The sequence below is a fragment of the Bufo gargarizans genome, chromosome 2 (genome assembly GCF_014858855.1).
Source record: "Bufo gargarizans isolate SCDJY-AF-19 chromosome 2, ASM1485885v1, whole genome shotgun sequence".
Classification (NCBI taxonomy): domain Eukaryota; kingdom Metazoa; phylum Chordata; class Amphibia; order Anura; family Bufonidae; genus Bufo; species Bufo gargarizans.
The window spans coordinates 189,360,715-189,432,803 of NC_058081.1; the positions used below are offsets into that span (position 1 = coordinate 189,360,715).

General features: G+C 42.9%; 1 protein-coding gene across 2 annotated transcripts; it reads left to right on the forward strand.

The window, feature by feature from the left end:
- The first annotated feature begins 17,339 nt into the window (after positions 1–17,339).
- On the forward strand, positions 17,340–53,466 carry RBPMS2 (RNA binding protein, mRNA processing factor 2). 2 transcript variants are annotated; one of them, XM_044279785.1, is made up of 8 exons: positions 17,343–17,687; positions 37,129–37,206; positions 38,177–38,215; positions 38,292–38,354; positions 42,702–42,852; positions 44,369–44,517; positions 50,261–50,333; positions 52,534–53,466. In XM_044279785.1, exons 1-7 carry the CDS (start codon positions 17,637–17,639, stop codon positions 50,321–50,323), a joined length of 594 nt encoding a protein of 197 aa, XP_044135720.1. In that variant the 5' UTR covers positions 17,343–17,636; the 3' UTR covers positions 50,324–50,333; positions 52,534–53,466. The 2 variants fall into 2 exon arrangements, with proteins under 2 accessions (XP_044135721.1, XP_044135720.1); XM_044279786.1 differs by lacking the exon at positions 38,177–38,215 and having other exon boundaries at positions 17,340–17,687.
- The last annotated feature ends 18,623 nt before the right edge of the window (positions 53,467–72,089 follow it).

Here is a 72,089-nt window from a genome sequence, read left to right on the forward strand (position 1 = left end):
ACACCGCCTACGGAAAAAGTGCACTGGATGTCACAGATATTTTTTGGATGCGCACACTTTACACTGCAGATGTGGCGCAGCTAATGTCACTGTCTGCAGTGGACACTGTCTTTTGAAAAAGTACACTGGATGTCACAGATTTTTTTGGGATGCGCACACTTTACACTAGAGATGTGGCGCAGCTAACACTGTCTGCAGCAGCCTAACTATTGTACCCTATAGAAATAGCTGCCACACACAATAGTCCTTAAAAGGACTTTTGGGTCTCTGAAAAGTTTTGGTGGTAAACATATTCTTAAATCACTCCCTACACTGTCTGTCCCTTCCCCAGCACAGCTCTCCCTGACTAAGATAACATAGTGTGTACCTTTGCTTTCAGTATCTGGTGTGACCCCCTTGTGCAGCAATAACTGCAACTAAATATTTCTGGTTGATCAGTCCTGCACTTGGAGGAATTTTAGTTCATTCGTCCATACAAAACAGCTTCAACTCTGTTATGTTGGTGGGTTTCCTTACATGAACTGCTAGATTCTATTATTTCTAAAAAAAATATTCTATTGAATTAAGGTCAGGACTTTTACTTGGCCATTTTAAAACAGTAACTTTATTCTTCTTTAGCCATTGCTGGGTAGAAGGACGTGTGTTGTCCTTCTGTATGACCCATGTTCTCTTGAGATTCAGCTCAAGGGTATTCTGAAATTTTCTTTTAGAATTTGCTGGTATAATTCATAATTCATTGTTCCATCAATGATAGCAAGCTGTCCTGGCCCAGATGCAGCAAAACAGGCCCAAACCATGATACTACCACTGTGCTTCACAGATGGGATGAGGTTTCTATGCTGGAATGCATTATTTTACTTTCTCTAAACATAAGGCTTCTTATTTAAACTAAAAAGTTATCTTTTGGTCTCATCAATCCAGTAGACTTCTGGCTCATCCAGGTGATCTTTAGCTAACTGCAGATGGTTAGCAATGTTCTTTTTGAAGAGCAGTGACTTTCCCCTTGCAATCCTGTCATGCACACCATTGTTGTTTACTGTCGTCCTGATGATGGACTTGAATTTTCTCCATTTGTACGCAATCTGTCTGACTGTGGATTAGTGGAGTCTAAACTCTTTAGATATGGTTTTGTATCCTTTTCCAGTCTGATGAGCATCAACAACTCTTCTTCTGATGTCCTCAGAAATCTCATTTGTTCATTAATTTCCATTTGTTGATATTTTTTCACTAGGGATACGTTGTTGGCAAAGAAAGGTCCATTCAGTACTAAAACATACAATTGTTCTATATGGTATCTGGTTTGTACATTACCTAAGCCTCATTATCTGGATCATGCTTGAAAATGTACTACTTATCAAATAAAGGATTTACAATTGTGTGATAAGTTTTTTCTCCTATAATACTCCAATACTGACAAAACATTTAAAAACGGTGTGCAGACCACATCTTTTCCTATTATCCCATTGATTGAAAACATCTGACTCTAATTTCAATTTCAAATTATCTGCTAATCTTAAAGGTTCACATAATTGTGCCACTCACAGACATATCAAATTGGATAATTTTTCTCAACAAATAAATGGCTAATATTTTATTATAATTTTTTTTTAACATATATTACATTTGTTTCAGTTGGTTATCTTTATCTACCTTTAGGACTTACATAAAAATCTGATGTAGTTTTAGGTCAAATTTATGGAGAAATCTAGAAAATTCTGAAGGGTTCACAAACTTTCAAGCACCACTGTAACAAACACACAAAAGCATAGGATCTGTTACTAACTGTACATAAACACCTGAAAGAAGGAAGAATACAATGGATGCATACCAAGAAGATGAGGAGAGCAGAGTAGGAGGGCACTAGCAAAGGACTCCAGAAGGCACACCAGGTACTTGTCTTTCCTGGCACATATAGCACAGAGGAGCTGAATATTTATGTCTGTATTTCCGTTCAAAGATAGAACATGTTCTATTATTGTTCGCATAACGGACAAGGATAGTATTGTTCTATCAGGGGCCAGCTGTTCCTACGTCATCCGTATTTTTTGGAATCCATTTTTTGAGTACAGCTAAATACTGAAAAAGCCATACGGTCGTGTCCAAGAGGCCTAATTAAGATTGTTTTCTCGTGACACATTGTACTTATTTATTTTACTCACAGCATCAAGCTACGTTCCTTATCAGTATGTCTTTGAAGTGGGAGGAAACCGGAATGCCTGGAGGAAAGCCACGCAAACACGGGGAGAACATACAAACTCCATGCAGATGTTGTCCTGGATCTGATTCGAATCTAGGACCCCAGCTCTGCAAGGCACCAATGCTAACCACTGAGCCACCGTGCTGCCCATACTTCATGTTAGTGGTGAATTTGGGTTGATATATTTTACCTTTATTTATATTTTTTTATATTATCTAAATATTGGTAATTTTCAAATTTTGGATTTCTCTGCTTTTGTGGGCTCATGCACAAAACCGTAGTTGTTTTTGCTGTCCTCAAACCACGGATCCATGGATACTGGCTGAGAGCCTGCAGCCTTTTTTTTTTCACTGCTTCAGAAATGTCCTAACCTTGTCCTCAAAATGAATAAGAATAGGACATGTTCACATTTTTTTGTGGGGTCATGGAATGGACTTTTATTTAAAGGGGTTCTGCGTTTTTTTAAAACTGATCTATCCTCTGGATAGATCATCAGCATCTGATTGGCAGTCCGACACCCGGGACCCCTGCCGATCAGCTGTTTGATAAGGCAGCAGCACTGGTAGTAGTGCCGCTGCCTTCTCGCTGTTTACCGCAGGCCCAGTGACGTCAGGACTAGTATCACTGGCCTGGGTGCGGCTAAGCTCCATTCAAGTGAACAGAGCTTAGCCCCGCCCAGGCCCTTGATTCTAGTCGTGACATCACTGGGCCTGCGGTAAACAGCGAGAAGGCCGCGGCGCTACTGCCAGTGCCGCTGCCTTCTCAAACAGCTGATCGGCAGATGATAGCTAATCAGTTTTAAAAACTGCAGAACCCCTTTAAGGCCTCTTTCACACGAGCGTGTCCGGATAAGGTCTGGGTGCGTTGTGGCAAACCCACACGAGTAGGTACCCAATTGCAGTCAGTTTTGACTGCGATTGCGTTCCGTTGTTCAGTTTTTGTCGCCCGGGTGCAATGTGTTTTGCACGCGCGTGATAAAAAACTGAATGTGGTACCCAGACCCGAACTTCTTCACAGAAGTTCAGGTTTGGGTTCAAGGTTGTGTAGATTGTATTATTTCCCCTTATAACATGGTTATAAGGGAAAATAATAGCATTCTGAATACAGAATGCATAGTACAATAGGGCTGGAGGGGTTAAAAAAAAGTTTAAAAAAATTTAACTCACCTAAATCCACTCATTCGCACAGCCGGCATCTCTTCTGTCTTCTTATTTGAGGAATAGGACCTTTGATGACGTCACTGTGCTCATCACATGGTCCATCACATGATCTTTTTTTACCATGGTGATGGATCATGTGACGGACCATGTGATGAGCATAGTGACGTCATCAAAGGTCCTATTCCTCAAAGAAGAAGAGAGAAAAGATTCCGGCTGCGCGAACGAGTGGATTAAGGTAAATTACTTTTTTTTTTTTTTTTTTTTTTTTAACCCCTCCAGCCCTATTGTACTATGCATTCTGTATTTAGAATGCTATTATTTTCCCTTATAACCATGTTATAAGGGAAAACAATAAAGATCGGGTCCCCATCGTGATCGGATCCTAGCAACCGTGCGTGAAAATCGCACCGCATCCGCACTTGCTTGTGGATGCTTGCGATTTTCACGCAGCCCCATTCTCTTCTAAGGGGCCTGCGCTCGGTGAAAAAAAACACACAATATAGAACATGCTGCGATTTTCACGTAACGCAAAAGTGATGGATGAAAATCACAGCTCATGTGCACAGCCCCATAGAAATGAATGGGTCCGGATTCAGTGCGGGTGCAATGCGTTCACCTCCTGCATTGCACCCGTGCAGAAATCTCACCCATGTAAAAGAGGCCTTAGGAAAACACTATAATCTGACCTTTCAATAAAGATAGTGGGTTCCATATAGGTATGCTGAGAGACCACTTGAATAGCACAGACTAAACATTATATCTTATCCAACAAAGCGTGTCCAGTCTTCATATCCCAGTATAGATACCAGAAAGGCAAATGAAAACAAAATGGTATATCGTATCCAACACAGCATGACCGATCTTCATATAACTATGGAGGAGAATAGACTATGGAGAAATATTGGCAACAGAAAGCCATCAGAGGGAAGAGGGGAGACAGACAACACCTGGACAAGGGAGGGGGGACAAACCCGGAACAGGGGGAAAGGAGGGGAAGACAGATGGCGAAAATAATAATAATAAATAGGAAAAAAAAGAGCCCCCCTCTTTTTTTCTTTTTATTATTATTACACCCACAATCTCTAAGTCTCCATTAGTCCAATAAAGCCTGATATTCTGGTGAGCTCTGGAACACGAACCACGGGGTCCAAGAGGTAATGAAAACCTTGTGGATGTTTCTCAAAAGAGCTGTCAAGCTCCTCCATTCTCCGGAGGTCTTCCACCTTGTGAACCCAAAGATCTACAGAAGGTGGGGAGGGGGACTTCCACCTGTCTGGAATGCAGGCCCGAGCAGCACTTACCAAGTGTCGTAAGATTGACTTACTGAGAAGACGAGAGGAATAGCAAAAAGAAACCAAGGGTATTTGCATTTGGTATGGAAAACTGAAAAAATTAAAGCAAGGGTCCTGTGGACCGTCTCCCTGAACTGTCGGAGCTTGCTACAATGCCAGAAGATATGAATCTGAGAGCTTTGTGCAGTCTCACATGGCCAACACAACGGGGAGGCTGAAGGAAACATTTTATGTAGACGAGTCGGTACATAATACCATCTAGACATTACTTTGTAACCTGCTTCCTGAAATTTGCTAGCTATAGAGGATTTGTGCGTGAAACGGTATAGTCTTGGCCACTGGTCGGAGGGGATGTCTATTTCCATATCAGAGGCCCATTGGTCAGGGAGGGCGGAAATCCAACGGGGGCAACGCCAAAGCCTTATAGAATTCAGACAGAGAATGCCGGTATACACAAGAGCCAATACACACTTTTTTGAAAGGAGTGAGAGGTCTGTCAAATCCTGTGGCTGTGGGGATAGTGGATAGGAAATGGGACAACTGTCTAACTCTCCAAGGCCCCAATGCACATGGGTCAGAGAGATTCATTAGTCCAGGATATGTAAACCATCGTCCTGATGTTCTAAAGTAAGGGGCTCGAAACTTACACCCGAGGCGCCAATGTCATAAATGGGACAGGAGAACAGCTGACTGGGAAATCTGTGTGTCCTAGGACTGGGAACAGTGGGGATAATTGCACACATCTTTTGCAGCCCCACTGAAGTGAATGGGTCCATGGGTGCATTTTTGGAGGATCGGATGCGGAAAAAAAACATGGTCTTGTGCATGAGCCCTAAGACAGATAGTGACACCTCATTAAATAGTTATTACTTAACATTCAACATATGTCTACTTTATGTTGACATTTTGCAAATGTAATTTACATTTTTTAAATAAAAATACATTTCTTAACCACTTCAGCCCTGCTAGGTGAAACCCCCTTCATGACCAGAGCACTTTTTACACTTCGGCACTACACTACTTTCACCGTTTATCGCTCGGTCATGCAACTTACCATGCAAATGAATTTTACCTCCTTTTCTTCTCACTAATAGAGCTTTCATTTGGTGGTATTTCATTGCTGCTGGCATTTTTACTTTTTTTGTTATTAATCAAAATGTAACGATTTTTTTGCAAAAAAATGACATTTTTCACTTTCAGCTGTAAAATTTTGCAAAAAAAACGACATCCATATATAAATTTTTCACCAAATTTATTGTTCTACATGTCTTTGATAAAAAAAAAATGTTTGGGCAAAAAAAAAATTGTTTGGGTAAAAGTTATAGCATTTACAAACTTTGGTACAAAAATGTGAATTTCCGCTTTTTGAAACAGCTCTGACTTTCTGAGCACCTGTCATGATTCCTGAGGTTCTACAATGCCCAAACAGTAGAAAACCCCCACAAATGACCCCATTTCGGAAAGTAGACACCCTAAGGTATTCGCTGATGGGCATAGTGAGTTCATAGAACTTTTTATTTTTTGTCACAAGTTAGCGGAAAATGATGATGATTTTTTATTTTTATTTTTTTCTTACAAAGTCTCATATTCCACTAACTTGCGACAAAAAATAAAAAATTCTAGGAACTCACCATGCCCCTCACAGAATACCTTGGGGTGTCTTCTTTCCAAAATGGGGTCACTTGTGGGGTAGTTATACTGCCCTGGCAATTTAGGGGCCCAAATGTGTGAGAAGAACTTTGCAATCAAAATGTGTAAAAAATGACCGGTGAAATCCAAAAGGTGCACTTTGGAATATGTGCCCCTTTGCCCACCTTGGCAGCAAAAAAGTGTCACACATGTGGTATCGCCGTACTCAGGAGAAGTTGGGGAATGTGTTTTGGGGTGTCATTTTACATATACCCATGCTGGGTGAGAAAAATATCTTGGTCAAATGCCAACTTTGTATAAAAAAATGGGAAAAGTTGTCTTTTGCCAAGATATTTCTCTCACCCAGCATGGGTATATGTAAAATGACACCCCAAAACACATTCCCCAACTTCTCCTGAGTACGGCGATACCAGATGTGTCACACTTGTTTGCTGACAAGGTGGGCAAAGGGGCACATATTCCAAAGTGCACCTTTCAGATTTTGCAGGCCATTTTTTACACATTTTGATTGCAAGGTACTTCTCACACATTTGGGCCCCTAAATTGCCAGGGCAGTATAACTATGCCACAAGTGACCCCATTTTGGAAAGAAGACACCCCAAGGTATTCCGTGAGGGGCATGGCGAGTTCCTAGAATTTTTTATTTTTTGTCACAAGTTAGCGGAAAATGATGATTTTTTTTTTCTCTTTTTTCCTTACAAAGTCTCATATTCCACTAACTTACGACAAAAAATAAAAAATTCTAGGAACTCGCCATGCCCCTCACGGAATACCTTGGGGTGTCTTCTTTCCAAAATGGGGTCACTTGTGGCGTAGTTATACTGCCCTGGCAATTTAGGGGCCCATATGTGTGAGAAGTACTTTGCAATCAAAATCTGTAAAAAATGACCGGTGAAATCCGAAAGGTGCACTTTGGAATATGTGCCCCTTTGCCCACCTTGGCATCAAAAAAGTGTCACACATCTGGTATCGCCGTACTCAGGAGAAGTTGGGGAATGTGTTTTGGGGTGTCATTTTACATATACCCATGCTGGGTGAGAGAAATATCTTGGCAAAAGACAACTTTTCCCATTTTTTTATACAAAGTTGGCATTTGACCAAGATATTTTTCTCACCCAGCATGGGTATATGTAAAATGACACCCCGAAACACATTCCCCAACTTCTCCTGAGTACGGCGATACCAGATGTGTCGCACTTTTTTGCTGCCAAGGTGGGCAAAGGGGCACATATTCCAAAGTGCACCTTTCGGATTTTGCAGGCCATTTTTTACACATTTTGATTGCAAGGTACTTCTCACACATATGGGCCCCTAAATTGCCAGGGCAGTATAACTACGCCACAAGTGACCCCATTTTGGAAAGAAGACACCCCAAGGTATTCCGTGAGGGGCACTGCGAGTTCCTCGAATTTTTTTTTTTTGTCACAAGTTAGCGGAAAATGATGATTTTAATTTTTTTCTCTTTTTTCCTTACAAAGTCTCATATTCCACTAACTTGCGACAAAAAATATAAAAAATTCTAGGAACTCGCCATGCCCCTCACGGAATACCTTGGGGTGTCTTCTTTCCAAAATGGGGTCACTTGTGGGGTAGTTATACTGCCCTGGCAATTTAGGGGCCCAAATGTGTGAGAAGTACTTTGCAATCAAAATGTGTAAAAAATGGCCTGCGAAATCCGAAAGGTGCACTTTGGAATATGTGCCCCTTTGCCCACCTTGTCTGCAAAAAAGTGTCACACATCTGGTATCGCCGTACTCAGGAGAAGTTGGGGAATGTGTTTTGGGGTGTCATTTTACATATACCCATGCTGGGTGAGAGAAATATCCTGGCAAAAGACAACTTTTCCAAATTTTTTATACAAAGTTGGCATTTGATCAAGATGTTTATCTCACCCAGCATGGGTATATGTAAAATGACACCCCAAAACACATTGCCCAACTTCTCCTGAGTACGGCGATACCAGATGTGTGACATTTTTTTGCAGCCTAGATGCGCAAAGGGGCCCAAATTCCTTTTAGGAGGGCATTTTTAGACATTTGGATCCCAGACTTCTTCTCATGCTTTAGGGCCCCTAAAAAGCCAGGGCAGTATAAATACCCCACATGTGACCCCACTTTGGAAAGAAGACACCCCAAGGTATCCAATGAGGGGCCTGGCAAGTTCATAGAATTTTTTTTTTTTTTGCATAAGTTAGCGGAAATTGATTTTATTTTTATTTTTTCTCACAAAGTCTCACTTTCCGCTAACTTAGGACAAAAATTTAAATCTTTCATGGACTCAATATGCCCCTCAGCAAATACCTTGGGGTGTCTTCTTTCCAAAATGGGGTCAGTTGTGGGGTGTTTGTACTGCCCTGGCATTTGAGGGTCTCCGCAATCATTACATGTATGGCCAGCATTAGGAGTTTCTGCTATTCTCCTTATATTGAGCATACAGGTAATGAGATTTTTTTTTCCGTTCAGCCTCTGGGCTGAAAGAAAAAAATGAACGGCACAGATTTCTTCATTCGCATCGATCAATGTGGATGAAAAAATCTCTGCCAAAAAAAAAAAATGGAGGGGAAAGGCGTCTGCCAGGACATAGGAGCTCTGTCCTACATCCATACCCACTTAGCTCGTATGCCCTGGCAAACCAGATTTCTCCATTCACATCAATCGATGTGGATGAATAAATCATTGGCATAGGAACGCCGCCTCCTCCTCAGCTCGTATGCCTTGGCAAACGTATCTGTCACTGCAGAGGAGAAAATCCCGTCTTGCAGCGCCGCATACACCGACTTGCGTGTAATCTGACAGCAGCGCAATGCTTCTGTCAGAATGCACATCGGTGCTGCAGCTGGTCGATCGGTTGGTCCACCTGGAAGGTAAAAAAAGAAAAAACCAGGCCGCAACGCAATAATTTTATTAACTTTGCAACAGAACATATAAACGTTAACTTTTTTAACTGAACATTAACGTGTTTGCTTACTGGTGTGGTTTTTTTTTTGTTTTTTTTTTACCTTTATAGAACAAACCTCTCCTTCCCCATGGGTCAATGTGCAAAGCGCAAATCGCCCAAAGATGTGGCGAAGTGCGTTATGCACTTTGTCCCATGTGAAAGGAGACGTTTGCAGCAGCAGTGAGTGAATGGGCCCTAATAGCCCTGTGTGCCTGTCCTGGTGAGATGATCCCTATGCTAATAGTGTACCTGTGAGTGGTACTTCCGGAAACACTCTCCAAAGCATAGGGCAGGGTGGTCCGGACAGTCAGGACAGAAATAGCGGGTGTCACGCCTTATTCCACTCCTGCTACAGACACGACATCTTTTTCGGGGTGACTGTTGGGTTGAGGTACCAGGAACGACATTGGGGAAATGTCGCTCATGTAGACGGCTAACTACACTGGTGGTTGGGGCCACGGAACCTCCTGGATACAGGAGGTTCTCGATGATCTCTTCCTGAAATTTGAGGAAGGATCCAGTTCTCCCAGCCTTACTGTAGAGAACAAAACTATTGTACAGAGCCAATTGAATTAAATATACAGACACCTTCTTATACCAGCGTCTGGTGCGTCGGGAAACTAAATACGGAGACAACATCTGGTCATTGAAGTCCACCCCTCCCATGTGGAGGTTATAGTCGTGGACTGAGAGGGGCTTTTCAATGACACGGGTTGCTCGCTCAATTTGTATTGTCGTGTCTGCGTGAATGGAGGAGAGCATGTAAACGTCACGCTTGTCTCTCCATTTTACCGCGAGCAGTTCTTCGTTACACAGTGCGGCCCTCTGCCCCCTTGCAAGACGGGTGGTAACGAGCCGTTGGGGGAAGCCCGCGCGACTAGTTCGCGCGGTACCACAGGCGCCAATCCGTTCTAGAAACAAATGCCTAAAGAGGGCCACACTTGTGTAAAAATTGTCCACGTAAAGATGGTACCCCTTGCCGAATAAGGGTGACACCAAGTTCCAAACTGTCTTCCCACTGCTCCCCAGGTAGTCAGGGCAACCGACCGGCTCCAGGGTCTGATCTTTTCCCTCATAGACACGAAATTTGTGGGTATAGCCTGTGGCCCTTTCACAGAGCTTATACAATTTGACCCCATACCGGGCGCGCTTGCTTGGGATGTATTGTTTGAAGCCAAGGCGCCCGGTAAAATGTATCAGGGACTCGTCTATGCAGATGTTTTGCTCTGGGGTATAAATATCTGCAAATTTCTGGTTGAAATGGTCTATGAGGGGCCGAATTTTGTGGAGCCGGTCAAAAGCAGGGTGGCCCCTGGGACGGGAGGCGGTGTTGTCACTAAAGTGCAGGAACCGCAGGATGGCCTTAAAACGTGCCCTGGACATGGCAGCAGAGAACATGGGCATGTGATGAATCGGGTTCGTGGACCAATATGACCGCAATTCATGCTTTTTTGTCAGGCCCATGTTGAGGAGGAGGCCCAGAAAAGTTTTAAGTTCGGAAACTTGGACTGGTTTCCACCGGAAAGGCTGGGCATAAAAGCTTCCCGGGTTAGCGGTGATAAATTGTGTGGCATACCTGTTTGTTTCGGCCACAACTATGTCTAAAAGCTCCGCAGTCAAGAACAGCTCAAAAAATCCCAGGGCCGAACCGATCTGAGCTGTCTCAACCCGAACTCCAGACTGGGCAGTGAAAGGGAAAACTACAGGTGCGGCTGAAGTTGGGGACTGCCAATCAGGGTTTGCCAGCACCTCTGGGATTCTAGGGGCTCTACGGGCACGTCTTTGCGGTGGCTGCGACGGGGTCACTACTGCACGTGCCACCGTACCAGCTTCAACTGCCCTTCTGGTGCTCGCTACTTCACCAGGTTGTACGGCAGTGCTGGTACTAGGTCCAGGGAGGGCTGGGCTGCTGGTGTATGCCTCACCACGTAATCCGACAGCACCAGCCCCACTCTGCTGCTCTTGAAGCGGATCCTGCGCAACCTGCGGTCTAGCGACACGGGGCCGGGTACGCCTGGTGGTATCAGGGACCTCAGCCTCCTCGTCCGAACTTTGGGTCAGAGAGCCACTGCTTTCTACAGGTTCGTATTCTGACCCGCTGGATTCATCAGATGAGGGTTCCCACTCCTCATCCGACTGGGTCAGAAGCCTGTAGGCCTCTTCAGAAGAATACCCCCTGTTAGACATGTGGGCAACTAAATTTAGGGGTATTCCCTGAGACTACCCAAGAAAAAAAAAGCAAGCCTGTCTTACAAAGGGGAGGCTAGCGAAGTACCGGAGGCCGCTGCGGTTGATAAAAAATATCAAAACTGATTTTTTTATCGCCGCAGTGCGTGTAAAGTGAATGTGCAGTGATCAAAAAAACGGTCAATAACAGTGAAAAAAAAAAGTGACAGTTTGCACTGATCACTTTTTTCTTTTCACTTGTGATTGACAGGGGTGATCAAAGGGGTGATCAAAGGGTTAATTGGGGTTCAGGGGGGTGATCAGGGGCTAGTATGTGGTGTTTGGTGTACTCACTGTGAAGCCTGCTCCTCTGCTGGATCCAACCGACGAAAAGAACCAGCAGAGGAGCAGGCAGCCATATATCAGATCATATTTACTAATATGATCTGATATCTGGCACTTGGATTGGATTTTTTAAAAATCAGCAACCTGCCAGCCGCGATCATTGGCTGGCAGGTTGCTGACAAAATACTGCTGTGCGAAATGCCGGCGCGAACTGCGCATGCGCGCGCGCATATTCGCGTCATCTCGCGTCTCGCGAGATGACGCGTATATGCGTGACTGTGCGCAGCGCTGCCACCTCCGGACCGCACATCTGCGTTAGGCGGTCCGGAGGTGGTTAAGGACCATTTTAGTTTTGAGATGACTTTGAGGGGCTTACATATAGAAACGACCCATAAATTGCCCCATTTTAAAGAGGACCTGTAACCACAAAATGCAATGCAATCTGAAAGCAGCATGGTGGAGCCGAACAGATTGATGTATAGATTTGTGGGAAAAGATTCAGTAAAACCTGTAATTTATATCTCAGCTTTTTTCCCCTCCTGTGAATACCTATCGGTACAGGAGGTAGGGGTTATCAGTGATTGATAACATTGTGTATAAGTGTGCATGCACACATAGCGGTCAGTCACTGATAACCTCTACTGCTGTACAGGTGGCTGTTCACAGGAGGTGGAAAAAGCAAAAGATATAAATGACAAATTTAACTAAATATTTTCCAAAAATATACCTCAATATGCTTGGCTTCTCCTGACATGGTGCTGTCAGATCGCATTGTAGTTTGTGGTGACAGGTCTGCTTTAAGAAACAAGGCATTGTTCACACGGGCGTATTTTGGTCAGTATTGTGCAACAATATTTGTAAAATAACTGAAATAAAGTGGCCTAAATGAGAGGAAATGCTCAAAAACCCCAAACACTGTGGCATGTTTATAACCCGGGGAGCAATTCCTCCGCATGTGATCCGTTGCTAATGGCAATCCCCAGCAAAAATGCATACAATGGAGGATGTCGGCAGCGGACCACTTGCACCAGTTGCATATCATTGTGGTGCACCTTTCGAAGTGATTAACAATATTTGTAAGCCAAAATCAGGAGTGGAACCTAAAAAGAAAAATGATAAGGCCTCATGCACACGACTGTGTCTGTATTGCGGCCCGCAAACAGCAGATCCGCAATAAACAGTAACCAGCCGTGTGCACCCCGCATCATAGATGGAGACCCATTCACTCGCCAATCCGGAAGGTCGTTGTGGAACAGAGGTGACGGAACCCAACGGAAGAACCATGGAGTGCTTCCGTGGGCTTTCTGGTCATGCATGCACTATTTTTTTGCGGTGCGGACGGACCATGGACCCATTCAAGTTGAATGGGTCTGGATCCGCCTGAGGATTCCACACGGAAGTTGCCTGTGCAATTTGAGGCCCCCAATGGACGGAACGGCCGATCAATGGCCATGTGCATGAGGCCTAATAGAAAGATTTATGCCTCTTGGGCCAACCACTTCTGGTCCTGGGTTATATCCACCCTGGACCAGTCAGATGGGAATTTTCCACAGTAAAAAATCTGCAATGTATCTGCTGGAATTCAGCAGCGGAAATAACCACACCAGATGGATGTGCTGCAGATTTCACCCTCTACATAAAGGCTCTTTCACACGAGCGGGTGCCGTGCGGGTAATCTGCTGCGTGAAAGAGAGCCAAGCCCTGTTCTAGAGAGCAGAGACACGGAGCAGTAACAAGATTGATAATGCTCAGTGCCTCTCTGACCTTTTTACTACAAAGACAGAGTGAGATAAAGTTGTCACCGTGATTTTGTAATAAAAAGACCACAGAGAGGCACAGAGCGTTATCAATCATGTTAATGCTCCGTGTCTCTGCTGTCCAGAACGGGGCTTGGCTCTCTTTCACGCAGCAGATTACCTGCACGGGATCTGCTCGTGTGAAAGATTAAGTGGCCATAAGTGTTCTGCGTTCTACAAGTCGTGGATCCTCAAACTATGAATACTGGCCGAGTGCATGCTGCCATTTTTTTTTACTCCTGCAGAAATGTCCTATCCTTGTCTGCAAAACTGACAAGAATATTGAGATGAAAGGCCATGTGCATGAGCCCTAAAAAAGGAGTTGAATCTCCAACATAAGTGGACACACTGCAAATTTAAAATTTGCTGTTTTTTGTTTTTACCACACAGAACGCTGCAAAAACTGCCACTAAAAACACAAACACAAAAGTGCAGAAACATGCTACCCATAAACCTGTGTGTAGAAGAACAACCCCATTCAGATGAATGGAACTGATCTTTTAGGGCTCATTCAGATGATTGTAAGGGCTCCATGCCCATGCTGCGGACCGCAAATAGCAATCTGCAAGATACAGCAAAAGATAGGACGTGTCGGACCCGAAAGACCACGGAAGCGCGTCGTAGTGCTTTTGTGGGCTTCCAATCCGTGCCTCCGTTCCGCAAAATATAGGACTTGTCCTATATTTTTCTGTATCTTGCGGATCTTAAAGTCCGCAGAGCAGGTCAATATCCGCACATAAAAATATGCAAAGTGTACAGGAGACTATGCTGTGTTCTTTCTGCACGAAAATCCTCTGGGAAAGAAGCATGTCATCCGCATCATTTGGCATTACAGGTAGAGGAAACAAAAACAGGAATGTGGCTTCCAATATATTTACATGAGCCACTTCTGACCACACAGACAAACCGCTTCAAAAGCTGAGGTAAAACTGCAAAGTGCCACAGTTTTGCAATGTGGCTTTTAAGGTAGCGCTACATGGCGACACTGGTCACGGCCAGTAGCGGGTGATCCCACAGAAATGAATGGCATCACAGCGTGAGTCACATAAAATCTAGTAGTGTTAGATTTCTTGCGAATGGCGTGTCGGTCCCATTCATTTCTATGGGATCACCTCTACGCTGCTATCTTGGCTGCGACACACATCACATGACCAGTCTAGCCCTAGCCTAAGGCCTCCTGCACACGTATGCCGTATTGTGGACCGCATTTGCGGATCCACAATATATGGGCACCGTTCCATGTGCATTCCGCATCACGGATGCGGACCCATTCACTTCAATGGGTCCGCAAATCCGGAGATGCGGAATAGTGCGGGACAGAAGCATGGAACAGAACCCTATGGGAGCACTACGCAGTGCTTTCGTGGGGTTTCGTCCCGTACTTCAGTTGCGCAAAAAGATAGAACATGTCCTAACTTTTTGCAGAACGGCCGGATTGCAAACCCATTAAAGGGAATGGGTCTGCGATCCGCTGCGGCTGCCCCACGACCATGGGGCGCACACGTTCGTGTGCAGGAGGCCTAAGGCCTTGTTTACATTTCCTTTTTTCTCTGATGTTTGCTGTGCGCATTTTCCACAGACAGCACACGTATCCATTGATTTTAATGTGTCTGTTCACAAATCAGTATTTTTTTTACTGACTGGAGACATGCACTACTTTGGTCCGTAATGAGGAACTAACGCGTCCACTACAGTCTATGGGTCTGTGAAAATACAAGGACAGTACAAGGATGGCGTCTGTGTTTGGTCTGTTTTTCATTGACCACTGATGATTTGGAAGTGTCTATGGTATACCGATGACACACGGAGGGCATATAACAGATATATGTGCCAAACACGGATCCTTCATGGATGAAACACGGACTGATTTTTTCACGGACATCAAACAGACACAGATATGTAAACAAGGCCTAAGCCGCAGGTGAAACACGTGGTTATTATGTGATCATGTCTCACGTGACGTCAGGCGAAAGAAACTTTACCTACATGGAGCCAATACATTTTAATGCTGTATGGAAAAAAGCAATAAAAATGAAGGTTTTAAACTAATAGACTTCAGGCCTCTTGCACATGGCTGTTGTGGGTCCGTGGCCGTATTGTGGACCGCATATGGCAGGTCCGCAATACACAGGCGCCGGCCAGTGTGCACTCCGTATCACGGATGCGGACCCATTCACTTGAATGGGTCCGCAATCATGGAGATGCGGAATGGAAGCACGGATCGGAAACCCCACGGAAGCACCTCGGAGTGCTTCCGTGGTGTTTCTGTCCGTGCCTCCGCACCCCAAAAAAATAGAACTTGTTCAATTTTTTTGCGGTGCGGACGGATCATGGACCCATTAAGTTTAATGGGTCTCTATCCGTCCCTGCGGCGGCCGGGATGGATCGAGACCCATTGCGGTCCCCAATGCAAATTGTGGTCCATAATGCAGAGAACGGACCCACAACGGCCGTGTGCAAGAGGCCTAATGGGAACATAATGAACATGGACGTCCACACGACCGTTGCCATTTTTGCAGTCCGCAAATTGGGGATCGGCAAAACACAGACACCAGCCTTCTGTGTTCAGCATTTTGCGGAACAGAATGTCCTGCGCTCTATAGAACTGTCCTATCCTTGTCCGTAAAGTGGACAAAAATAGGACATGTTCTATTTTTTTGTGGGTCTGCGGAACAGACATACGTATGCTCACGGTGTGCTGTCCGCATATTTTGCAGCCCCGTTGAAGTGAATGGGTCCAATTACGACTTGTAAAAAATGTGGATCAGATGTGAACAAAAAATACATTTGTGTGCATGAGCAGTGTTGCATTCCCACGGCCATCAGTGTTTTACGGATACCGGCCGTGTGAGTTCTGCATTTTGCGGACCGCACATGGCCGGGGCTATATAGAGAATGCCTATTCTTGTCCGCGATTGCGGACAAGAATAGAACATGTTCTTTATTTTTTGCAGGGCCACAAAACGGAACAACGGATGCGGACAGCCCACGGTGTGCTGTCCTCATCTTTTGCGGTCCCATTGAAATGAATGGGTCTGCACCCGTTCTGCAAAATCGCTGATCCATTTATAAGGCCGAACGTATTTCCTTTCCGTGTTCGTTCTATTTTTTTCGGCGGACCGTATGCAGAACCATTCATTTCAATGGGTCTGCAAAAAAAAAACTGAAGTTACTCTGTGTGCCTTCCGTTTCCGTATGTCCGTTCCGCACAAAAATAGAACATGTCTTATTATTGTCCGCATTACGGACAAGGATAGTGCTGTTCTATTAGGGGACGGCTGTTACGTTCCGCAAAATATGGAATGCACACGGATGTCATCCGCATTTTTTGCGAATCCGTGTTTTGCGCACCGCAAAATACATAATTGTGTGCATGAGCCCTTACACTGGAGGCCAGCCGCCCTCTCACCTCAGACCAGTCACTGATATGTAACTTCCCTCAGTGACAGGGCTCCTCCATGTTTCTTCAGTAAGGAAAGCCTGTTAACCCCTTGTGTGCCGGCACTGAACACTCCCCCACAGACTCTCGGTTCTGCACCACTGACACTTCTTCAGGGCAAGTTTTCTGAAACTCACATTAAAGTTTTTACTTTGAAAAAAACAGACAAGCCCCATGGCGGGTGATGATGGTGAGAGGATTGGCTGTCTCTTCTCCCCTGATACTGAGGGAGGAGAAGCAGCTGATTCCACTCGCAGCATCACTGGGTACAGCCCTCCACCCCTCCCCTCCTGTGTAACTTTAATTGATGACCCTCCATGCTTGTCCTCAGCCTCACTCCCCCCTCCTTAATTAAGCTTTCACTTCAGGAAGGGGTGGTATAAAGAGCAGCCATCCCGCCTCACTTCTCCTGCACTCTCCCACCTCAGCACTCACATAGGCACCTCTCCCACCGCCTCCATATACCTCATCACCCGCACTGGGCACTTACACACCACATGAAAGTTGGGCACAAGCTCTGCCAACTTAAGCTGCAGCCACCGCAAGTTCTGCAGCCCAGGGGTAAAGAAGGGGGCACATTCTGTACTCTAACAAGGGACCCCACCATCAGCAACCGTGGACTCTGCGGAGGAATCAGCTGTGGGTCTGTACACCATGACTACTCTCAAGACTGACAGTGAGCACAACAATAACATAGAGGAAGAGGTAAGTGGCTGCCTCACCCACCCGCTGGTCTTCATCTGGCTTGCTTCTCCCATTGTAAAAGCTTTAATATCCCACCTTTTCTTTCAAGTTCTCTTTGAAGACTTCCTCAGTTTCTTGTAATGCCTTAGTAGCAACTTCTTAGCCGCTTGCAACTTTAAAGCACTAGATGTAGCAGAGCTCAAATAGTGCAATGGAGGGTATGTAAAATGACCTTGTCTGCTGCAGTGATTTCACATTTTAGTCACTTTATTGTTTTTTGTATTTTAGGCTATAGCTTTGTGTTAACATTTTTTTTCTAATGTCCCTGGTAAATATTTAGTTGTCCAGGTCCTAGGCCATCACTGGTGAAGTAAGCCATGCCTCGAATGGTGCCAGCTACACAGGTCCTGGTGTTTACCCCTCCTGTCTATGGAGTATTAAATATTAGGAGAAGGAGGATGTGTATCTCTTGTTGCATTCCTGCACTTCTGTAGAGGGTTGTATAAACCAGGAGGAAGCTTGCTGATACAGAAGTATGTGTAATATAAATATAGGGCTCCTCTCATGTAGTAATGTACACTTAAAGGCGTAATCCTACATTTTTGGAAATAACTTGCGTAGGTTTGGAGGAAGACAAAGCACTTGGCTCTGGCTGTGTTTGGGGGGGGGGGGGGGGGGGGGGCATAAACTTGGGCTTGCCCCAGACAAATTTGTGGTATAACTATAAACCTGCTACCATTAATACCATTAGTCATGATTGGTTTCAGATTCCGGTTTTGTCTATTGCTAGTTTGCCGTCCTCCTGCCGCCTATCGCCAATGCATGACGTCAACTTTGGTGTCTAAAAGCACATTTTCGTAGTCTTCGCACATAGAGTTGGGATGACTTGCCGACTATTTAAATTGTGCCTATTAGAATGGAATCAAGGTTATGTGCTTTTATGGTAACTGTTATTACAGAATTGTATTGTGTAAAGAACCCACTTAAGTATTTACTGACTCTGTAGGGCCTTTATGGTCATTGCTTAATGTGGCAGATTTTTATCAGTGTTTTTATAAAAAAAAAAAAATGCTGCCGGTTTAAGCCTTTTTTTTCACACCTTTTTTTGCGTTCTGTATACGGAACCATTAATTTAAATGGTTCTGCAAAAAAAAAAAAAACAGAATGTACTCCGTATGCGTTCCATTGAAAGATAGAACATATCCTATTGTCTGCAAATCGCGTTCCGTGGCTCCCTTCAAGTCAATGGGTCCTCAAAAAAGAACACATACAGAATGTACTCCGTATGTCTTCCATATCCATTCCGTTTTTTGCGGAACCATCTACTGAAATTTTTTGCCCAGCCCAATATAGTAATGTAATTACTGTATATGCCATACAGAAATGAAAAACGGACCGAAACACTGAAAAAGCCATGGTCGTGTGAAAGAGGCCTTAATGAGAGCCCCTTTACTCGCATTTTCGGTCCGTGTTTTTTTTTTTTTTTTTTGCCCATTTTATAGGTCTACAAAAATGTGGACAGCACAAGGATATCATCCATGTGGCCATATGCCTGTCCTGCAAAACATATAAAACATGTCTGCGAAACTCCTTAGAAAAGGACATGAACAGGCATTCTTGCAATGCAGGAAAGTGCAGATGATATTGGTAACTGCAAAATGAATGTGTCCCAATCCAGTATGTGAATTCCCTGCTGCTATGAAAGTTGCTAAAACTGAAAGGACGACGACGTTCCAACACCATTTTGGTGCCACCTTCTAATTCTAGTTGGATCATTATGTAATATACTTTGCAATGCTGAGACAGGCTTCAATCCAGTTTGGCAGATTACCCTGCATAGGTGATCAAGAGGAAGGCAAAAAACCCTGTAGTAGAAGCCAGTTTTCCTTGTCTTGGTAATTCATTTTCTTCCCTTGTGTCCACAAAGGATCCAATGGTCTCACTCTGGTACATTGCTTAAAGGGAATGTGTCATCAGAAAATAACCTAGTGTTTAAATCGCCTTTTATGTTTAATGGTTTTTAAATAAATTGATCATCTTAATTTTCATGTCTAGTTAAACATTAAAACATAAAAATCCTACAGCATTTGCACTGGCCCTAACCCTAATAGGTGCCATATCTTGGTCTGTACAGATAACTTTACTGCAGTTTCCTGCTTATCTATAGAGATTCCATTAGAGGCAGGATTAGAATGATAGATGAGATGGGATCCACCGTTCACAATAGGTGATGGTCCGAGCTGATCTATTCTTTCCTTGTACAATGACCTCTGCACAGGTCAGAGCATGGATAGGAAACTGTCCCATAGGAGTCGGTGAAGTCCCCCGATGGGGCTGCCGTAAAGCAATTTTCTTAATGCTGTTAACAGATCAGGCAAGATGGCCGCCCCCCGTAATGTTCAGAAAATAAAGAAAGCTGCAATTGGAAAATAAAAACGGAAATGTCACTACCTGGTTTTAATGTACATGTTTCCTTTAAACTCCTGTAGGCTGTAGCCTAAAGAATTAAGGCTACATGCACACGACCGTGTGCCCCCTGTGGCCATATTGCGGCCCACACACAGCGGGTTCGCAATACACTGGCACCGCCTGTGTGCATTCCACATCGCAGACCCATTCACTTGAATGCGTCCGCAATCACGGAGATGCCAATCGGAACCCCACAGAAGCACTACATAGTGCTTCTGTGGTGTTTGTGGCCGTGCCTCCGCACCGCAAAAAAGTAGCAAATAGGTCTGCGATTGGCATGTGGCTGCCCACGGTCTGCCCATGCATTGCGGCACGGAGCCCTTACGGTTGTGTGCATGTAGCCTAATTTTTATACTTTGTGCAATCCTACTTTATTTCAGGTGATTGTGAAAGTGCTGGCACACTTCCCTGGCGTGCTTAGTTTGTAGTATACATCTTCAATGAATTCCAGATTGGTGGACCATGTCGTATCTGGACTCTCCACCGTATTAGAGGCTTAATGGTTAAACTGATGTTTCAGCTAAGGCATCTTTACATGACATAAGTTAGAAATTAAACATTGATAGTATGCTCCTATTAATTCTCTGGGAGTTCAGAGAACAGCCAAGCAAGTGTGCATGATGGGAGATGTAGTGTCACAGACCCCTGCTTTAGAGTTTTTTTTATATATATATTAGGGCATTAATATCTTGGGCTACTTTCACACTAGTGCTAGGGGTCCGGTAGGCTGGTCAGGCAGGGAACAGCCTGCCGGACCTCTGCGTTCCTGCATTGTGGTAAGCTTTAATCTGTCTGGCCCCACTAACTATAATGGGGACCAAGACAGATTTGACCGCAACCCAGCAAATATGGTAAGAATCGTCCAGAAGAAAACTGCTGCCAGGTTGTGGTCAGATCTCTGCCGGTCCCTATTAGTCAATGGGACAAGACAGAAACATTCAAGCTTCCAGGAATGCCGAGATCGAGCAGGCTGTTCCCTGCTGGATCCCTTGTGCTAGTGTGAAACTGGCCTGATTGGTGGGTGTCTGACACTTTGCACCGCCACTGGTCAGCTGTTCTGTGGGATCTACAAAGCCCCATCCATTGTGTGCAGTGGACACAGCTGCTTACTGCTCCCTTTCCTTTCAGGGAGTACAGCACTGCAGAACAGCTTCAGCAGGGGAGTTGGACCCTCACCAATCAGATAGTGATACGCCATCAATATAGAAAAAACAGAAAATCCCTTTAATTGACCTAGCCATTTTGTTGAAAATATGTATTGAACGACTCTGGGTTAGGTCCTTGTTAATATCAGGTCTGAGACTTATCAAAACTGGAGCAAAGTAAGACGGTGAAAAGAGAATCGGTCTGATTGGGGGAGGAACTAAGCCAGACTTCCTTTGCTCCAGTCTTGATAAAATCTTCCCCAATCACTTGTGCTGTATTTTGAACAGTTTTGATATTTTGCCTAAACATCTGGGTGAGTTATAGAAAGTGATCTGTCCCTAGCCTATGCCACAATTAGACTACCACAAAACTGGTGACATTTTTTCTAAGTGCATACCCCTTAAATTGCGTGTCTGATATGCCAGAACGTTTAATTTATACCAGTCTCTTGTTGAGCAGACCTGATGTTGCACTTACAGCAGACACCTGGCCACAATGACTGCCTGGGAGCAGCTGATCCCATCAAACCTGGTCATTCTCTCAGGTGCTGTGGTCAATGCTGAGCGCCCGAGCAGTGACTGTGGGGTTCCAATCAGTTGCCATGGCAGCCTGCATGCCACTGAAGCCATCCAGGCCTGACATGATGATTTCCCTGCTGCTCTGTACACAAAGCACAGCAGGGAGCATGTAAAAATCCTATTCACCTTAATAGATCTCTACATGGGGCACCGGCTGTTTACATTTCGCATTCTGGATGCGGACCCATTTGCTCAAATGGGTCCGCAAATCTGGAGATGCGCAACAGAACCCTACGGAAGCACTACAGAGTGCTTTTGTGGGGCTCCATTCTTGCATTCCGCAAAAAGATAGAACTTGTCCTATATTTTTGTGGGACGGAACCCATTCAAGTGAATGGGGTCGCAATCGGCATGTGGCATCCCCAAGGACGGTGCCCATGCATTGTGGACTGCAATTTCTGGTCCGCAGCACGGGCATGGCCAGCACAAGAGACCTTAGGGTGAATAGGACAAGGTATCAAAAGGTTCCAGCCCCTAAGGGGGCTAATAGTTGGTGAACAATATTTTAATGTTTTAAACTTAAGTTAAAAAAAATGAATTGCCCCTTACCCTATTTTTATGAAAATATATTAACAATAAAAAATAAACATATCGGTATTGCCACATTCAAAATTGTCTGATCTATTTAAAAAAAAATTAAACAAATTCCTGTGAACGCTGGAAAAAATTTAAACGCAAGATTCACAATTTTCAGCACCTTCCCCCAAATAGAATTAAATAACAGTGATCAAAAAGTAATGCGTACCACAAAAATGGCACCAATATAAACTGCAGTCATGCAGCTCTGTGGATGGAAATATAAGTCAGAAAATGGCACTGCGAAGAGGAATTTTTTTCAAAGGTTTTTATTTTTCTAAGGCCTCGCACACGACTTTTTTTTTTTTTTTTTTTCTTTTCACTGTCGGTGATTTGGTGGGTGTGTGTTTGACAAGGGGGGGGGGGGGGGGCCCCAAGGAAGGTTATGAAAGTGTAATTTTATTGCACTAAGGTCTTGTAGGGAAAAAAAGCAGACACGGATGACATACCAGTTGTGCATCCGTTTTTATATTGACGGACCCATTGACTTGAATGGGTCCATCTGTTTTCCACTGACAAGAATAGGACAGGTTATATATTTTTTTGACTGACTGGGATCACGGACACAGAGAAAAAAACGGAGGACTATCAGTTTTTTTTCACAGCTCCATAGAAATGAATGTGACCTCCGCTAAACTGTGAAAAATGACGGCGTGGATGCACACAACGGTCATGTGCATGAGGCCTTAAGTAGCATAACAAAAACTAAGTTTGGTATTGCTGTATTCATATTGAGCCACAGAATAAGCTATCTCTAGCGCACAGTGAATGCTGTGATGTCAAACCTTGGTGGATTATATTTTTTTCATCTTTTCTAATAAGACATGGTAGATTAAACGGTGTCTAAAGTGTAACTGTTATATTTTTGTAATTATACTTTAATTACTGAAATTGTACCTTTCTATTAGAAAAAATCTCTAAAGTGGCCCATTTTGAGCCTTAGCAACACTCCTGTCTTCTGTTTACATAACACGGGCAATGTTGAGCAGGTCTCCAGTTATGTAAACAGACGGGAGTGTTGCTAATGCTTAAAATGGGCTACTTCAGAGCTATTTTCCTAATAGAAATGTACAGTTTCAGTAATTAAAGTATATTGCAAATATGGTCAGAATCACCACACATTACAAAAGGCAGTTTAAAATAAAACTTGTCCTGCAAAAAACAAGCCCTAATATGGCTGTATGAACAGAAAAGTAAAGTTATGGCCACTGGTACTTGGGAAGGAGAAAAAAACAAAAATGCAAAACCAAAAATGGGCCTGGTACTTAAGGAGTTAAGGGTAGATGCTGTGAATTAATATTAAGCTGTGCAGTGGTCATGGGACACGGATGACACACAGAGCAAAAATGGATTCAGACGTGTTGCTAAAAAATGAGGCCTAATTCTTTTGATCAGTTGAACTAAACGGAGTTGGGTCTATAGTATGCAAACTGGGCTAGTTCAAAGGCCATTTTGCTGAGGCTGGCGGTCTATGATTATGCATGTCAAGTGAAGGTATTGCCTTTATATTCCCCCCCTCCTTGTTCAGAAACTGCCATGCATTGGTTATCTGGTATTGCAGCTCAACTCGCTTGAAATTAATTGGTGCTGCAGTACCACACACAACCAGGGGTGGTGCTGTAATTTACATTTTTTATTTAATTTTTTCTAATTCTGGACAACACTTTGAGAACCATATTCACATTAGTTGTTTGGCTTTAAAGGGGTATTCTGGTTATAACAAGTTATCACCTATACACAGGATAGGGATAAGAGTAGTTGGGGCCCTACTGCTAGGACTCCCAATGATCACGAACAGGTGCCCCGTACCCGATGGAGAGGCTGGTCAGTAAAATGTGCCACCGCTCCTATGTCTATGGGAGTGCTGGAAATGGCCAAGCACTGTTAACTTGTTATAACCAGAATACCCCTTAAAGACTTGCCACAATTCTTCTGTGATAACTGCAGTTTTTGGTAAAGAAACAGGTCTGTTAAATGATCCTGGTTTTCTGCAGCTATGAGACATGGAAGTGGACTAGCTGCAACCAATGTTTTTCCTTTTTTTTTTTTTTTTTTTTTTTTTTTTTGAGGCAATTTGTTGCTTATAGCAACCAGAATGTAGGCTCCTCAATTTAAGAGCCTTACCATTAAGGCCAGCTCACTGACTCCAGGAGACCCATCCAACAGGTAATTTCAGCTGGGCACATCCCAGCCATAGTGGGACGCCACGGCTGGTGGATATATTGCCCGCTGACTTCTACTTTACATGCATCTGAATATACATTATATACAGGATCCCATATTATCCACTTTGGCCACAAGCTGCAGATTTATATCTATATGAACTGTATAGTCCCTCATTTGACCTTTATTAGAATTATCTACATCCTGACAGGAGTTTCATTTATGGATTTCTTCCTTTGAACTTGCATACTTTTACTCAATTTCACCATATGCACCGTCTGCATGAAGTGAAGATTAACCGGACTGTTTTTAGTTCATTAACTGTGATTAATTGACATTCCCTTGACCAACCCAAGGACCCCCCCCCCCCCCCCCATAGATAAATCGATATAGAGAGATACGTTATCACCATTTTTTTACTTGCCTATTAAATCATTACCATTTTTTACTTTTCTATTTAATCATACCCAATTCCAGATATTAGTGTGCCAATCTTATTTTGTATTCCTTACCATTAAAATCATCCTATTAAAAGGGGTTTTGGTTTGTGTATGGTGTTGTGCCTGCACGGTCAGGCAGCCTTGGGTGCAGACGGCTTACGGCACCTGGGACTGCAGGCACAACCGCTGTATATCATGAGTTAACATGGGGCTAGGACCATGTGCCCCATGACTGGCATTTCATACCAGAAATCCCCACAACATAATCAGAGAAGGGGAAAATAATTCATCCTAATGCATTTCTTGCCACCGTAGGCTAGATGAGAGAAATGACCAGATATCCCCTTTAAATCATCAGTCTTGTATAGAGGGTATTGTCAGTTTCTTTACCTCAGACCTGTTTTTCCGTACCTAAACGGCATGCAGGGGCGTAGCTAAAGGCTTATGGGCCCTGGTGCAAGAGTTCGGGGGGGGGGGGGGCACGTCCCCTTCCCTCAGTGCTCTGTGGCCAGGGGCAGGGAAGTGCATGGGCTTCGTGCTGCCTGAGGCAAAAATTAATGCCACCCCCATGCCAAATTCTTAACCTAACCCCTTCCCTCCAGTCAGAGGTGTAACCTGACCAGCATGCACTTTCTAGAATACTGGTGTCTTATGTGGCACAAGTCTTTTTAGGCCCCCTCAGGCTCCTGGTCCCAGTAGCGACTGCTACCGCTCAACCCCTGACTGCATGTCTTCAGAAATTGAACATTTACACAAAGTAGCCTGCAGCACCACTTTGATGCAGACTCCTTGCTTTTGTATAGTAAATGATCCTTCCTGTGAAGGGAGATGCATTTTTGATGGTTTCCAGTAGAGATGAGCAAGATCAATTCGTACAAATCAGATTTCTCAAGCAGCAGGCTGGCCCCGCTTCTCAAACTCCCACCTCCCTATTGACTGACTGTGCTAGACCTCTTACCTGACCCTGTCAATCATGCCTGCACTGTTGCTTTGAGTAGTGGCACAAGGGCAGGAGTTTTGCTGCTACCTGAACAGTGGATGCTGACTGCGCATGTACTGCAGTGTAACAGCGCATGCACAGTTGGCATCTGTACTGCTTAAGTGGCAGCAGTACAGGCATAAGATTGACAGGGCCAGTCTTACTGCCCAACAAGACTTCTGGATGTGAATATACTCTGGGCTCACCAGAATGGAGCACTGCCCACTATAACCACCTAGCTACAGTAATGTATATTATTCAACTAATGGCCAGCTCTAAGTAATTGATATATTTATTTTAAGATACAATTATAAAAAAAATTACACTTCAGATAAGTATAAAAATGTTGAATGGGTTCTCCAGGAATTAAGAAAATGAAATTACTTAAATATTATAAATATATTCACAAATAACTCTCACTATGTATAATGGCTCATCTTGTCTGGGAGCAATGGCCGCCGTCCTAGTCCATGCAAAACCTGTTCTAATCAGAGGGATAGGTACTTCAGAACACTGAGCTACAGAGCTATTCTCCTCTCCTTGTCAGGGATTATGATCCTGAATATAGCTAATAAGAACATTAGCTGAATCTCTGTAGGAATAGAGTTCATGAGGAGACGTGAAGCACAAAGTGGCTGGGGTCTGGGTAATGAGCAGCAGCACTTGTATTCAGTCTCCATTACCACAGCCCCACATCCTCTGTACTTCATGTCTCCTCATGAACTCCATTTGTACAGAGATTCAGATGAAGTTCTTATCAGCTGTTTCCAGGATCATAATCCCCGACAACTAGAGCAGAGTAGGATGAGGCAGCTCTTTAACTCAGTGTTGTGATGCAACTTGTCCTGTTGGGGAGCATGGCCTGTGCTTGGTGGAGATGGCCGCTTGAGCTCCTTGCTCTCGAACCACGCATGAAAAGCGACTAAAAACCCGCAATTTGCGCTGGACTTAATTGTTTGGACATCACTATGCCAGCCAAGAGGAAATATGCAGCGGGCCCGAAGAAAATATTGGAGACACTATTATAACTAATGAAAGGTATTTGGAAATATATTCATAATAAAGTAAGTATTTTCATCTTAATTCCCAGAGAACTCCTTTAGGGTCCATTCACACGTCCATATGTGTTTTGCAGATCTGCAAATTGCAGATCCACAACATGGACACCGGCAATGTGCATTTTGCAGACCGCACATTGCTGGCACTCTCCTTTTCTTGTCTGCAATTGCAGACTATTTTATTTTTATTTTTGGACAGCACATTCCGCCGCCATTGAAAATCAATAGGTACGCACAGTTGCGGAACGGATTCGGACGTGTAAATGGACCCTTAAAATATCACGCAGTTTTGGAACCAAGTTCATGTGCTGCGGTATATAACGTTAAATACTCCTATATTATAAGCAGAGCCCTTGTAGCACGGTGGATTTTTACTGGAGTAGGGTTCCCACCCCTTTTCACTAATAAATTCAAAGACTCCAGTCACATTTTATGCGAAGTGCAATTTTTGTTTATTTAGCAAGCAATGAAATGTTGCTACGGCAAAGTAAATGGTGACGTTTCGGCACATCCGTGCCTTCATCAGACTGTAGCAAAAAGAGGAGAGAATTCAATAAATAAACGTACAGTAAGTGTATCAGGTATTTACATCAGCATACATGATAGCGACTGTGTATTTTCAAAGTATATATTTCTCTCAGTTTTACAAACACGTAATTGTAGAGATAGAAATAATGATTTACTTGCGAATGATAAGCAAATCGAGAGTCAAAAAAATAAAGTAAAAATGGTAAGCAAACAAAAGTAAAAAGAAAAGAAAATATATGACAGTTCTGCTGCTGCAGTTCAAGGCCATAAACCAGGTCAATATTGGCAAGGACACAGTCATTGGCAGCCATCCTCCTATAGAAGAACAGTCATATCTAGGGTATATTAAGTAAATACGGAAATCATAATGGAAATTGCTATTAAGACCACAGGTGACACTCACCTGTGGTCTTAATAGCAATTTCCATTATGATTTCCGTATTTACTTAATATACCCTAGATATGACTGTTCTTCTATAGGAGGATGGCTGCCAATGACTGTGTCCTTGCCAATATTGACCTGGTTTATGGCCTTGAACTGCAGCAGCAGAACTCTGTCATATATTTTCTTTTCTTTTTACTTTTGTTTGCTTACCATTTTTACTTTATTTTTTTTTACTTGATTTGCTTATCATTCGCAAGTAAATCATTATTTCTATCTCTACAATTACGTGTTTGTAAAACTGAGAGAAATATATACTTTGAAAATACAGTCGCTATCATGTATGCTGATGTAAATACCTGATACACTTACTGTACGTTTATTGAATTATCTCCTCTTTTTGCTACAGTCTGATGAAGGCACGGATGTGCCGAAACATCACCATTTACTTTGCCGTAGCAACATTTCATTGCTTGCTAAATAAACAAAAATTGCACTTCGCATAAAACGTGACTGGAGTCTTTGAATTTATTATACTCCTATATTATTCATATGTAGCATCTCTATCATTTTGGATTAATATATCAAGTTGTCTCATTGTAGTTTCATACTGTTTTCCTATAGCATAATTTATATATAGTTAAGCGGTGTACCCGCCTTATTGTACAGTCGGCCACTACTGATAGATAACATGCATGGCTTTATCAATGAGGACTGTTTGATCACCTATTACTCAGGGATAGCTGAGCCTTGCAGTCCGTTCCCGTGCTTGTGTTGGCACTTTGCTAAGCGCATGCATATTGAAGATATTGGGACGCCAAGCTCTGCCATTCTTCCTCTTCGCAGGATGTACATTGTGATTTTGATAAACTGCGGTACCTAAAAGATTGTCTCTTATGGATCTTTGACAAAAACTCTCTGAAAAAGTGGCCTAAACAGGTGGAAATGCTCAAAACCCAGACACTGTAGTGTCTATAACTGGGGGAGCAATTCCCCTGCATGCAGTCCGCAGATGACAGCAATCCCCAGCAAAAAATGTGTACAATGGAGGATGTCGGGGAAGACCACAAGAACATCTTGCACAAAATGATACATTGTGCAGATGAGAAATGTGTACATACACAAATCACTGCAAAAAGTTCACCAAAATGATACGCAACTGACAATACTAGCTAATTCCTCAGGCCGATGTTAAAAGCTGAGAACTTTGCCAATATCTTCCAGTCAGGAACATAGCAGAGCCACTCATGCACCATGTCAGTGTCTCAGCAAGCATGGGGTCCATGGCAAAGTTCTCGGCATTTAACATCGGCTCGAGGAATTGGCTAGTATTGTCAGTTGCGTATCATGATTTTTTTTTGCTGTGATTTCTTATGGATCTTTGCCAGATGCGTTTTGAAACTGTTTCTTCAATTTTAACTTTCAATATAAATATTTATATAGACCTTAAACATATAATCCTGCAGTTCTCATTCTGGCCACTAAGCCTAATATGTGCAATTTCTTGGTTTGTACAAATAACTTCACTGCAATTATCTGCTTATTACAGGCAGGGTTAGGCTACTTTCACACTAGCTTTCAATTCCGCTATTGAGATCTGTCATGGGATCTCAATAGCAGAAGAAAACACTCCAGTTTTGTCTCCATTCAGTGTCAATGGGGACAAAACTGAACAAAACGGAATGCACCAAAATGCGTTCCATTTGGTTACATTCCCCCATCACAGATGGCAAGAAGGATCTGTCCTGACGCACAATGTAAGTCAATGGGGACAGATCTGTTTTCTGACACAATAGAAAATGGATCCAGCCCGTATTGACTTTCAATGGTGGTCATGACAGATCTGTCATGGTTATATAAGGCATAATGCAACCAGATATGTTTATGACAGATGCATGTGGTTTTATTGTAATGGTAGCGATTTTGCAGATCCATGACGGATCTGAAAAAACGCTAGTGTGAAAGTAGCCTTACACAGACAGATGACCTAAATGACACAACCTAAGGGCATCCTACCTCATCTACAGGTCCTGTAGACATGGCCACTAAACATGAATGTTGTGCTGTTTGGCAAATAGGAGCTGTGAAGTCGCTGGGCTTTTGGTAAACTTCAGAAATGAAACAATAGTGAAGTGGATTCTGCCTGAATAAAATGAACATGATGTATTCCATATGTGTCCCTGCCATCACACTGGAAGTGGTGTTGTAAGCGGTCTGATAATGGAACAGCTTTACACGGCACATGATGCTTACAGCCTTATAAGTACTGTGTTCTTGTTTTCAAACTGCATCATAACATTCCTTCTGACTTCAGTCAGCCTCTGCTGCAGCTTGATGTACATGTAATGTGGCTCCTTGCCACTGAACATCAGATGTTGAGTTTGGGTCGTGCAATGCTGCTTAAGGCTACTGTAAAGCAGAGCACCTGAATCTGACCTCCTAATGGGGACACCAAGCAGAAATTTCACAAATCTGTCATTTCTCCCTTAATCTGTCTCGCATTTTGATTTCATTTTGGCTTGTATTACATGTAATAAAAAGTATATAAAGAGGTCTTCTGGTCCAAGAAGGTCAGCCATTTATCTACCACTTGCTGTTCTGTTTCTGGCTGTAAGGTAACTGGCTGCAGCAAGAGCCTCATCACTCAATTATAGCTTTAATGTTTAGCTGAAATAAAATTTGATTATCACAGGAGGGTACTCGCTTCACTTAAGAGGCAAGGGGTTCAGCACATGTATTTACACACACTCACACACACTCACACACTATCAACTTGCAAGATGAATCTACCGAAAATTTAAGTCAAATACAGAAACTTGTGGAAAAAAATATATGAAGATAATGCATAAAATGTTCAAATGATATTGATAAATATATCTAGCCATATACATCTTTACTCCTTTTGGTCTAAAATCATTTATTTCAATTTTTTATAACAATATTGAGCAGTTCTGTTAAAAGGGGTTAACTGTTCTAGCAGTCTGAATGGTACTTTCACTTGTGCCTGGTCATCTAATAACCTTATCTCTAAGTCTAATAAAAGGTCAAACACTTTAAAGCTCTTACTGATAAGAATTTGTTTTTAGTGTTTAAAGGGTCAGATGAGGAGCCCATCAGCTCCCTGCCTGACAGAGCAGAGAGAATATACAGGTCCTACTAGTGCAGAGATCAGCAACCTTCGGCACTCCAGCTGTTGTGAAACTACAATTCCCGGCATGCTCCATTCATTTATAGGAGTTGTGAGAAGAGCAAGTGTGCATGCTGGGAGTTGTAGTTTCACAACAGCTGGTGTGCTGGAGGTTGCCTACCCCTGTACTAGTGGATAAACTCAAAACTGTGCAGGGAAAGCAGCTCATCACTTTTAATAAAGACTAACTGAAAAATTTAGTACAATGCTATAATATCAAAGGTGTACATGGCCTGTCCTCTAAATGACACCCTAATATAAATATGGGCAGGTTTAATGGTGTTCTTACCTATCCTGTCTTTAAGATATATCTAGTTGTCATTGCTGTGTTTGAGATTGGTTAAGACTAAGGGAAAACCTTTAATTTTATCTATTCTAAATTTTGTGGCACTGTTGGTAATGTGGTACAAAATTATTTGGGGTCAATTTAGAGACTGGATTTGCTATTATGGTACTTTAGTGTCTAGAACGTCTTTTATGTAATCTGTTAATGTTAGTTTGACTCTGTCTTATGGTCTGCATTGTGTGACCAATATATTGGAGGTTACAGGGATGTTAAACAAGTGGCCTGCTCAGAACTTCTGGAGTAAGGTAATCGGTTGCAACAAGCTTCCAACACCAGCCACCATCCAGTTAAACTTCTTTTTATTGCCGTACTCTTTAAAGGGTTTCTAACATTTGTTATGTAGCTGACTGACTTCAGCGATGTGCTAATTTCAGCACTACATAAGTGTTTTTTACATTTGTCCTTGCAGCCATTCTGCTAAAATACACACTTTTACAATATGCTAATGAGCCTCTAGGTGCTATGTGGGCATAGATTCAGCACCTAGAGGCTCGAAAAACCAACCATGTATCCTGACCAGGTCCTCTGTTCCACCTGCCCCGCTCCTCTTGATGTCCAAGTTCCATGCATCGTTGAGGAAATCCCACGCCTGCGCCGTCCACCTCTGTATTCGGCACAGTGAGTGAAGGCCACGCTCCTGGTGCTGGTTTTTTCACTGTGACTTAGTCGGCGCAGTGAGGAAACCAGCACCAGGAGCGCAGCCTTCACTCACCGCGCCTGTGCCGAATACAGAGGTGGACAGCAGGGGATTACCTCAATGATGCTGCGAACCGTGACATCAATCAAGAGGGGGTGGGCAGGACGGAGGACCTGGGCGGGATACATGGTTAGTTTGTTGAGCCTCTAGGTGCTGAATCTATGCCCACATAGCACCTAGAGGCTCATTAGCATATTGTAAGTGTGTATTTTAGCAGAATGACTGCAAGGACAAACATGAAAAACACTTATGTAGTGCTGACATTAGCACATGGCTTATGTCAGTCAGCTACACAACAGAAATTATGATGGTAGAAACCCTTTAACTTTCACATGTATAGCAACATTACACTATGCTACTCTTAACATTGTGACTGATGTTACAGGGACATTGTAACATACAGACCATGTTCGTCAAACTGCAGTTCATATGGTGGAGTTTTACAGAATTTGGATCCACTACAAAATGACTGTTTGGTTTTGACCGTACTTGGTTGCTGGGATTGTGATGGGAAAACCAGAGGTAATTGACCAGTGCAAGGCGGGTTAGGTCTCTAGCATTCTACAGAGGCTGGAGGGGAATATTTTACCAGATTTGGGTAAATAGGGAGACTCACTATTCGTATGTGATCTTGTAATTTACTAAGGACTATGGACCACTGAAACACTATGCACATCTGGTTCCACCCTGATAGTGATAGGTTCCCCAAAATTTGGTGTGAGTGGCCTATTGGACATGGACATTAGTGTTTATGTGCACTGGTATAGTTTTTTTATTTTTTTTATTGGTTTTTACTTCTGGAGTATCTCCCTGAAATACATAATGGCCAAATACAGATTCATTCCACAAGTTGATATCCTGTGTTGCACTTTGGATGACTGCTGGATAAATATCAGGCAAATGAGCCTGGCATGACCTTGTTTACCCTCCTGTGATACTATCAAATATATTTGTGCCATGGCACATCAACATTGATATAATTACCCTTGGATCATACTGCTAATTAAACCTATCTGATTTAATCTTGCCTGTGCTGTTCAACCAGTGGGCATTGCAACCTGTACCATCTACTCATAGGGCCAGATTTATCATGACTGACAGCTCACTCCACTTTCACATATGGCTAAAGTCAGTTTTGGCCAAGTCAGATTTATGATCGGCCCTTTAAGACTGTAATAAATGTGGTTTGACGGTAGCAGTTTATCCGTCAGTAAGCATCTTTACTAAAAAGTCGCACGTTTTTATGAAAGTCGCATGTTCTATTTAAAAGTCTCATAAGATGAGCATGGTCCTCACTGGAGTGAAATTGCGACTTTTTTGCAACTTTTAAATTAGTTCCAATAGTAAATCTGTCTAGAGATTCATTTACATAAGAAAACACGCCCACTTTCAGAAAACTGGCGAGCATAGTGCAGAGCAGAAAAAAGTCGCAAATTTGTGTGCAGTTTTAGCGTTTGGGACTTTTTGGGGACTTTTTCACTCCGTTATTCTGACCTGAGCTAATAAGTCTGGCCCATAGTGTTAATTGCAAAATGAATCACTAGTAGCAGAACTAGAACTGCTAACTAATATCGGTTATGAACATGAAATCAGTTTAGTTGCGTCCCTGGAAACAGATGCAAGTATGAAATTAATGGGTTTGATACAAAATGAAGTTAACATATCTAGAGCAATGTATTGTAAGCAATGTATCTAACAAAACTTTGGTTATACCCCACAAAAAAGTATTCAACTCGCCCATTCTGATACTTGTTGCTAGGATGTGGGGTGTGTTTTTATTTGCCACAAAAAAATTAAATCAGCTAAACAATCACTAGAGCAAAAATATTCCTCCACTACTGCATCCTTATGGGTAATGCCAGGACTGATGCAAACATAAAGCAGCCATGCATAACAAGAAGCTGGATCCACTTCTGAGCCCAAATTGTCCCACCATGGTGTCTACCAGTGCATATTAGACTAGATTAGACATAACTGGTAAATATTTTAGAGGTTATAGGAGCGTTTGGTCCTGATGTGGAGTGTTGTCATTGCTCACACAGAAAACATCCCTGGTGGCTTGATAAGTGAGCTGCTAACATAGGTGGAAGTAAGCGCCTATGACAGGTGGGAGGAAGCGAGGGCAGCTGATGGTAACACTGTTATATCTAGAAGAATATTTTGTACTCTCTTCAGATGATTGTGAATTAGGCTACTTTCACACCAGCATTTTCACTGGATCTGACAGGGTTCAGCATAAACGCTTCTGTTACTGATGATACAACTGGATCAGTTCATAACTGATGCAGACAGTTGTATTATCTTTAACATACCCATGAACTACTCCACTGAGGGTCAATGGGGGACGGATCAGTTTTTCTACTGTCAGATCTGTCCCCATTGACTTGCATTGTGGGTCATAACTGATCCGCCTTGCTCCAAAAGTAGTGTAGTGCAGAATTGTAAAGTGGTCTGGTCATTAAGGGGGTTTAAGCTAGGGGGGCTGAGGTGGTTAAAGTCACTATTTTCACTTATAACATGGTTATAAGGGAAAATGGCATTCTTGATACAGAATGCTTACTAAAATGTCAATTGAGGTGTTAAAAAAAACTCTCCACTTCTATCTTCATTCAGCAGGACCTGCATTGACATGACTGACTCGCCACTTGGTGAGCGATTACAGTATGTCATCAAAGGTCCTTTTTGCAGGCCCTGAAAGACTGTCGGCTGTGCGAACAAGTGGATGAGGTGGGTTAATTTTTATTTTAACCCCCTTGACATTTTAGTAAGCATTCTGTATTAAGAATGCTATTCCCTTATAACCATGTGTATATTTTATTATTTGTACAACACCTAACCCAACTTCAGTGAAGTTCGGATCTGGGTACCACATTCAGTTTTATCACATGCATGAAAAATGCATTGCACATGCGTGATAAAAACTGAACGCAGTCAAAACTGACTGAAATTGCGTGCGCACTTGCACAGGTTTCCTGCAATGCACACTTGACTCATCCAGAGCAAATCCGGGACGCCCATGTGAAAGGCCTTGGAGGACCTGTCGCCACAAAATGCAGTGCAATCTGGTTATAGAGGGAGAAGTGAAGCAGACTGGTAGAGTTTTGTAGAGAAATTCTTTAAGACTTGTAATCGTAATGCTATACTTAAAGGGGTATTCCAGTTTTTATTTATGTTCATAGAATAGCAAAACATAATTATTTTTTTTGTTAATGGATTTAAAATTCTGCATATGTCAGGTGGTTGACCCTTAAATGCAGTAGAATGGTTTAGTCTATGAATCAGTCCTGTGTAATGTATGGCCTAACTAAACATGAAATATCAGTCCTGTGACACTTCATATAAACCCTGGCGTTCAGTAAGTAACAGTCTTAAACAGTGTCTTGGGTGAGCTCACAGATCACATCCAATAGGGCTAGTATTGGAATAATTTTATTGTGGTTATTAATATAGCTACATTTCTGTGTATTTAAATGGCTGCCTGTCTCTAGGTGATAAGGTAATCAAAGTTTAGTGTAAAAAAAGCTGTTTCTGCACACTGACACATGAGATGCTGCTGCAGGTAGTAATGCTGTATGTAGCAAGGATCGGCAAACTCCGGCACTCCAAGTGTTCTGAAACTACAATTCCCAAAGTGCTCCATTCATGTCTACAGGAGTTAGAACAGCTGAGCATGTTTGCTGGTAGCTGTAGTTTCACAGCAGCTGGGTTGCTGACCCTGGGTATATAATGCATGTTCTGCCCCAATATACTACTATTCACCTGTTGGATACCTGGGAAGTTAACAAAGCCAGGCCACATAATTGAGTCACATGACTGCTCACAAGATGGATGTTTAGTCTTATCTAGCTCTCCTATGATGCATTTTACAGGACTAAAATTATAAATATATGTATATTAGAAAATTGTTCAATATCCCTTTTTCTCTAAATGTAATCATTTAAAACCAGACTACCTCAAAGTCTGCCCTGTGTATAGTCATCAGTGACAGCCATTTCTGTATACACAGAGCAGGTTGGCATTCGTGCTGCCTGCAGACTGCGCCATCTTTGACCAGTTCTGATTTAAAGGGGATAGCCAACAAACTAAACTCTTAATCTGGAAGACTTCCATTTCTGTGTGGGCAGCAGTTAATTGGGGACCTTTATCTGTGGTAGATCATAGTTCCAGAGATGCATCTGGTGTTTAATTATCCAGTGAATGAAATGATGGATGGCCTTCAGGAGGGGGATGAAGGAAAGGTGTGTGGGCTGCTTCACTAGGCAATCACTCTAGCACACTCAGAAGGAAGCCCACCATGGGCCAGAAGTGTAAACGCCAGGGGCACTACTAAAGAAAATGTACATAAAGCAATGTGTTTAATTGTTTTTATTGTATTTATATTGCATTGGTGTTTAACTTGCAAAGCCCTACTCATTGCCTGGTAATACTCTATTCGTTAATCCAGAAATATGGTTCCTTATAGGCAATTGATGATGAACGTTGACCAACTACCTATATTTCCTCAATCTGATACACAAGACCACTCTTACATTAAGTAGTTAATTTACAAATATACCTACTTTTTTTTTTTTTTTTTGTGATTGAGAAGCATACCAAATGGTCACCAAACTAAGAGCGGCTCTGACCCCTTTAGTCTGAGGATGCTGGGGGGGGGTCTGGTGGCCCCAGATGCATTGGGAAACGACCCATGCTAGAGATGTTATCACTACTATACTGTTTTTTGCATGCTATAAATCTTACCGGTAAAGACCTTGACCACCATAATGGAAGATACTTTAGCCATCTGACTGGTGTGCTAGTCCCCCTAAAGCTCCACGTAGGGGGAATTTGTATAACTATGGGGCAATTGTGTGTAGTATGAAAGCTTCAGAGTATGTATTAATGTACTTGACTGTCTATTTTCTAACTTACAGGTCAGAACGCTCTTTGTCAGTGGTCTTCCAATAGACATCAAACCCAGGGAACTATACTTACTTTTCCGCCCGTTTAAGGTAGGATCAGCCTCCACTGTGAAATTTGGTACCAAAATGTTACGATAAGCTTAATTACAGGTCTGAACTGGGCAACTGAATGTACAGTAGCTTTGCTTTCATAACTAAATTTTACCCAAAGGCTGGCATTAAAGGGGGTTTTGCAGGTTAGGTCATCAATATCTTAACTGGGGTCGATCAGCTGTTTGAAGAGAAGACGGCACTCCCTGCACAACCCCTCTAAGCATTCTAAAAGTGATCTGATATAGTAAACTACATGTCTTGGAAGCTTTGCCTACCCCACTTACAAAAGATCTTAATATTAAATTGTGATCAAACTACAAGGACATACAATACAGCATATATGGAGTTATCTCCCAGTGTTTAAGGGGAGGGGTAGGCTCTCAAATGCTAGATGGCTACAATCCCTTAGCTCTAAAAGAGGTAACTGGTGTATTTTTCTCTTCCCTTCTTTGCCTGAACTGGGGGTCTTACTACAGTGAAAGGTACCATTTCAGATTCCACCACTCTGCCACTATACATGAATCAAATGATGGGCAAAATTGACTTGGATTTTACACTTTAAAATGTATTTTATTGTTGCTGCTTTAAACTGATGCTAAATTGTCACCAAGTAGATACAGCTCACAGGGTTGTGTATTATATGGCATTTTAAAGTTTGTATGCCCATGTCAATTTCTTTTAATCTCATCGGTCAAAATTGCACAGCGTAAGCACAAATTTCCACACTGACGGAGCACAGCCTTAGGCACTGCTGGGAACTTCAGTTCTGCTACTTGGGACCACAGCACCACCCCATCGCAGAGGGTGCAGATACACTCCCTCTGCAGCTTGTCACTGCTGTCCCTGATTAGTCATGCAGATCTCCCCTTTCCTAGTGTCCAGCACATCCACTTCCCAATGCTGCAATAACACCACAAGCTTTGCCTTTCTCTGAAGCCAATTCTTTTAATTTGTCTTCTGCTTTTAGGGTTATGAAGGATCACTCATCAAGCTAACCTCAAAACAGGTAACCTTTCCTCTGTAAGACAGTTTTTTACTTTGTTTCTCATCAGTATTTTTTTACACTCTTCTTTTTACTCCAGCCTGTAGGCTTTGTCACCTTTGACAACAGGGCCGGTGCGGAAGCTGCAAAGAATGCCTTAAATGTAAGTGACCAATCTCAATTCAAGTGGTAGTGGAATTAAGGACCTGTATCTTCTCCTGATGTTTTTGCAACTGCCTGCATCCCCCTTGTAGTAAATCTGGAGTATCTATTCTTAGGACTTTATGTTCCTCTAGTCCTGCTAGAAGTTACAAATTAATTACTCTATCTTTTGATCTATAAGATGCATCTGTCCATAACACCCCTAGGTTTTAACTCTTTCAACCCCAGACCAGTTGTCACCTTTCTGCCCAGGCTTTATTTTTTTTTTATTTTTTTTTTTATTTTTTTGCGCAAATCTGACGTGGCACTTTGTGGTAACTTTAAAACGCTTCTACTTATCCAGGCCATTCTGAGATCTGTTTCTTTCATCACACATTGTACTTCATGACAGTGGTAAAATTGAGTCAAACAATTTCATTATTTATAAATGCCAAATTTACCAAAAATCTGGAGAAATTAGGGGAATTTGTAATTTGGAAATTTGCTACTTTTATAATGGTAGTAGCTCCAAAAAATGGTTATTACTTTACATTCACAATATGTCTACTTCATGGTTTGGATCACTTTGTGAATGCCATTTTATTTTTAGGACGTTAGAAGTTTAGAAGAAAGTCTTAATTTTTCTGAATTTCCAAAACCCACTTTTTAAGGACCAGTTCAGGTCTGATGTCACTTTGTGAGGCTTACATAATAGAAACCACCCAAAAATGACCCCATTTAGAAACTACACACCTCAAGGTATTCAAAACTGGTTTTACAAACTTTATTAACCTTTTAGGTGTTCCACAAGAATTAATGTTAAATGGAGATTAACTTTCAGAATTTCACTTTTTAGGCAAGTGTTCTATTTTCTGCTAACAAAGCAAAGGTTAACAGCCAAAGAACTCTATTGCCCTGGTTCTGCATTTTACAGAAATGCCCCATATGTGGTCGTTAACTGCTGTATTGGCACACCAAGAAACGCCATGTGGTTTTTGGAAGGCAGATTTCACTGGGATAATTTTAAGCTGCCATGTCACATTTGATGACCCCCTGATGCACCCCTAGAGTAGAAACTAAAAAAAAAAAATTACCCCATTTTGGAAACTACAGGATAAGGTGGCAGTTTTGTTGGTACTATTTTAGGGTACATCTAATTTTCGGTTTCTCTAGATTACCCTTTGAGGCAAGGTAACAAATGGCTATTTTGGCACAGTTTTTTTTTATTAGTGTCATCTGGCAGGTTAGATCATGTGGTATCTTTATAGAGCAGGTTGTTAGAGACAACAATACCAAATATGACTAGGGTTTGATCTAGGGGTGCACCGAAATGAAAATTCTGGTCCGAAACCGAAAATTCAGGATACCCCTTGACCGAAACCGAAACTGCCTTTTTGCCCAAATACTTTTAAAAGACCCCACCCACCCCATAACGGTGCCATCCACAGACCCCCACCCACCCCATAACAGTGCCATCCACAGACCCCCACCCACCCCATAACAGTGCCATCCACAGACCCCCACCCACCCCATAACAGTGCCATCCACAGACCCCCCCCACCCCATAACAGTGCCATCCACAGACCCCCCCCACCCCATAACAGTGCCATCCACAGACCCCCCCCACCCCATAACAGTGCCATCCACAGACCCCCCCCCACCCCATAACAGTGCCATCCACAGACCCCCCCCACCCCATAACAGTGCCATCCACAGACCCCCCCCCCACCCCATAACAGTGCCATCCACAGACCCCCCCCCCACCCCATAACAGTGCCATCCACAGACCCCCCCCCCCCACCCCATAACAGTGCCATCCACAGACCCCCCCCCCCCACCCCATAACAGTGCCATCCACAGACCCCCCCCCCCACCCCATAACAGTGCCATCCACAGACCCCCCCCCCCACCCCATAACAGTGCCATCCACAGACCCCCCCCCCCACCCCATAACAGTGCCATCCACAGACCCCCCCCCACCCCATAACAGTGCCATCCACAGACCCCCCCCCCACCCCATAACAGTGCCATCCACAGACCCCCCCCACCCCATAACAGTGCCATCCACAGACCCCCACCCCATAACAGTGCCATCCACAGCCCCCATTGTACAATTAATAGATTAATAGAAAATAGCGGGGAGGAACTGGGAGGAGGAGCTGGGGGCCGGTGCGTTCACTGTTCTCCGGCCCCCAGCTCCAGTAGTTATAAAATGTTGTACAATTAATAAGAAATCTATTCATTTGGCCCCCCTCTGCAGTATTACATTCAATACAGCCACATCATACTCACAGGGCTGTCATCTTAATGCTGGCCGGCCGGGCAGAGGAGCAGCAGCGTCACGACTGACGTCATGTGCCCGGCCTACTTTCTGAATGAAGGAGGCGGCGCAGGCATGTGACGTCAGTCGTGATGCTGCCGCTAGTCTGCCCGGCCGGCCAGCACAGCCCTGTGAGTAGGATGTGGCTGTATTGAATGTAATACTGCAGAGGGGGGCCAAATTAATAGAATGCTTATTAATTGTACAACATTTTATAACTACTGGAGCTGGGGGCCGGAGCACAGTGAACGCACCGGCCCCCAGCTCCTCCCCGCTATTTCCGGCCGATATGTAAAAATATCGGCAGAAACAGATTAGGTGCATTCTCGGCCGATATTTTCGGCCGCCGAAATTTCGGTGCACCCCTAGTTTGATCCCTTTACAATGCATCACAGTACTTCTGTATTGTAATGCATTGGCTGTAAAGCGTATTGCACACTGTAATACACTGCCTGTTTGCCTGTGAGGTCCAGAGGGCTGGACCTCACATGCTCTCCCGGAAGGCAGCCACAATGCCTCAGTACAGCAGCACAGGGACCTGATAAAAGCTCTCTGCCTCTGCACACATCGCACGTGCTGCGGTCATCAAGGGTTAATGCGCCGGCATCTGTTTTCTCTGAAGCCCTGCTGTATGCGCCGGCCATCGGTGACTGCCGGACCCCTGCTGCTGATCGGGCGGACACAGCAACTGCACCCGCCCGATCAGCGTGCTGTAATAGTACTGCCTTACTATTACAGTGCTGGTCGGGAAAGGGTTAAAGGGGGAATATTTTGATCAGACTAGGAGATCTGGCATGCTCTTCCTGCTGCACTGTGACCTGATGTTGCGCAGTTAAGTGTGCATTATGTCCTGATGCTGTACATAGTCGGGACAAGCACATGTACATTGCAACAAGAGTTTTGCAATATATCTGATTACCTGCAAAGACTGCTCCCTGCAATATGTAGGGTGCACAACAAATCAAAACTATGGACTTTTGTGTGAGCACCTATTGGATATTTCACACACTTAAGGTCTCTGCTGTGAGCTTACATTTTGCCATTGTCCATAAAGGTGATGTAAAAGCCTTCTCAGTTCAGAGAGGGGAGAGTTGCGCTTCCAGTTAGGAGCAGAGATCATGGATGAAAACTTTAGCGGAGAAGCTTAATTGATGTGTAAATTAGGAGGCTGCTCTCCCACAGGCCTGAACAAGAAGCACAATTAGATTTTTACAGCATCACTAGTGTTGTCTTTTGTATTTTATCTAGGATTTTCTTCTGTTTTCCATGTTTTGAGTGGCCCAGTCCAATTTACCATGTGACACTGAGTCCTGATTTGATTGGTGGGGGGGCATGGTTATATGGAAGGGGTCTTGTCATGAGTAAGAACAGAGTACGTGGTCAAATGCATGAACTGTACATGTGAATCTTGTGATAGATTTTACCACGATACAATAAAGTCAGTTTTTATTGGAAGCTGGATTTTACTGCAATTTTTTTTTTCTAGCATATCGGATACACTAACATTTTCCCCACTTCTCAGGAAAGAAAAGTGCCTGTCTTAAAGACTGAAAAATACAGTACTAGCAGCTGGCAATGAAGGTCCAGCTGGGTTTTGCCACTTGGGTAGCTTCCCTGCAGTCTGACACTGGCAGCACTGATTGGATAGTGTTGGGCTGTACAGGGACACTCCCTGACTGGTAATGTGCAGCAGGACCTTCATTGTAGACTGCTAGCAATTCATTGATGTCTAACAAGAATAGTAAAAGTGGCACATCAGTCGTAATAGAAGATCCAGAATTTACTAATCTATTATCCACTGGTTTACTCACATCTATAAACTAATATTAACAAAGGTGTGTTTTTAGCTGTATAATTTATTGAAGCCTTAACATCTTTTACCAACTTTTCTTGATGTAAGTTTTGCAACACACTATGTATGTTGGCAATATTAAATAAAGCTGTGAGTCTTTGTACTAGAAGCTGCATGATGGCTTTTTCTTAAATTGTTGAATCTTGTAATGCTATTGGGTCCATTAAGACGTTCCATTGGTACTTTGCTTTCCTTAGGGTATCCGTTTTGATCCGGAGAACCCACAGACCTTAAGACTAGAGTTTGCGAAGGCCAACACAAAGATGGCCAAGAACAAATTAATGGCTACACCTAACCCCACACACCTCCACCCTGCACTTGGAGCACACTTCATTGCACGAGATCCATGTAAGTTCTGAAACTGATTTTTGTGAAATAATCCGGTTAAGGAAACTGCAGTAGTTAAAGGGTTTGGCCAGTGTATTTTACTGGCTACACATGTACTGGTAACAGTACCTTCAGGGAGCTAGTAATAAGCACTATTAAACTATGGGCAATGATGTCTGACAATTCATTTTTACATTGAGCTCCCCGACCTGAGAGGCCAGTTCTGCTGTAGGAACGTGGCCTCCATTCATTTTATACTGGGAATGGACTGTATATGCTAATTCCTTGTCCATCCCCCAGTGTAAGTGAATGGAAACAATGTTTCCAGCAGAAGGCCAGCATGCAGGTTAGGGGACATGCATGTGGCCATATTTTTGTCTGCATCAGATCTATATTTTTGCAAATCCTATGCAGACCCATTCATTTCCGTATAGAACATGTCCTATTTGGCAGGTTAAAAAATAAATGGTGGCCTTCACTTGGCTAGGATTGTTTTGTGGACTGCAAAATACTTACAGCTGTGTGCACAAGTCCTAAAAATGAGTTTATTCATATTCAAGAGATCAATGCCAATAGTTTAGTAATGGCTTTTACTAGCTGCATACATGTGCCGCTAGTAATATAAACTGGGCAACCTCGTTAATTGATAGCCTATGGCCAGTATTGGACAAGCGTGTGATGGCAATGTTTCCTGGACAAAATTTCTCGTCTGACCAGAAGTCACTGCATAATAGTAGTCTATGATGCTGTGGTAAGGACAGTAAATTTGCCTGTCAGATTGCACACGAGTTGCACCGCGTTCACATCTGTGTCAAGCAGATCCAGCTGCCTGACTCTGCACAAATGCCGGCTGTTGGTTTGACAAAGTTACATGTAATTGGTTTTTGTCCAGACTAAACCTGGTATTTATGCCAGAAAGCAGCCAGATATCTGCTGGACCTCATTAATCAATGTGGAGAGCAGAGCCTCTAGGTGGTATTTTAAAATTTCACCCCCACTCCCCCAGACCTGTAAAGTACTTTCCTGCTCCCCACTGCTTTATTCTGGCTATGTGGATCTTGACCTGTCTTCACAATGGTTCTGGTCCCTGCATGGACAGGGACACATCACTGCTGAGCTCTTTAGCTGCAGCAGCGCTCATGACCCAGTCTGTGCAGGATGTTTGTGTGCATTACTATGGAGTTGCCACTAGTTTATTGCCTGCTACTGGCAGCACTAGATCCTGGCCGTTCAACTTCTGCATGTAATTATTTTGCAGGCACTAGTCATAACCTCAACTTGTTGTTCTGGCACATTTTTGCAACTTTTCCCATTGTTAATCCTTCTCTTCAGCCTTCTCAATTTGCCTTGAAATTGTGTAACGCTCAGTGTAGGTTGTCAAAGGCTTCTCCAGGCTTGTGTTTAGATGAAGTGAAGATTTTTGCCTGCTGCTTTACATATGGTCTTTCCCTGGCATTAGGCTGAAGTTTAAAATGGTTTCTAGAATGAAGTGTACAAAATAAAAATAAAAAATAAAATTGTTTTTGCTTTCCTCTAGATGACCTAACGGGTGCTGCACTGATCCCAGCCTCACCAGAAGCTTGGTCTCCCTATCCACTGTACACTGCAGAGCTGGCACCAGCAATCCCTCACGCTGCATTTACTTACCCAGCGGCGGCGGCTGCAGCTGCTGCTCTACATGCACAGGTAAAAAATGTTCAGCCTGCTGCCAAGTCAAATTTTTTTTTTTGGGATAATTTAGCTGGAAAGGGCGTATCATAAACCCAACAGTGAGACAACAAATGGCTGTTTTCATAATTTCCATGGAAGTGCATAGCTATTCATAAACTATAGCTCTTTACTATGCTTGGTGCTCCTTGTTCTTGACTAATGTGACAAACCTCTTCCCTTATAAATGATTGATTGTTTCTGCAGATTTGCATGAAGCTGTACAAATCCCACTGAAGTTTGTATGAGTCCTGCAGTGAATCTACCACACAACATAGATGTGTTGGGTATAGATGCAAAGAAAAAGCTAATCTTGCTGCGTGAGCGAGGGATAGGTCTTGAGCGCCCAAAGCAGAACACTACGGGGAGGTTTATCAAAACTGGAAAACTGGCTTAGTTGTCCCTAGCAACCAATTTCCCCTTATGTTCTTGCATTCCATTGTATCCTAACATGGAAGAAATAAGTAAGCCATTTGCTTTTAAGTAGTTAAACATTATATTCACCTACTAACCTAAGACTGCTTGGAGCAATTTCACAAGAAAGTCCTTTTGGTTTATTTCATCATCTATTAATCTGTAGTCTAGAAGTGACATGCCAAACTGAACTACACTGGTGAAGAATCTCTTAAACATCACAATTGAGTCTATTTGCTAAGGTATTAGTTATACCATTTGGGCCTGAGCTTGTTGTGATCATGAATGGCAGATCAGCATTCATAAGGGCAGGTTTACGCTTCTATATATATATATATATATATATATATATATATATATATATATATATCGCAAACGCACATTTTAGTGATTTAAAGGGTTTTTACTGATTACTCTGGATAGGTAGTCAGTATCTGATCAGTGGGGGTAATGTTCAAAATATATGAATAAAACGGAATGAGGTTGTGATGGAGCACAGTAACAGGTAAAACTCTGGTTCAAGCTCCAAAGGAATCCAGATCCCCCAAAACTATAGGGAAACACTCCAGTATAAATCTAAGGGTATTTACCCAACATCCACAGTGCAACATGGAGGAGCTGAAATGTTGCACTGTGTATGTTGGGTGAATCTATATCCTATGAATAAAACTGAGTGTTAACAATCTTGTCAGTTTTGTGTCCCACTGTTGGCACTGATTAAATGGTGTTGGTGTCAAAGGGGAATGCCCTTAAACACTAAGGGGGATGGTAACTCCCAGTTCCTAAGTAGAGTAAACATTATGGTTCAATGCAGAGTTCTAAAAAAATTGGTATTCTGAGTACTTAAAGCATAGAAAGTGGCGTTAGCATCATCCTGTTTTTGGCATTTATTTATTTTTTGTGTAGTTGGTTCTTCATTACTTGCCACTGTTTCTGTAAGTGTCATGTGGTTTAAGGCTACATGCCGATCAGCATCTGCAATTCCAGTGTTCTGTCTGTGGCAAAAGCAATCTGATGAATAAATACTGCTAATCATACGGGCAATGAGATCCATCGGGCACCAGCAGTATCCCGCATAGGAACAGAACCCTGGAATTGCAAATACTGAGATGAATGTTGTATGGTTTGGAGCCCTTAACCATTTCTTATGACTTGCGTGTGTGTTTTTTTTTTTTTTTTTTTTTTTTTAAATAATGCTCCTAAAACTACTTAATGCATCTCCTTTCTTAAATCCAGAGTTTACAAGAGTTCTTCCCTTGGCTATGCTGTCCCTAAGAAAACTGTCTAAATTTGTAGTTTCACCCTTGACGTAGATTTACTCCTAGAATGATGTTGCTTAGCAGAGGAATGTTATCTCCTTCTCCCTCCCCCCTGCTCTTGCCACAAACAGACTGAACAGAAAACATCTGTCTGAAATGGCTATTGGGTAGTTGTGTAATCCTCAATTGCTTATTTTACAAACCAATCTTCAGGGTAAAGGATCTTTTTAAGGGAGTTCTGCATAGTTTAAATCCAGTCAAACAATGAAATGTTTGCAGACCTAAAAACATGGCTCAAGCTCTTATCAATGGCCGCAGGGAGGAGTGGTATTACTTCTGAGGAGGCTACTCAACCAGGCAAGGTGGTTTAAACATGTATTGGGTCTGGTGAAAAATGATTTGTTAGAAGCTGCTGAATATATGAAACTGTTTGTTAGTTCTTGACTCTTGAGCAGTTTGACTCCTATCATAAGTCATACAGGGGGCAGATATCTAGGGTTAAAAATCGTGTGACAAACAAGTGTTTCCTGTTCCCACTAAGATGGATGGAATGAACTCCATATGTGCTATTTGCAGTGGAAGCATAAGAAAATGAGGACAAGTCAGGGACGAGACTTCTAAGGGATATTAACTTTTTTATGTTGACACTTTACCCACTCTGTAAACCTGAATATAGATCCCAGCAAGGGTCTGTGGCTCTAATTACCACCCTCCCCTCCTGAGGATGCCATCTGGGTGGTAGTACTTGGCTACCTACACATGAAAAGCTACTAGTGCCAGACATGCAGTACTTGTGCAGCGCAAATCTTTAGTCTGTGTATATAGCACTAGTAGAGAATGTGTCCCTGGGTGCAGCTGTACTTGGTTTTGATTGGAGTGACTTGGTATTGAAGCAATGTGATGGTGGTTGTACCACTGTAAAGTGGTCTTGACTCTGTAGGCTAAAAGTTGGACATTAACTGTACAAAGCATGGGGGGAGGTTACTGTTATAGGTGTATTTTGAGGTTCGTTTTTTAGACTGGATTTGCAAAGCACAGCTGTGGCAAACTTGACACTGGCACACAGTAATACACTTTCTACAAGTGCATTGTATTTGCAACCCATTTCAGTGAAGGTACACTGGGGGGAGATGCATCTTTAATTTTATTTTATTTTTTTAATGTTTTTTTTTCTTCACACCTAATAAATGTGGCGCAAGGGATGTAATCTGAAAGCCTGGCCAAACCTCCACATCTGTAGTTGGTGTTGGAAGGCTCAGTTGTGAAACTGTTTTCGGGGGTCACTTGCAAAAAAAAGTTATAAGTGATCTGTGGGTTAAAACCTCCCTTCTGATCCTGAACTGTCATGTGACCAACATTCTGCTTTCCAATTGACAAACTTCCGTTGTCGCATGAGTTCCTCAACTCAAACAGGTAAACACATGGGCTCTAGCAGTCGGCTGCCACCCTCCTGATCATATACTCTGCTCAGCAATCATCTGGTCTCAGCCTTATATAGGTACAAAATGCTGCTGGAGACATTTAAAGGGAGCCTATCACTGATTTTGGAGTAATACTACAGGAGTCCAGACTCCTCTCCATTCTGTATGGAAGCTTAGTATAACTGTACAGTCGTGGCTAAAAGTTTTGAGAATTACATAAATATTGGAAAAGTTGCTGCTTAAGTTTTTAGAATGGCAATTTGTGTATACTCCAGAATATTATGAAGAGTGATCAGATGAATTGCATAGTCCTTCTTTGCCATGAAAATTAACTTGATTTCAAGCACCACCCTCCTTTTAACTGGTCAAGTCTGCCATTTTAACCCAATCAGCCTGACAATGATCTCCAGCCTAGATCATTGTCAGGCTGACTGGGTTAAAATGGCAGACTTGACCTGTCAAAAGGAGGGTGGTGCTTGAAATCATTGTTCTATGTTAACCATGGTGACCTGCAAAGAAACTCGTGCAGCCATCATTGCGTTGCATAAAAATGGCTTCACAGGCAAGGATATTGTGGCTACCAACAGCAACTTCTTCCAACAAGCCAACAACAGTTTGGTGAAAAACAATGCATTTTCCAGCACGATGGAGCACCGTGCCATTTGACCTTTTGGGTCCATGGCCTGGAAACTCCCCAGATCTTAATCCCATTGAGAACTTGTGGTCAATCCTCAAGAGGCGGGTGGACAAACAAAAACCCACTAATTCTGACAAACTCCAAGAAGTGATTATGAAAGAATGGGTTGCTATCAGTCAGGAATTGTCCCAGAAGTTGATTGACAGCATGCCCAGTCGAATTGCAGAGGTCCTGAAAAAGAAGGGCCAACACTGCAAATACTGACTCTTTGCATAAATGTCATGTAATTGTCGCTAAAAGCCTTTGAAACTATGAAGTGCGTGTAATTATATTTCACTACATCACAGAAACAACTGAAACAAAGATCTAAAAGCAGTTTAGCAGCAAACTTTGTGAAAACTAATATTTGTCATTCTCACTTTTGGCCACGACTATGTTGGTGAAGGGAGCAGTCTGAAAAACATAAGTCCTTATCTGCAGTACTACTCAGTGCTCCAAAACCATGGTGATCCTTGAAGTACGAAAGGCTGGACTTCCCTTTAGGCTACATGCACACGACTGGCTTTTTTTTTTTTTTTTTTTTTGCGGTCAGCAAACCGTGGATGCACAACAAACGGAAGCCGCCCATGTGCCTTCCGCAATTTGCAGAATGGGCGGCTCATTGTAGTCATGCCTATTGTCCGCAAAAACCAGACAAGAATAGAACATGAGATAAATGGGTCCACATCCGAGCCGCAAAAACTGCGGCTCGGATGCGGACCAAAACGGTTATGTGCATGAGGCCTTAAGTTGTCAAGACTGGCTTACTACTTTTATAGAACAGCCAATTTTCCAGACCTGGCTGTAGATAAATTAACCATGCTAATGTGACAAAGGTGAAATTTGCATTTTTGCTTCCATTTAATCTTGGGGATCTGGTATCTATTTGTATAAAGTAGAAATGTGCTTCTTGAATGCAGCAGTCACAAGTCTAAGCCTACCCACCTTTCAATGCAGGCACACATTTACATTTTTTTTTCTGGATAAAATTAATGTCATGGCACAAGGATGTAAAACGTATGGCCCTCCAGCTGTTGCAAAACTAACTTCCATCATGCCCAGACAGCTTTTGTTTTGCGATTTGCCAAATATTACAGGCATTTTTCCACATGCAGGGAGGCCCATACATTTTAATTTGTATTTACCCTAGGTGACTAACATGCAATCATTGGCTAGCTATTTGTCTTCTGCAATAAATGTAGTCATTAGATGACAGATGTCAGTATATTCCAATGCAGTGCTACTGCCTCAAACCAGGTGCTATGACACTGAAAGATGTTCTTTAGCACTTTAACCCCTTCCCGACCAGCGCTGTGATAGTACAGTGCTGGCCGCATCTTTAAAGATGGTGGCCACCTGCTTCATATAGCAGACACCTGCAGCTCGTGTCAGCAACTGGCAGTAATGCTGGTCGTGGACATTTAACCAATCAGATGCAGTCACGGCATCTAAGCGTGCATCAAAACACAAACCTATAAATATAAGGTATTGCCAGATTCATACTGACCTGTAGAATAAAAGTAACCGGTCAGTTCTATTGTACATCAAGTCTTAAATAAAAAAAAAAACGTAAAACTGGAATCATACCCTCATCATATGCAATATAAATGGTGGCTTTCGAAAATACATCTTGTCCCATAAAAAAAACAAGCCCTCATATGGCTATGTGAACAGACAAATAAGTTATGGCTCTGGGAAGACAGAGCACAAAATGAAAACGCAAAAAACTTTCAGGGCTGAAAGGCTTCAGCTAACAAGTATAAGGTCTAGCTTTTATTTTCCATTATATAATACAGATTGAAAAGATGTTGGTACCATTTTGATAGGCCGGAATGTCCCACAAAGCCAAATATTCAGTCCATAACTCTAACAATCCTTGTCTTCATTGGCACTCAACAGTATTTGGTATCTATTTGCCTTGGAATGTAAGAATATGTGTTTTTCATTCTCAGATGCGTTGGTATCCACCATCTGAAGCCACCCAGCAAGGATGGAAATCGCGCCAATTCTGCTAAAAGCTCTTTGGTAAGTAAAGCACTGTATATAATTCTTCTGTAAACAGATTACTGTACTTTATTTTGAGAATGTAAGAAAGGGCTGAACGATTTGTAGAAGTTTCTAAAGGCCAAAATGCTATCCACGGGAGCAATTAAAGATTAGGATAATTTAAGTCAGTTTTGCTCGAGTCTGTGTTGGCATACTTTATGCCAGATTTATCAAATGTCAGTTTGATCGTTTTGTTTTCCTTTTAAAGAGGACCTGCCACCACAAAATGCAATCTGAAAGTGTCATGTTTGTAGAGCAGGAGAAGATGAGCATATTGCTATATTTTTGTGAAGATTCACAAACCTATAAATTGCAGGTTTTACTGAATCTGTTCCCACAAATCTTCTCATTATCACCTGCTCAATAAAATGGTATTTCAGATTGCATTGCACTTCATGGTGACTGGTCCACTTTAAACACTACTTTGCTCAGAAAAGCTACTCCAGTTTTCTTACTCCACCCTCTAGGGGTGCACCTAGCCTTTCTGCTGCCTAAGGCAAAAACAAACTGCCCCACCATGCCAGTTTCTTAACCTAACAGTGATGTCAAACCTTTTAGAGGCAGAGTGCCCAAACTGCAACCCGAAATCCACTTTTTTATCAAAGTACCAACACCAATCGGCAATTTAACCTGACTACTATAGTTCAATATAGTACATATTCCATGTACTTTATCATTTAGCTATTAAATCCTGCCTGTGCTGTTCATGGTGCGCTCTGCGCTGATGAATGGCAGGAAAAGTCTAAGGCATATTGGTACACCATACTTCTTTCACAGTGCGGGTGCCCACAGAGGGCTCTGAGTGCCGCCTCTGGCACCCGTGCCATAGGTTCGCCATCACTGACCTTCCCTCCTGCCTTACTGTTAAAGACCACCTTGGAAAACATTACTTACAGAGCTACAAAACATAAGGTTAATACAGCACCACATACTCTGTACATTCAGCGATTGTGTCCTCTGTAGACGTTCTTTATCTTTTCCATTCAGACCAGACCACCATGCTTTCTTTCAGACTTCTCATCTCTGCAGAGTTTGACAACTACTTTTCCATCCTCCTCAACACCTTCTGAATACCCCATCCTGCCACCTCTAATACAGTGCCCACTGTGCTTTCCAGTACTATACTGCAGAAACAGATAATCCCCCTGAAAATGCAATTACCAGTCCCACCAATAGTAATTATTTGCCAGAGTGCACTATGGGGTAGTAGTGTCCATTTTGTCCCATAGTGCCCCAGTCATAATTCCCCCTAATGTGCCTGTACAAAAATATACCCTCTTACACATGCCAATACAAAATACTCCATGATGTGCCAGTACAAAAAACACTCCCTTACAATGTGCACTAAGTACAAAAATGCTCTCTTTTAGTGCCCCCAGTACAATGGATATCCCCATAGTGGTCCCCTTATGTGTGCCAGTACAAAAAATGGTCCTTTTTTACAGCCACCATGTCCATAGTGCTTTCTCAGATTACAAAATGACCCCCATCCCACTGTGGTCCAACACCATGCTGCTAAATAAAAATAATAAACTCAAATACTTGCCTTCATTCTGTTGTCAGCGACGCAGTGCTAGAAGCATACTTCTGGTCTATGCCCTGAGCTATATGCAGCACTGCTCAGGCAGTGGGATATCTGCCTCTGATGGGCTACAAGAACTAAGGCTAAAGCCTATTAGCAGCGGAAACAGTTGGCCAAGGAGACATCACTCCCATGCCCTGTCGCAGCATTCAACTGTATTGCTGTCCCGAGTACAGCAATGCAGTTGAATATGTAGACATGAGCAATTCCACAATAAAGTGCTCATTACCCATGGCCTTTCCGCTGCCTCACCTGACTTCATTGGTGGTGCACCCCTGCCACCCTCCTACTAAAGGGAGTTTGTGACTTTCAAAGTCTGGAGTGAAACTTTTTACATGGGTAACTGCCCACTTCCCAACCCATAGTTCAAAACTGGAGTGGGTGGTCTAAAGAAAATATGCAAAAGTCAATGTTTGGGTAAGTGAGCCTAAAGCTGCAAATGTGAAATTTTGAAGCCAGAATTCTGGAGTGAAGGTGTGATAAATCAGGACCTGTCTCTATACAGACTATTAGAGCAGCTCTGTAAACGGAAACGCAACAGGATGAAACCATGCTGACTAAATATCAAACTCAAATTTTTTATTTTTTTATGTCTAGGATTGAAACCTTCCCTCCAACCCCTTTCGGATTTTTTATTTTTTTCTCCATGAAGTGATGTACCAAACATGAATAAGTATTCACTGAACATTGTATTTCTCCATAAGCCTCCGAATGTTTGGTCCAGATTTCCCAACATGGAGTCGTCAAGCAAATCCCTTGAATTGGTTTGGACTTTCTGTGGAATATTAACCAGTCAGCTGGGTGACTTCATTAACTTAGTCTAAATAAAGATGCCTCATGACTTCTGAAACTGTGGTAGAACAAGGCATGGTTACAGCAAGCAAGTCCAGGCCATGCTTTGTTAATTTGTGACTCTTACAACCAACCTTTTATTGCATGAATTTACTATTTAAGTGTGTGGTAATGATCTGTTGCTTGTGTACCAGATTCAGAAGGTCTACCTTGTGACCTTTTTGATCTAGTCATGCTTCTAATGTGCTGCTCATTTCACCACCTCAAACGCAGTCTGAAAGTCTTCTAACCTGATCATCAACTTTAGTTAACTTTTTTCATTGGAGAGTCAGTTTTTTTGCCAAATAATGCAACCTTATGAGGAAATGGAGCAAAAGTACCAGTATTTTTGTAACTTGTTTAATAAGGATATATTTATGCATCGTTTGTTTGTTTTTTCTGTGTGGTATTAATAATTAAAAATATATATTAATCTGTCTAAGTTAATGTTCAGTTAAAGAGCTCAGATGCTGTATGGTTTGTCTACTGTACTCTATGAACAATTGTGCAATTTTGTTTTGCTGCAGTCTACTGCTTGGTATTGAAGTTTTCAGTATTATGAAAGGTCTCCTGCTTGAACAGAGAAACTGTTTCTCTAATAATGATTCTGAGAATGTGATACTGGATAAAATATAAACTATTTAAGAAGTGTTGGTGTGAATTTGAAATTTCTGACCCATTAAAGCAACTGAAAACCCATAGTGTTGTACAAATTGCTCTATTCTCACATGGCGGCAGCTTGTCTTGAAGTAGAATAAGGGGGTCAAGAGTTTTAACAAGGGACAGGTGAGCCTAGTAAAATTAATTTTGGGGTCCAATGTACAAATGCATGCAAATACAGTACCTGATCACACAGCAGCAAGACTCTGCAGATTGATTATAGGGTTCCTGCAGCAAGGTAGGTCACTGGAGAAATGGGCTACTAACTGGCATGCCTCTGTGCCTAGAAGTCTTCTACACCCAATGCATAATAAACTGAGGGGTTAAAAAAATGCAATTGTGTTCCCTGAGTTGTACAACAAGATTTACTGCAGACACATTCAAAATCTACAATTAAAGTGATATTTTTGGGAGGGTTTTCCCAATTTTAATGTGACTGACAGCAGAATGCCAAAAACATATATAGGTTGCTTATTAAAGCTCCATTATGGAACCTCCCAGAGTGGTATTAGGGTACCGACAGACTTTTAATAAGTCCTTAAGCATGACTAATCATGCTGGCAGCAAAACTTCTTGGTGGGTAGCTTATCTGATGTATATGGCCAGCTCTACATATGACAATTCACATAATGAGATTTCTTGCACTGCATTTTTTTTTAACTCTGGAGTTTAGTTTATTTTTTGTGCCCTTTTAGCCACTTCACATCTGGGCCATTTGTTCCCTTCCTGACCAGGCCTAATTTGTCATATCTGACATATGTCACTTTGTGGTAATAGCTTTGGAATGTTTTTACTTATCCAAGCCACTCAGTTTTTTTTTTTTTCCTCGTGAAATTGTATTTCATGATAGTCATAAATTTGAGTCAATATATTTCACCTTTATGAAAAAAACAAATGTACCATAAATGTTAAACCTTTACATTCCTCTGCTTTTAAAACAAAGTGATGCCTCATAAAATATTTATTACTTAACCTTCTACAGGTCTACTTTATGTTGGCATCATTTTGTGAATGTAATTTTATTTTTTTAGGGCATTAGAAGGCTTGGAATTTTAGAAGCAATTCTTGAGAAATTGCCAAAACCCACTTTGTAAGGACCAGTTCAGGTCTGAAGTCACTTTGTGGGGCTTATGTAGTGGATACCCCCATAAATGACCCCATTGTAGAAACTACACCCCTCAAGTTACTTAACAGTTTTTACAAACTTTGTTAACCCTCTAGGTGTTCCACAAGAATTAAAGGAAAATGGAGATCAAATTTTTAAACTTCACTTTCTTTGGCAGATTTTCCATTAAAAATTTTTCTTAACACACTGAGGGTTAAATGCTAAACAAAACAATATTTGTTACCCTGATTCATAAACTGATGTAAGGGCATACTACAGGGCGAAGAAGAAAAGGACCACATGGTTTTTGGAAGGCATATGTTGCTGATCTGGTTTTTAGATGCCATGTCACATGTTTTTGTGAGGAAAGGTACCCCCAAAAAATGGCTGTTTATTTACAACATATGACGAGGTACATCAATCATGTGCCATTTTTATAGAGCAGTTTGTTACGGATGCAATTATATCAAATTTGTCTAGTTTGTTTTAGTTTTACATAAAGCATTTTTGAGAAATTTAGGTTTGTGTGAATTTTCTGAACTTTTTTTTTTTTTTTTTACTGCCGGTCGTATTTTGCAGGGAGTTAACTTTATTTTTTGGGTACATATAATTTTATTTTGATCATTCAGACACTATGGGGCAAGGTGACCAAAAATTTTGGACCAATTTTGTCTTGGTATCATTTTTTGCAGGATGAGGTGACCGTTTGGAACTATTTTGGGGGACATAAGCCATTTTTATTGCTTGGTGTTGCACTTTATGTAATTTTGGGTGACAAAAGATGATTACTCTTACCGGTAATTACATTTTTCATATAGCCTCCACAATGGCACTTAAGCAGGAGGAGGGAGCCCTGCCCCCAGGGACAGGAAACAACGTAGAAAGCAGTTTTAAATGCCTCCTCCCCATTACCTTCTCCAGTAAGTACCAAAGGAATCAAGATGATGCTGAAGTAACCTTTTATTTGTAGAGAGATATGAATAAAGTTATAATAGACAAAAGAATACAAGCAAACAATGGGTGGGAAAAACCAAGTGCAGTTGTGGAGGCTATACGGAAAATCCAATTACCGGTAAGAGTAATTATCATTTCTGTACGCCTCCCACAACAGCACTTCAGCAGGAGGAATAACAAAGAAATCCATTAGGGGGAGACTGCCGCTGACAGGACTTTTCGTCCGAACGACAAATCCGAATTGGACTGAACATCCAACCTATAGTGGTTGAAAAAGGTGGAAGGATTTGACCATGTAGTGGCTTGGCCGATCTGAGACAAGGAGGCGGATTCTGCCCAAGAGGTTGAAATCGATCTGGTTGAATAGGCTTTTAAACCCTCTGGAGGAGTAAGACCCTTAACTGTATAGGCCATTGCAATGGTCATTCTTACCCAGCGGGCTATAGTAATTTTTGATGCTGTCTGCATACTAGACCAGAAGACGGTCAGATTTTCGCTGTCATTTTGTGGCTTCCAGATGGTGGAAACGTCTTTCTTTTGAAGATTTTGCCCGTGCACAGAAGGTGTTGAGATATACCACCGTGGTGGAGTTGTTGGAGAGGATTTTTAAGTTTTGTCCTTGGATGACTGGAGCCAGGGCTTTTAGGGCCATATACACGGTCAGCAGCTCTTTGGCGTTTGAAGAAAGGGGAAGGGTCTCTGCATCCCAGGACCCCTGTAACAGCTGACCCTGACAATGGGCTCCCCAGCCTGCCCTGCTTGCGTCTTATGTTACCGCTATCCGATTGTAGATCTTCCAAGGGACCCCCTTGACTGAGTTTTGTTCAGCCACCATCCCAAGAAGACCTTGAACCTTGGAGGTAAGGTAACAGCCTTTTCCAGGAAGATGCTTTTGTTCCACTGTTTTAGCAGGAATTCCTGTAGTAGTCTCCCGTGAGCCTGGGCCCATCTTACCGCAGGAATCGAAGTCATGGGTCCCAGAATTTTCATAATTCTTCGGAACGTGACCTTTTCTCTGGCGTAAAAAAAATTGAATTTTTTTTTATTTGATGTCCCGAATCTTTTGTTCTGGAAGAAAAGGGGGTCATCTGGCTGGAATCCAGAAATACCTAGAAAGGTCCTCTTTCAGCTGGGTGATGGATTTAGATTTTTCCAGATTTAATTTCCACTCTGCTCTGCTGGAGACACACTGTGGCTTCCCGCTGCCACATTTGAATCTTCCTGGTCACTTGACTTGCCTGCGCATCACATGGTGTGGCCGAGGTCACGTGACTGGATCTCGCGTGCCTTCTGGCCCTGCAATTGGCTTCCCCTGAGCACCGTCCAGGGCTGCCTAAACTCAGGACTTGCGCCACAAGCGTGCAGAGGGAGCTGTATCTCACCTGCCACTCTGCCACAGCCCTGACAAGCAGGGAATACTCGCCACAGGCTGGGCGCATGGAACTTTGGCTGGAGGGAGCCTGCCTGCTTTCCACTCATCCCAAGGGACAGGAAACGACTGGAGAAGGCAATGGGGAGGAGGCATTTAAACTTCTGCTTTCTGTGGGGTACCATCCTCCTGCTGAAGTGCCGTTGTGGGAGGCGTACGGAATTTTTTTTTTTCTGTAGAAAACCTGACTGCACCTGCACTCTCCTGGGGAGAGGAAGCGCATAGCGCTTCCTGATCTGTATACACAGCACTGTGCGGCCCGGCTCCAGAAATGCGGGTCCGCATTTCCGTTCCCGAAAAAAAAGAACATGTCCTATTGTCCACAATTGCAGACAAGAATAGACCTATTCTATTAGTGCTGGCAGTCTGCAAAACACATTACGGCTGTGTGAATGGAGCCTTAGGGATCCTATATTTTACCAGACTAATGCCTCATTCACATGTCTGTGTTTTTAGTTGGTGGTTTCCATCCATGATTGTGAGCTAAAACCACTATTGGAGCCTCCAGCAGCATAAGGTGTGTAAAGGAAAGATTTGCCCCAGTTCTGTCTAGCGCCACACCTGATATTTGGCTCAAAATCACTGCTCCAAAGCGCTGACCAAATCACTGTTTTAAATGAAGTCCTGCATGCAAGTGGTTTTTTTTTGTTTTTTTTTTTGTTTTGTTTTTTACAATCGGAGGCCCCAAACGCAGCCTCCAAAGCAGATGTGACAAAGTGTAGGCTTATGTATTATGCATTTGAATTACTGCAAATTTTGTACTATGGCTAAATACGCCTCAAAAATGGAAAGTTTTATTCTGAAATAAAAAAAAATTTGTGCAATCTCTGCTTGAAACTAAAAGCAGTTTTTATTCATGGTTGTGTGGTTTTGCAGCTTAAAAGTATTCCTTACCAATCAAATTGGTGGTTGTACAAACTGATTTACAATGAAATTCAATCTGGATGTTAATGGTTTGGGGACCAATGTGTGAACCCAGTCATGAAACAGCAACTAATGCTGTACATTTGGCAATGTTAATGACTAGTAGAATTTATGCCACACGAGGGGGTAATGGATTTGAAGCAATGAAGTATGGGGACATTTTAATAAGCATCCTGATTAATCTATAACTAGGAGTTTAAATCTAAATGGGGTTAATTCTGTGCTAAATTTTGTAGTATCTTTGTGGTCAGATCTGTCTTGAGAGCTATGGTCATACATTTGAGTTCTAAAAGACTCCCATGCTCCCTCTAGTGATTGCTCCAGACATCCAACATGCTAATTTTTAAATCTATCTGCAGTGTATTTAGCGCTTTATCAGGAACGGCGCTCTGATTTCTATAGATACTTAAACTTTGTAAGAGACTGGTCTGGCATAATGCATTGTTTCCATAATGTTGCAATCTGTTAATGGGCATTCAGAAGGGCAAAATGTGTAGGAAAAAAACTTGGATTTCCATCTCACCATGATGGCATAACAAGGAGATTGCCCCCTGACCTCTGTAGGTGCAGGAACAGATTAAAACACCCCCTCCCTCCACCATACATCAGTGGTTTTTCCTGTCCCTACAGAGGCCAGGGCAGAGAAGGATCTTATATGGAGTGCCCTGTGGGGAAGGCACCATGGAGATGTGTCACTTTTCCGTGAGGTTCCCCTGTTCTCTGGCAGTCTCGTACCAATGCTGAGCAGTGGAGAGATGGGAATACACTCTGGTTAATCTGGGACCTGCTCCCAGGGCAGCATTCTCCTTGCCCCTCTTGGTTTAAGCGCTCTTAAACATCGTCCCTTCTGGCGAGTCCAGGAGGTGGTGTCCAGGGATCAGAATGCCAGCTGGGTAAAGCAGGGAGCCATGACTAAGGATTGATCTGAGGTCTGGTGATCAATGTCAGGTCCTGAGCTGCATTTGCCCAGAGAGCTTGATGCTCCTTCTCTGCCTTCTGTGAGTTCCCTGTGGGGATTGTTTTTACCCACGGTTTATTAAGGCACTGGGACATAAGGGGGGGGGGGTCACCTTTATTCTATGAAAGTGCCTTTTTTTTTTTTTTTTTTTTCCCTCTCCCCCTTCTCTGGCTGGTGGCATTTTTGTGTGTGTATATATTATTTCTGGTCTGTTCTCGCCTCATAGATAAAAGGCACAGAAGAAACCTAAACAAAAACAGCAAAATTTATTTCTTTAATAAATTGCCAGATTTGTGCCGTAAAAAAAATAATAATTCAAACATTGTGATGAGCATGTCTCTCTAAGGGACGAGTTCAGATCCATGATACAGGAGGAAATTAAGTCTTTGTCCCAAGTGTCTGAGGCTGGGACCATTGCCACCAAAACGGCAGACTAATAGCACCCTCTATCTGATTCTGAATGTTTGGGTGATGCCTCTTCCGCTAGACAATGGGAGGAGAAAACCCCCTTTTCGGAAGGAGAAGTTTCCGAAGGAAGTAAAGTTCTACTTTGCGGCAGACGAACTGTCTAACCTTTTTGAAAGCAGTAAGAGCCACCATGGGGGTGGAAGAGGTTCAAAAAGCGCATTCCATCCAGGAGGAGATGTTTGGTGGTTTAAGAGTTAAAAGGGGCGGAGTGTTTCCCATTACCGAAAATATCCGTGACATGTTTTAGAGCAGGGATGGGCAAACTGCGGCTCTCCAGCTGTTGTGAAACTACAATTCCCAGTTTGCCCAGTTAATCTTTGTTATGCCGTCATGGTGATCTCATGGGAACCGAATTACCAGTAAGTCTAATTCAGATTTAGAATTTTTTTTTTTTTTTTTCTCCCATGCCTCCACAACCTACTGGAGGGTACCCTGCCTTCTCGGGGACAGAAAACTGAGATCAGCACTTAAAAGCCCCTTCCCTCTTACCTTCTTTTTCCTGTCCTTTTTTTTTTTTTTTGGGACGTGGAACAAGCATAGGGCTTTTGGATTTGTTGTCTCTGTTCGGCAGAAGGAGGGATGTGGAGCATGAAATACTGCTCCTCCTACCTTTTGGTGTCAGTCCAGCGTGTATTGGCTACCCTCGGGCTTTGTTGCCATGTCCCTGGGATGGGAAATGTATGTTGCAGTGGTTGGGGGGTGTTCCCAGGGCCAGGGAACACTCCAGGAGTATCTTTCAGGAAGGGGATTTTTAAGAAGGAAGAACACGGGAGTGCAACGTTCGGTTTTTCCTAGGCTGCTGCTTGCATCCTCGTCTGGCAGCATGTCCTTGCAAGCGGAAAATGAGTCTGCCCGCAAAACCACTGACCTCTCCAGCCCGGTAAGCCTCCTATTTGCCTTTTTTCACCCTTTATTTGTATGCACAGGTTTGGACTCTGACTACTCCTCCTTGGTGACAGCTCTCTGTTTGCGCTCCTTAATTATTACTACCTGGAGCTCCGGGGGGGGGGGGGGGGGGGGGGGGTGGTGGTGGTGGTGGTATTATCTCTTCTTGAAGACCTGGGAGTCCTCTACTGCCATGTTAAGACCGGTATCTCGGCCACTTACACTGCAAGGACTCAGTCTTTATAGTTGGGGCAACTTGAAGAGCATATTGAGTCTGGTACTCCCAGAGAAGACATCCTTGCTTCCATCTCAATTCTGAAGCAAGCATATCATTTCTTTGCAGATGCCTCAGCGGACATTAAGCTGTCGGCAAAAACAGCAGCGTTATCTAATGCTTCACACAGAGCGGTCTGGTTAAGGTCAGAGCATCTAAAAATAGACTTTGTTCTTTTCCTTGTGAAGGCGATCGTGTATTTGGTACAGCATTAGATGATATTCTGGAGAGCTTCAGATAGGAAGAAGGATTTTCTTACAGAATTTATGTCCTTTCATCAGACTCACATTTCGCCCCCAAAGATGTCCTAAGTTTGACCAGGAAAAGGACTAGTTACACCTGGCACTCCTCTAAGGGTAAGAATAGAGGATTCCTATTCAATCCAGACATATCCACCCATCCTTCCTCTTAATGACGCCGGAAGTCCGGTGGGTGGAAGGCTAAAGCAGTTAATTCGGCCTGGGGAAAAAAATTCATGCCTCTTTGGGTGCTTTCAATAATATGTTCAGGTTGCCGTCTGGAATTCTTGGAAACTCCCCCTGACAAATATCTGGAAAATGTCAAGTTGAAAGGAGAAGACCAAAAGGCTCGATCTGCAAATCTCTTCTACTGAAGAAGGAAGTGATAGTTCAAGTTCCTCCAGAAGAGCAGGGAAAGGGTTTTTATTCAATCTTTCTGGTCAAGAAACACAATGGTACCTTCCAAGCCATTATAAATCTGAACAGGTGCATTGTGTAGAAGAAATTCAAAATGGAGACATTGAAGGCCACGATCAATCTCCTGTCAAAAGACTGTTTCATGGTGAAGATAGATCTTTCCGATGCCTATTACCATATTTCGATTCATGTGGATAACCAAAAGGTTTTGAGGATGGCAGAATGGTTTTTAAGGGAAGATATATCACTTCCGCTTCCAGGTGCTTCCTTTCAGCCTATGCACCACACCAATTTTTACAAGTCATGGCGGATGTATCTAGGTTTCTCCATCTGGAGGAAATATTGTTCATTCCATATTTAGATTATTTCCTTATCACCGCTCCAATGAAGAAGCACCTGGATGTACAACTTCAGATGGTGTTGAGCACACTTTCAGGTCTGGGTTGGATTGTCAATGCTCCTATGTCAAACCCTGCTTCCAGATCTGAAAAGGATATTTCTAAGTTTTTTTTTTCTGGATTCCCATCAAATGTCTTTTCTCCCCTTAGAAAAGCAGGAAGTCTTAATTCACAGAATACTGAGATTCCGAAAGATGAACAAGGCTCCTATCAGGGAGTTCATGGCAATCCTGGGTTTCATGACGACATCCACCGTTCCATCAGTAAAATGGTCACCGGCCCACTTGAGAATCCTTCAATTTTTTTCTGTTATTCTTGGGACAGAATACAGACTTCCTTAAATAAGAGAATATGTATCCAGACCAGTGTAAAGCTCTCGCTAACATGGTGGCTCAGCCGGAAAAATCTATTCCGGGGAGTGGATTGGCGACAAGCGGATCAATGCCATAAGTAAGGGAGTATGGCATGGGAACCTGGATTTTGCATCTTCCAACAGGTGGGAATTATGTGCAGTTTGGCAGGCCCTGAAGGCCTTTGCTCCCTCTACGGATAAACCACATAAAGATCCTATTGGACAATACCACTATGGTGGCATATCTAAACAAGCAGGGAGGGACAAGAAGTCTGTCTCTCTAATAGCGAGGAAAAATTTTGTTTAGGCCCAAGAGAATCTGAAGTGTCAGCTGTGCACATAAAAGAGAAAATCGGGTAGCGGACTTTCTGAGCACAGAAAAACTAAAACGGGGGGAATGCTGTCTGAATCGGTGTTCAAAGTGGGGGCTTCCAATAATTGACCTATTTGCATCAAAGAAAAACAAAAAGGTGAAGAAGTTTTACTCCCTCTCTTTTCAGGATCAGCCTCTGCGGGTGGACGCTCCTGTTGAATCCATGGTCCAGGGGTCTTTATGCCTTCCCTCCGTTCTCGATAATTCCGAAGGTGCTGGCAAAAACCATAGAGGAGAATGCTCAAGTCCTCTTAATAGCACCTTTTTGGCCCAGGAGGGCTTGGTTTCCAGAAGAATTATTGGACCCTCCATTTCCAGATCTTCTGTCCCAGGGTCCAGTGCTACATCCCAGTATCCTTCACGTTCGTCTGGTGGCCTGGATGTTGAGAGGGCCATCTTAAAAAGGAAAGGTCTCTCTGACGCTGTCCTCAATACCCCAATGCACAGTAGAAAACCAGTGACGTTGAAAATATATCTAAGGTCGTGGAATTCTTTTTTGCTGTTTTGTAGAAGACTCCTGGGATCCTTCTATGCCTCCAAACCTGAAATTGATTTTGGACTTCCTACAATCAGGCCTGGGCAAAGGTCTTAGAGCAGTTTCTGATTAGGAGAAGTTGTTCCAGAACCTGGATGTAAGATGTGTGCTTCAATATTTAGATACGACGAGAACTTCAGGAAGTCGAATCAATTGTTGGTTCGATATCTTGGACTTGGACTTAATTGGGGGAAATCCTCAACCAAGACGGCCATAGCACGTTGGATAAAATAATGTATTGTTCTGTGCTATAAAAAGAAAGGAGTCTCTCCTCTTTTGAGGCTAAGGGCTTATTCCACTAGCGCATTGGTTACCATTGGGCGGAAGGTGCCTCTGTTTCCGTAGATGACATTTGCCGGGCCGCCACCTGGTCAAGCCCCTACACTTTCTTTAGACACTGTTAGATGTCTTGGCCAATAAAGACTTGACTTTTGGCAGGAAAGTTTTGTCTGCTATAGTCCCGTCCCCTTCTCCCCAATTTGCAGTTGTGGAGGTGTGGGGGAAAAAATTGAAAATTACTCTTACCGGTAATTAGATTGTCCTTTTTAGCCTCCCCAACAGCACAGAGAATAACCACCCTATTTTTTATTTTATTTTATTAAGATTCTTATTTTCTTATGTGACTAGAACAAGGTTTGTTTCTATTGTTTTGTTGTTCAACATTATTAACCTCATAAGGACCCTGCCATTTTTCACCTTAAAGACCAGGCAATTTTTAGCAAATCTGACATGTCACTTTATGTGGTAATAACTTTTAAAACGCTTTTACTTATCCAGGCCGTTCTAAGATTGTTTTCTCGTCAGATATTGTACTTCATGACAGTGGTAAATTTGAGTCAAAATATTTCATTTTTATTTGTAAATACCAAATTTACCAAAAATTGGGAAAAATTAGCAATTTTCAAAATTTTCTATTTCTCTGCTTTTAAAACAGATAGTGATACGTCCTAAAATAGTTATTACTTTACATTTCCACTTCATGTTTGGATAATTTTGTAAATCACATTTTCTTTTTTTGGGACGTTAGAAGGCTTACAAGTTTAGAAGCAATTCTTGAAATTTTTTCTTAATTTCTAAAACCCACTTTTTAAGGACCAGTTCAAGTCTGAAGTCACTTTGAGGCTTACATAATAGAAACCACCCATAAATGGCCCAATTTTAGAAACTACACCCCTCAAGGTATTTAAAACTAAATTTACAAACTTTGGTAACTCGTTAGGTGTTCCACAAGAATTAAAGGAAAATGTAGATGAGATTTCAGAATTTCACTTTTTTGGCAGATTTTCCATTTTAAACCTTTTTTTTTTTTTTCCCCCAGTAACATAGCAAGGGTTAACAGCCAAACAAAACTCTATCTATTGCCCTGATTCTATAGTTTACAGAAATACCCCATATGTGGTCGTAAACTGCTATACGGGCATACGGCAGGGCGCAGAAGGAAAGAAACGCCATATGGTTTTTGGAGGGCAGTTTTCACTGGGATAATTTTAAGTTGCCATGTCACATTTGAAGACCCCCTGATGCAGCCCTAGAGTAGAAACTGCCAAAAGAATGACCCCATTTTGGAAACTATGGGATAAGGAGGGAGTTTTGTTGGTACTATTTTAGGGTACATATGATTTTTGGTTGCTCTATATTAGACTTTTTGTGAGGCAAGATAACAAAAAAATAGCTGTTTTGGCACAGTTTTTATTTACAATGTTCATCTGACAGATTAGATCATGTCATGTGGTATTTTTATAGAGCAGGTACGGATGCTACAATACCAAATTACAACTTTTTTTGGTTGTTTCAGTTAAACATAAAGCATTTTTGAGAAATATTTTTAATATCTCCATATTCTGAAAGCCTTTTTTTTTTTTTTTTTTTGGGTGACTGTCTCATGTAGGGCTCATATTTGTTTCGGTATGAGATGACTGGTACTATTTTAGGGTGCATATGACTTTTTGATCGCTTGGTATGTAAGGTGACATAATTGCTTTTTTATTCTTTTTTTTTTTTTTATTCTTTTTTTTTTTTAAGTTCGGTGTTCACCTGAGGGGTTAGGTCATGTGATATTTGTATACAGCAGATTCTTACGGACGTGGCAATACCGAATATGTATACTTTGAAACAAAAAAATCATGTTTTAGTGTCTCCATATTCTGAGAGCCATAGTTTTATTTTTTGGGCGATTGTCCTAGGTAGGGTCTCATTTTTTTGTGGGATAAGATGACTGGTATGATTTTGGGGTGTGTATGACTTTTTGATCGCTTGGTATCATACTTTTTCTGTTCACCTGAGGGGTTAGGTCTAGAGTTGAGCGGACACGTGGATGTTCGGGTTCGACTGATTCGGCCGAACTTCGGAAAAAAGTTCGAGTTCAGGACCCGAACTTGACCCCGACCCCCATTGAAGTCAATGGGGACCTGAACTTTTGAGCACTAAAATTGCTGTAAAAATGTCATGGAGAGGGCTGCAAATGGCATCAAAATGTGGTTAAGAGCATGGCACGTGCTCTGCAAACAAATGTGGATAGGGAAATGACTTTAAATAACAAAATATGTAAAAAAATAAAATTAAAATAAAAATAAAAAAATAATAATCATCTTGATCTAGGAGGACCAGGTCCATATCGAGTAGGAGGTGGTGGATGTGGTGGTAGCAGCCTCCACTGGTCTTTGGTTTTAAATTTAATTTTTAAAATTAGGGTACACCCCAAAACATTGGGAAATATAACCTGTGATAACCCCCCTCCAGTCATGCTAAACATACGCTCTGACAATACACTGGCTGCAGGGCAGGCCAGCACCTCCAAGGGGTAAAGGGAAAGCTCAGGCCAGGTGCCCAATTTGGAGACCCAGTCAGTTTGTGTAGGTGTGTGCACACACTAACTGCCCCACCATGTCGCACATCCCCGTGATGTTCAAGATCCAATTTGATATCTGCGCTATCAACTTTTGATGTTCTTTTATGTGCCTACCATGGTGATTAGGGATCGGGGCTCCAGGCCGGAGAGGGAGCGTGAGAAAAAGACCAAATTTAAGGGAGGATCCATTTTTTTCTAATTTAAAATTAGAGTTGAAATATGGGAGAAATTATTAAAGCATAAAAGTGTGACAACTTTTCAAAGCTTAAAGGCAACCTGTCACCGGGATTTTGTGTATAGAGCGGAGGACATGGGTTGCGAGATGGCCGCTAGCACATCCGCAATACCCAGTCCCCATAGCTCTGTGTGCTTTTATTGTGTTAAAAAAACGATTTTATACATATGCTAATTAACCTGAGATGAGTCCTGTATGTGAGATGAGTCAGGGACAAGACTCATCTCAGGTTAATTTGCATATGTATAAAATCGTTTTTTTTAACACAATAAAAGCGCACAGAGCTATGGGGACTGGGTATTGCGGGTGTGCTAGCGGCCATCTAGCAACCCATGTCCTCAGCTCTATACACAAAATCCCGGTGACAGGTTCCCTTTAAGCATTGAATGTAAGGATGTGGTGGGCATTAATTACTGAATAATTTATTACATTTTATTCCCTGTCACCTATGCATAGCAGGGGTTTATACAATTTTAGATATGAATAATGTCAACCCAAGAATGTAACAGAAAATTATTGAAATTTATTAAGCTGTCAACTAGGTAGAGGAGGGGTATATTACACCTAAAAATTGGTGAATTTTTGGTTTAAATTCAATTTTGTAAAATTAAGGTACACTCCAAAAGAGTGTGAAATATCCAAAATACAAACATGAGCAATTGTGCTGCAGTATAACAGTGGCTGCTTTGTGCTGGTATACATGTCTATTCTGCACAAGGTACAGACAAGTCCTGAGGGATCCATGCCTGGTTCATTTTAATGAAGGTGAGCTTGTCCACATTGCCTGTGGACAAGCGGCTGCGCTTGTCTGTGATAACGCCCCCGGCCGTGCTAAACACACGTTCAGATAATACACTGGCTGCAGGCCAGGCCAGCACCTCCCAGGCGTAAATGGCAAGCTCAGGCCATGTGCCCAATTTGGAGACCCAGAAGTTGAAGGGGGCAGACCCGTCATTCAGTACGTGTAGGTGTGTGCACATATACTGCTCCACCATGTTGGCGAAATGCTGCCTCCTGCTAAGACGTTCCATATCAGCTGGTGGTTGTGGTGTGCTGACAAAGCTTTTCCACATTTTGGCTGCATTGGTGACCTCGTCCTCTGCCTTCGCCTTGTGCTTCCACTGTGCCCCCGCTGTCAGGTGGGAATGCCACCAGCAGCGCATCTACCAGTGTGCACGTACTCGCGCATCTTACAGTCACGCTCCAGTGACGGAATTAAGGAAGGTATGTTGTCCTTGTAACGGGGATCCAGCAGCGTGGCCACCCAGTAATCAGCACAAGTTAGAATGTGGGCAACGCGGTGGTCAGTGTGGAGACACTGCAGCATGTAATTGCGCATGTGTGCCAGGCTGCCCAGAGGCAATGAAAAGCTGTCCTCTGTCTGAGGTGTATCGTCTCCCCCCCCCCCCCACCCAATCCACGCACCAGTGATAGCCATGAGCTGGCCTGGGTCCCAACCTGCTGTGAACATGTTTCCTCCTCCATCTCCTCATCCTCCAGAACTGTGCCCTGGCTGGACAATTGTGTACCTTGGGTTTGTGGGTGCAGGAACGCACCCTCGGAGCCACTTGGAAATGACTGTCCGGAAACCCTATGAAATTATCCCTCTTCCGCCTCCTCCTGTGCCACATCCTCTTCCATCATCGCCAGGAGCATTTTCTTCAAGGAGGCATAGAAGTGGGATAGTAGTGCTGAGAACTGCGTTTTCGGCACTGGCCATGTTGGTGGAGTACTCGAAACAGCGCAACAAGGAACACCGGTCTTGCATGGAGGCCCAGTCATTGGTGGTGAAGTGGTGCTGTCACGCCGAGCGACTCACCCGTGCGTGCTGCAGCTGAAACTCCACTATCGCCTGCTGCTGCTCGCACAGTCTGCCAGCATGTGCAAGGTGGAGTTCTATATACAATTGATGGCTGGCACTCTACTAAGTATATTTTATCTTCGGTGCTCAATGATGGAGGGTATCCCCACAACAATATTGTAAATTAATTCACGGCACTCAGAATTAATGTGAATGAATTTAATAGTTTTTATTTGAAATGCCACCAGTGGTTGTCAGTTGATATGGCCAACGTTTCGGTCCTCCCGGACCATGCTATATGTGCATTGACTCAAATTCTACTAAACTATTTAACTATGAAGCATCTCAGTATTAAAGGGTCCAGGCAACAGAGCATAATAGCACATATATAGTATCGAAAATATTCAATAAAACGTGTAATTACCAGTGTGATGTACATACCTCTGAGTAGTCCTGACTAGAGAAAAAGTGGTGTTGCACTAAGTGAAGTGCGCATGTCCGGTATATATGCAAAACCTGACCTCGCGATATTACAGGAAACCTCAACATCGGGACGTCCGCATGCGCAGTTCTGGCAGCGGAGGTCCGATCATGTGATTTGAATAGTGTCACATGGTCATACCATTAGGTTCGAATATTTATTTAAAAAAAAAATCGGAGCATCCGATCAAAAAAATTGGAACGTCCGTTCGACAGTAATAATCGAAATATTTATATCTGTAGATCCACATGTACAATACTCATTCAGTATAATGAATATTGGCAGCGGAGGTCAGGCGTCATGCAAAATTATATAAACATAGTATAAGGGAACTATATATACATATATATATATATATATATATATATATATTAGTATCAAAAAGATAAAATGTGGTAAAGAGGTAATTGATATTTTTTATCAATCACAACGGCCTCTGGTACTTCGCTAGCCTCCCATTTGTAAGACAGGCTTGCTTTTTTTCTTGGGTAGTGTCAGGGAATGCCCCCTAAATTTAGTAATCCAAATGTCAAACAAGGGGTATTCTTCTGAAGAGGCCTTACAGGCTTCTGACCCAGTCGGATGAGGAATGGGAACCCTCATCTGATGAATCCAGCGGGTCAGAATATGAACCTGTAGAAAGCAGTGGCAGTCTGACCCAAAGTTCGGACGAGGAGGTTGAGGTCCCTGATACCAACAGGCGTACCCGGCCCCGTGTGGCTACACCACAGGTTGCGCAGGATCCGCTTCAAGGGCAGCAGAGTGGGGCTGGCGCTGTCGGATTACGTGGTGAGGCATACACCAGCAGTGCAGCCCACCCTGGACCTAGTACCAGCACTGCCGTACAACATGGTGAAGTGGCGAGCAGCTGAAGGGCAGTTGAAGCTGGTACGGTGGCACGTGCAATAGTTACCCCGTCGCAGCCACCACACAGACAGGCCCGTAGAGCCCCTAGAGTCCCTGAGGTGCTGGCAAACCCTGATTGGCCGTCCCCAACTTCAGCCGCACCATTAGTTCCCCCTTTCACCGCCCAGTCTGGAGTTCGAGGTCAGACAGCTCAGATCGGATCGGCACTGGGATTTTTTGAGCTGTTCTTGACTGCGGAGCTCTTGGACGTAGTCGTGGCAGAAACAAATCGGTATGCCACTCAATTTATAGCCGCCAACCCGGGAAGCTATTATGCCCAGCCTTTCCAGTGGAAACCCGTCCAAGTTTCCGAATTAAAAAAATTTCAGGGCCTTCTCCTCAACATGGGTCTAACCAAAAAGCATGAATTGCGGTCATATTGGTCCACGAACTCAATTCATCACATGCCCATGTTCTCTGCTGCCATGTCCAGGGCACGATTTGAGGCCATCCTGCGTTTCCTGCTCTTTAGCACCACCTCCCGTCCCAGAGGCCACCCAGCTTTTGACTGGCTCCACAAAATTCGGCCCCTCATAGACCACTTCAACAACAAATTTGCAGATTTGTATACCCCTGAGCAAAACATCTGCGTAGACGAGTCCCTTATACATTTTACCGGGCGCCTTGGCTTCAAACAATACATCCCAAGCAAGCGCGCCCGGTATGGGGTCAAATTGTATAAGCTCTGTGAAAGGGCCACAGTCTATACCCACAAATTTCGGATCTATGAGGGTAAAGATCAGACCCTGGAGCCGGTCGGTTTCCCTGACTACCTGGGGAGCAGTGGGAAGACAGTCTGGGACTTAGTGTCACCCTTATTTGGCAAGGGGTACCATCTTTATGTGGACAATTTCTACACAAGTGTGCCCCTCTTCAGGCATTTGTTCCTAGAACAGATTGGCTGCTGTGGCACCGAGCGACCTAGTTGCTGGGGCTTCCCCCAACGGCTCGTTACCACCCATCTTGCAAGGGGGGAGAGGGCTGCCTTGTGTAATGAAGAACTGCTCGCGGTGAAATGGAGAGACAAGCGTGACGTTTACATGCTCTCCTCCATTCACGCAGACATGACAATACAAATTGAACGAGCAACCAGTGTCATTGAAAAGCCCCTCTGTGTCCACTACTATAATTCGCTCATGGGAGGGGTGGACTTCAATGACCAGATGTTGGCTCCTTATTTAGTTTCCCGACGCACCAGACGCTGGTATAAGAAGGTGTCTGTATATTTAATTCAATTGGCTGTATATAATAGTTTTGTTCTCTACAGTAAGGCTGGGAGAACAGGATCCTTCCTCAAATTTCAGGAAGAGATTATCGAGAACCTCCTGTATCCAGGAGGTTCCGTGGCCCCATCCACCAGTGTAGTGAGCAGTCTACACGAGCGACATTTCCCCAATGTCGTTGCTGGTACCTCAACCCAACAGTCACCCTGAAAAAGATGTTGTGTCTGTAGCAGGAGTGGAATAAGGCGTGACACCCGCTATTTCTGACCTGACTGCCCTGACCACCCTGCCCTATGCTTAGGGGAGTGTTTACGGAAGTACCACACACAAGTACACTTAAGCATAGGGATTGCATCTCACAGGACAGGCACACAGGGCAATTAGGGCCCATTCACACAGAGCTGCTGCAAACCCCTCCTTTCACCTGGGAAAAAGTGCATAATGTACTTCGCCACATCTTTGGGCGATTTGCGCTTTGCACATTGTCCCATGGGGAAGGAGAGGTTTGTCCTATAAAGGTAAAAAAAAAAATCACCAGTAAGCAAAAAAGTTAACGTTCTGTTCAAAAAGTTGAATAAAGTTTATATGTTCCGTTCAAATGTTATTATAAAGTTAATAAATTTATTGCGTTGCGGCCTGGTTTATTCTTTTTTGTTTTGTTTTTTTTACCTTCCAGGTGGACCAACCGATCGACTAGCTGCAGCACTGATGTGCATTCTGACAGAAGCATTGCGCTGCTGTCAGATTACACAAAAGTTGGTGTATGCGGCGCTGCAAGACGAGATTTCTCCTCTGCAGTAAAAGATACATTTGCCGAGGCATATGAGTTGAGGGGGCGGCGGTGTTCATATGCTTTGGCAAAGACTGTATATAAAAAAAAAAAAATCCCGGCAATGATTTATTCATCCACATCGATTAAGAAATCGGGTTTGCCAGGGCATACGAGCTAAGTGGGTATGGATGTTGGGCGGAGCTCCTATGTCCTGGCAGACGCCTTTCCCCCTTTTTTTTTTTTTGGGCAGAGATTTTTTCATCCACATTGATCGATGCGAATGAAGAAATCTGTGCCGTTCATTTTTTCTTTCAGCCCAGAGGCTGAACGGAAAAAAAAAATCTCATTACCTGTATGCTCAATATAAGGAGAATAGCAGAAACTCCTAATGCTGGCCATACATGTAATGATTGTGGAGACCCTTAAATGCCAGGGCAGTACAAACACCCCACAAATGACCCCATTTTGGAAAGAAGACACCCCAAGGTATTCGCTGAGGGGCATATTAAGTCCATGAAAGATTTAAATTTTTGTCCCAAGTTAGCGGAAAGGGAGACTTTGTGAGAAAAAATTTAAATAAATAAATTTCCGCTAACCAAAAAATAATAATTTTCTATGAACTCGTCATGCCCCTCATTGAATACCTTGGGGTGTCTTCTTTCCAAAATAGAGTCACGTGTGGGGTATTTATACTGCCCTGGCATTTTAGGGGCCCTAAAGTGTGAGAAGAAGTCTGGGATCCAAATGTCTAAAAATGCACTCCTAAAAGGAATGTGGGCCCCTTTGCGCATCTAGGCTGCAAAAAAGTGTCACACATGTGGTGTCGACATACTCAGAAGAAGTAGGGCAATGTGTTTTGGGGTGTCATTTTACATATACCCATGCTGGGTGAGATAAATATCTTGGTCAAATGCCAACTTTGTATAAAAAAATTGGAAAAGTTGTCTTTTGCCGAGATATTTCTCTCACCCAGCATGGGTATATGTAAAAAGACACCACAAAACACTTTGCTCAACTTCTCCTGAGTATGGTGATACCACATGTGTGACACTTTTTTGCAGCCTAGGCTGGCAAATGGGCCCACA

Bases quoted from the DNA above. Each gene is read 5' to 3' on its own strand.
- RBPMS2 (XM_044279785.1), top strand. From the start codon at position 17,637: ATGACTACTCTCAAGACTGACAGTGAGCACAACAATAACATAGAGGAA. The intron at 37,207-38,176 runs GTAGGATCAGCC...TTCTGCTTTTAG, and splicing joins TACTTTTCCGCCCGTTTAAG to GGTTATGAAGGATCACTCAT. The intron at 38,355-42,701 runs GTAAGTGACCAA...TGCTTTCCTTAG, and splicing joins CTGCAAAGAATGCCTTAAAT to GGTATCCGTTTTGATCCGGA.